At 41.3% G+C, this 72,089-nt stretch overlaps 1 protein-coding gene across 1 annotated transcript; it reads left to right on the top strand.

Annotated features, from left to right (window-relative positions):
- Window positions 1–24,387: 24,387 nt before the first annotated feature.
- Window positions 24,388–40,876, top strand: cbln1 (cerebellin 1 precursor). The gene is made up of 3 exons (XM_076042858.1): window positions 24,388–24,737; window positions 26,038–26,157; window positions 39,916–40,876. The coding sequence occupies exons 1-3, from the start codon at window positions 24,474–24,476 to the stop codon at window positions 40,111–40,113; spliced, it is 582 nt and encodes a 193-aa protein (XP_075898973.1). The 5' UTR covers window positions 24,388–24,473; the 3' UTR covers window positions 40,114–40,876.
- Window positions 40,877–72,089: the final 31,213 nt, after the last annotated feature.

Raw genomic sequence — 72,089 nt, 5'->3', positions numbered from 1 at the left:
ATGCTCTCTGCTTTTGCTTTTTTTTTTTTTTTTTTTTTTTCAGAGAGCCCACATGCTGGGCCTAAATGATTTAATTGTGCCTGTGTTTGTGTATGTGTGTTTGGTTGCATGAAATAATCTGATTTCCCCTTTAAAGAACACTAATTACAGCATGTCATACTCTCTGAAGGTTCATGTGAGGCAGCTGGTTGTCTATGTGTTCATACAAGGTCACACCCCAGGCTTTCTGAGTTGACACACACACCTGCTTTGTGCTCTGTGATCATGTGACCGGCTGTCATGGTAACTGTCACTAAGCACAGTGATTGATCAAAGACTCGTGGCGTGGCAGGAGGGTGCAAGAACAAACATACACTTACGCTGTCATGTTTAACTCTCTCTCTCTCTCTCTCTCTGACTCGCACATGCACGCGCACACACACACACACACACACACACACACATTTTACCATTGTTTTAATAAATAATAGACTTGATGCAATGCTTACTGGAATGTGAAAGAAAAGTGTATAGGACATATTTTCTTTTGAGTCAAAAGTGTATGTAAAAAGATGTAAGGTTTAAAAAGTATGACATGATGATCGTAAAAAAAAAAAAAAGATGCACACATTGAAATTTTGAATATGGAAATTTTGTGTTGTGGCTATTTGGGGATTATGGTACTCACTGTGGTGGTGGGATGTTCCTTATTTGGCAGAAACAATATAATCTGTAGTATCATCTGTGACAAATATGATTCCTATAACTGCCCTAATGAATGTTTTTACTGCTCTTTGCCTGAAACAACATGCACATTTTTTTTAGTGGCATTCTAATTTTCAAACGTATGTGGATATTTTTTTCCTAATCTGAAAAACCTGTACGCCTGTCTGCATGTCAACATTTCTTCTAAAGCTAGTCAAACAAAACACCAAAATTACACCACACTGTTTAGTATGGCTGCAATGTAAAGCTCCCACCCATTGGAACAGCTGCCTCGCTACCCTGAAAAATAACAAGAAGAATCCAGCTCTTTTTTTGAAATAGAGATGGCAGAGAGCAAAATGAAGCGATGCACCGGAGGCGACCCTGTGGATTTACCCGAGAGGGAGCTGTATAACAATGAAATTCTCCAGCATCATTTTAGCTAACGTTAGCATGTCCAGCTTGCTCACTTGACATTCAAATACTTGCGACATCATAAAATTTACATGATCACTCAACAATTTACTCACCGACTCAGTGGGCGTTCATTATGTGCTTTAAAATGAATTTACAGTTGGAGGAAGGTCAGTGGAAACAAACTCAACCGACAGACGCAGCTCCTCACACTCACTTTCGACAGAAGTTTGGAACTCTTCATCAAGTTTGAAATCGGGTCGCATCGCGCACATGAGGTGAATTGAAACCGAGAATCTTCCAAACAATCTCAAGCACGCACACACCACACGATATGAACATAATGGCACATCACACAGTACAAGAGGTTGCAGGACGTGTGAGGAGAAGCTGTTGTAAACAATGGAGCCAGCGGTTATTAACAGTTGCACTGCTGCTCACAGTCACAGAAGAAGTACGGAGTTTTGGGGGGAAAAATGAATTTGTGACAATTGTGAGAATAAAGTGTGATTTGTTTAATTGCTAAAAACCAAAAAGAAGGTGTGCTCAACTCCCAGAATAGCTTCTGAATGTTCCCATACCTGTAGCAAATTTTTTGGGCTAAGAAAAGATCTCTTTTAAATTAAGGCGACTGTCATCTTCAGCTTTAGTTATGTAAATGAATTACAAGACACATGCGTGGCAGCATGGCACAAAATATATCAGTTATTCTATCACCGGATGATGAGGAAAAAGAGCACATGGTTGAATGGTGCTGACGTTTTATAAAAGATTCAGTGTGATTTTTGGCAAGTCACATTATTAAGTGTGTAGCCCAGCTCTAATTGAAACACAACACCTTATGAATATGTCAAATGCAGAGTAGAAAGAAAAGCCTTTGGACGCAGGGCCCCAATTGTTTTCCAGTCCAAAGGTTTTGGTGTGTTGTATATTCGGAGATGGTGTTCTGCTTACCTTGGTTTTCATGACTGTTTAAGTTACTGTTGTCTTTCTGTCGTCTTCTTCATATTCACTTTGACCTCTGGAATCAAGAGGAGAACTGCCGTACACTGGACCCTCTTCTGCCTCCAGATATGGTCCAAGTTCAACTCTTAAGATGCTCCCTAAAAGTTAAACAAACAAAGCCCGAGTCCAGTCACGAGAGTTATTCTTTCACTCTCACTCTGCAGAGAGACGGACTGAAATTTCTTCTAATGTTAGGATCTGAACATGATTGAATCTCACTAAACCTATAAAAATCTGTTCCCAAGTGGTGCGCTCTTATCTGTGTGTTTCCCAATTTTGTTAGCATATGCTGACTTATCAGTTCTATGTTGCTCGAAGCCTTTACTTTGTGTTTATACATTCATGAACTTGTTCCCATGGGACCTGCAGAAGAGATAAAGTAAAACTGTGTAGAGCTCCCCAACTTCTGCAGTTGCATGTTGTTTCATATTGCATTTTTGTTTTGGTGAGAAACTCCAGATGTTTTCTGTCTTCTCGTACTCCTGCTTTTCAGTTTCCATTCACCCCACCCCATTTTTCTTCTGTGATTCTGGTTGATGACCTCCCACCCTTGACTTTAAAGTTGGGATTGACCTTTTTTTAAAAAAAAACAAAAAAACAACAAAAATAAAACAGCATTTCCTGGTCTTTACTGCCTCAGTGCTTGTTCTTGGTAGACCGACTGGCGACAGAGCATGCATTTGCTGCAACGTTAGAAAAATAGAATACAGTGGATCTTACACCACTCTGTTAATGATATGGTGTTATACGATGTAATTAGGCAATAGGTAAATAAATCCAAGTTCCTCCTCCTCCTCCCTCTTTAGTTCAGACAGAGGTCTACTTAGATGGAACACCCACAGAGTCCTTCTTTGGCTGGCCACCAAATTACACTCCACCATCACCCTTTTCCTAATGTATTTCCTCTATTTTAACAGAAGAAGAAGAAGAAGAACTAAACAATTGAATTGGATATATTTGTGGCATGGTTCTTGCAAGGGAGACAAGTTCTGCATTTAGTCAATTTTCCTTATAGTATGTACATTCTTTGATGAAGAGACATGGTGCAGTTGATGTCTTCTTTATAACAACCAACAACCGGAGGGAAATCTAGTATCATCCTGAAGAAAGGTGGATCTGAGCCGGGGTATCTGTCTCAGGTTATTTTCCTTTCCACTGAAGCCAAAAGGGCTTGCTGATGGCTGTAGATATAACACGTGTTCCAGCCGTAGATGGTTCCATTCATATGGAGCCAGCCCACTCTTAAACGCACAAAAACCTAACAACACAATAGCCAATTCCACATAGGACAAGGTAAGTATCAACATCAACATACAGTTTATAGGCAGGACTCCATGTAGAGAGAAGAAAAAAGAAAAGTTGCCCGCATCCACTATTTACACTACATCACAGCCAGTGTTGACTGCAGAGATAATCTCAGAATATGAAGCTGAATGGATATTTCCCTCTGGAAGAAAAGCATAACTCAATGCAGTGGAACTTGTGGTCTGAGCTCGATGGCAATTTTTTTTTTTTTTTTATTATTCCCAATAGAGAAACATTGATGTTCCTCTGTTTCGTTTTCCCATCGTTGTTGTTTTTTTTTTTTTGACACTCCACACGCGGTGTGCTTGCAGAGTCTTTGTCTGTGTGTGAGAGTGTGAAATACCTCCTGAGTCTTTTGGATGATGAGAGGAGGGATGCGGCGTCACTTCAGTCACTGTCTCTCATCTGTCTAAACCCTTTTGCAAGTGCATTCATCCTGAACACACATGCCCCCACGTGTAGAAACAGAGACACACACCTGGGCAAGCAAGGCCTCACAGCTATTATTATTATTATTGTTTTTTTTTTTTTTAACTCATTGTCATTTCTTCTCTTTTGCCCTTTGTTCTTCCCTTTTCCCCACACCCTCCTCTTGCAACCTTTTCTTTCGTTTCTGCATCACTCCTCCCCTCATATTTCCTCGTTGTCCCCCTGCTACGTTCATACATCCTGATTTTCCCTCCTTGTCTATATTTCCTGGCTTTAGACATGTCACCTTGTTCTCTGCTCTGCTGCGCCCGTGTTTCCCCCGGGGAGCGATTTGTGCAATGCGGCCTGCCCGTGTCCCTGCTACAACATCCCTGATAGCAAAACAAATGAACTTAAATGAAAGCAGGTGAGGGGTGGGGGCCGTGTGTGTGTGTGTGTGTTCAGGACCAAGGTAAGTTTTTAAACCAACAGGGTTTGGGAACTGGGGACATTTAGTCTTGAACCTCAGTATTTTATCATCGAATTAACTAAACTATGAAGGATTTGGGGTGACGGGGTGGTGCAGCGGTTAGCACTCTCACCTCATAGAAGGGAGGACGCTCCCTGTGTGGCGTTTACTTGTTCTTCCTGCGTCTGTGTGGGTTCTCCCTTGGCACTTGTACGTAATTGTTCCTCTAAGCGCGGATGGTTGCCCGTCTCTCCGTGTGGTCCAGCGATCAACTGTCGACTTGTCCGGGGTTTAAACTCTGCCTGGGCCCCAGCAACCCCATGACCCTGAGTGCAGAAGAAGCGGGAATATATGGCTGAATGGATCAGGGCTTTAGTGTCTGAGAGTGATGGTTTAAACTGAAGGTGGGTTAACAACACGATGGTTGGCTGTACGGTCATTAAGGTTAAATCTAGGTAGGGTCAGATTGGTAGATACTCAATATCCAGTCAATATGCTTATTTTTATTGCCGTCAGTACTGGACAAGGACTGAACCCAAAAGCATGACTAAAACAATGCTTGAAATTAACATTTTTATTACATAGAAAAAAAACAACAAAAACAAAAAAAAAAATCACGCTTGAAACGTGAAACACACTGACTGATTAAAAGTAAAATACGCTCCGAAGAGGAAAACGCAAAACAAAAATACAAGACAGAAAATCACTCCAAAGAGGAAGAACATGAACAAAAGTACCAAATCAAAAACTTCAAAAACCAGAAGAAAACAGTACAAGACCTGGGCGAGCTGTGACTATAAAGGTGTTGGCTCTCTGTGAAACACAAGACGAACTGGCACAGAACACAGGGAGGCGTGGACTATTAATACACAAGGTAAGGGGTAACAGGTGTACACAATCAGGGCGGGGAAGACTAATCAGACATGGCGGGAAAACACAAAAAGGGAAGGGCAGGCTGCTGACGCCTATGGGAAACAGAGTTTCAAAATAAAACAGGTAGTGACGAGACCGTGGACAGAAACTACACTAAGCACATCTAACCTGACATACCATTGCAGTTGCTGCTGAATAAAGACCGTTTTTAACATTATATTTTTGCTAAAGTTATTTTCTTTTTTTTATTTTTTTTACGTAATGCCCACACAGAAAACAAATGTCCTATCTTTGAAGAGATTATATGCGTGCGTAATTGCCAGCATACGCAACTTGCACCCACTCTATACTCCGTGTGTTACGTTGCCCGTGTGACGGTCACAGCACTCATTGCACCTGTTTAGTAGATCCGCGTTGTCATTCATCAGCACATGTAATGATGTCTGTCAGTTTTGCCGCGTGCAGAACTTTAGGAAATCAGGCTCTAAGTTTACAATAAATGAAGTCCACCCATCCATCCATCCATCCATCCATCTTATGCCTGTTTTTCATTGTTTGTGTTTTCCTCTTGCATTCTATCAGTGTTCAGTTTTGTGTCTTTCTGCACACATTCTCTCCTATCCACCTGTCTAGCTATGTGTTTTCTTCTGCTTGCATTTGGCAGCATTGCTAAAAGGCTGTCAGCTTTGACCTTTACTTGCATTCTACCCTCCCCCTACTGTATACTGAAGGGCAAATGAGCTAATGAAGAAGGAGGAAAAGGACCACCTGAGAGGGAATGAAGAAAAACGTGGTGCTGGATTGAAAAATGTGGCTGTGCAGGAATTAAAAAATTGATGTACTATGAAAATGAAAAATGGTAGTTCTTAGCCATTTTTCTAATTTTACTTGTGAAAACCAGATTCTGGAAAAACTTAACGCAAAGTAGCGACCAGCATAGCATGCTGAATATGTAGTTTAAAACATGTGATGGAAAAAAGTGGTAACTCAAATCCACCTTATCTTGAAAGAGAGAAATAAATTAACTGAGGACGGAGCACCTAGAAACAAGCTTAGAAATAACATGGCCACTAAATTAGTTAAGCATTTTGTTGATACTGAAATTGTTAACTTAGGCGCCCCAATAAAACAAGATATGACATTTAAAAAAAACTCCAGTCATCATAACTAACATGTTTTTGACATATGTGGGAGGTTGCAAAATAAGCAAAGCAGACCTTCCTTGAATCATTCCGATTGTAAAAAGTAATTGAACGTTAATTTATCTGATTACAATGAAAGCTTAGCCTTCAAATTGTCAGACCTTTATCATTTAATATCTAATATTCAATTAATCAAGCCAATAAATGGACTATATATTGTAACCTATTGTAAGGGTGGTTGTTGTGTCTTGTGTCCATTTCCTGTTTTATTTTGAAGTTTGTTTTCTTGATGTCAGTGCTTCCAGTTTTGCTTCCTGTCTTTTTGTGGTCCTGTTTGTGATTACCTGTCGTCACCCTAAGGTATTTCACCAGGCACTCGTTCCCCAGTGTATTTAAACCACGCCCCATTGTATCTTCCCTCACAGATTTTCTTTCTTACCCCATGTGCAAGCTTTCCCAGTGGTTCTTTCTATTCCATATCAATTTTGACCACTTTCCGTGCCACGTCCGCTGCACTGCTTACCCAGTTCTGAATGACTGTCTGTATGACCCGGTCTGGAATTTGGATCAAGGAAAGTGCCTTTTGAACTGAACTGTCCTGCGTCAACTGTCTCCCTACTGCTTTTGGGTTCATTCCCCTAATTCGTTACACTGACAGGAACAATGTCAGGCCCCCTGCAGGACAGTATTAAAGAACACTGTATTGTATTAACAATGAAATAAATGTCCAATCACATGCAAATATTAATATTGTAACCACAAGATAGGAATTCTTCGATAATATATTATTATGTTCAAAGTTGTTGTTCATATTTTCACAGTTTATCACATTGTCTGTATGTTGAGCGAGCAAATAAGGTCTTCAGTGCTTCTTATGGTGCAGTTAAAAATAGACAGGTGTGCCCAGAGAGTTAAAGTTGGAAGTACAGTGAAGGTGACGTGGCATGGATGCAGAGTTCAGGACCATTACAGTGAGCAATGCTGTTTATTTATTTATATATATTTTTGGAATAATCGGACTTGTAATTTGACTTGACAGGTGTAAGCGTGTGCTACTTTACACAGCTGTCATCCATCCTACTGAATCACACTGGTGATTTTTCATAGTGAGGAAGAAAAGGAAGCAATGACCGCGACGCTCCACCGACTCACCCCTGAAAACAGACTTCCTTTTTGTAAAAAAAAACCAAAACAGGCTAGCAAGTAGCAACCTGGCTGCCACATTTAAAACTAATCAAATCTATTCGCATTTCTCTCTTCCTCTAACGGTTTTGTTAACCCGTTATCTGATACGGGGATTTACTTTTCCAGATTGCATTTTTTTTTCATACTGCCTGCGTCGCACGCAGAGCACTCACACATTGTGACGCTTTGCACAAGACACAAGACCACAACAAATGGACACGTGAAACAAGAAAAGTACTTTTGCTGGATGGAAACACAAGCACCATTTTGCTCAAATCAGCATTTCCTGTCCGCAGTGAAAAAGTCATTATACCTTGCTTGTTGTTCCTGTGTTAATCCGAAAATACACTGAACAGATGGATGACACATCTTCTCTGCTCTCCTCGCTTAGGTTTTGAAGGGATCCAAAAGTAACGAGACGTCATCAGATCCAGTACTTTTAGATTGCGATAGTAAGTTTACTAATTACATTTTCAACGGGCAGTTTGCAATTGCACTGGGTCACTTTCAAGAAATCCTCCCATCTCTGGCACTGACTAACAGCAAATATGCTGTGGATTCGATTCCCAGTCCCTGGGCCTCGCTGTGTGAAGTCTGTCTGTTCTCTGTGTATCTGTGTGGGTTCTCCACATGTGTTTCTCCCACAGACAAGACAAGATCCATTATCCGGGGGTGTGAATCGTTGTTTGTCTTCTAATGTGGCCGTGCAATAAACGGGTAACTTCTGCGGGGCGTCTCGCTCGTTTTTGCCCCAACGCAGCTGGGATAGGCTCCAACACCCTCATGACCTTGACTGCAGGAGACGCAGTGATGGACGAGTGTTGAATATTCATGTCTATAGATATGCACCTTTTTAGTGAGATTGAAGTCTTGGCATCCGATTGCCACTGCTTCTTGACGAAACCACTTTTCCCACGTTGCCAGTCCCTGTGACTAATGGATGGACCTATTAGTGTTAGTTTGATGATGGTGTATGGTTTTGGTGACGTAGTGCTTCGCCGAAAGAAGACGTTGAGTTAATGTTCTGAGTTGGGATAGCAAGTTTCCTGTGTGTGTGTGTGTGTAGGTTTCATCCTGGTGTGCCCGTTTGCATCACAATCATAAACATGTAGTCTACATTTTAGAATCCGCTGACTGGCTTTGACTAAACGGACTGACATAGATCTGGATCTGGTCCCTGGGGCACTGTACAATAGCAGCCCACTGCTCCTTGGAGGAGGATAGGTCACATTTACAAGAACACATTTATCTGTACATCACGTATATCTGACAACTGAAGTATTTTTTTCTTTCTTTCAGCAAATCATTATAATGTTGACACCATGATGTGGGTAAGTTTATTTTTGAACATATACGTACATTTGCATACCGTGATTGAATTATTGATGGTGCTTATGCGGGCTCATACTTTTAGAGTGTTTTTAAATGTGCCTATGTCTGGTATTTGGAAACCATCTCTTGATCCTTGACCTATTTCCTCCTTCACGCACAGTCCTTCCTTTTTCTCCATCACTCCATCTTTTCCATTAACAGCATGTGACCCATCAGTGAGTGCCGTTGAATCCGTCCTCTCCACTCTTCACTATGTTTTAAATAGCTCTTTTCACTGGCCTCTGTCTCCTGAGCTCTTTGCTATACCCCCAACCCTTCCTTTTTTCCTCAGCTAGATAAAGCCTGACTCTCAGTGTTTACTATATAGTTAAGTTTTCCAGGCTGTGACTTTTAAGTCTTCTTATTGTACTTATCTTGTACAGATCCTTGAGTTGCCTTCTGTATTTTGCAGACATTTCCAAGTAAGCTGCTAGTATGCTTAAACATTTGACCCTGTGTTACTGGTCATTGTCACAATGAGGGTTCAAACTCAGCAGGTATTAAGTGTCTGCGTTTGCCCTGATTTGAAGTTAGTGAAAACCTAAATTTGTTTTTTACACTTGCATTTGTGGAGTGCAGCCCTGTTACCTTTGTTCTTTGAAAGGTCCTCTTCACAGCTTACATAAGTCTCCCTCGTATTGCTTTCCATCATCTGTTTTTTGTTTTAGGCCACAACGAAAGGAAAGCCCTGAGCTACAACCCCTAACATTATTGGTACGAAATACGGCAAGATTTCAAGTTAATCAAAATCCAAGTATCGCTGATACAGATACAATTAATCAACAATTAACTGGAGACTTTCAAAAAAAAAAATTGTGGTTCTTTTCTTGTTGTCCATGTGCACCATCATTTTTGCCAGTTATTTTCCACATAACATTTTCAATAACTTCCATCTCTCCCTTTTGAGTGGTGAAAGTGAATGGGAAAGTCAGGCTCTCTACACTGCATATATTTAGACTAATTGGGGGCACTAGAAGCAAACCCCTAATTTTCATCTTCACCATCTAATCAGGTGCATTTAACTTGCACACACAATTTAACACACACACACACGCACTCACATGCGCACGCACGTACACATAACACCCACCCACCCGCACGCACGCGCACACACACACACCTCTGTGGAGTGTAAACACATGGAACTCGCCATTGACTCAGTACATACAGTACATGGTTTAAAGGCATTTCTCTTACAACAGCTTAAGTACAATTTCGAATGGAGGGCTGGGTTTTTCAAAGCACTACACAGAATTAGCGCAACCGCACTGACAAAGAGCAGAACATCTCAGATCCTTTGCAAAACAAAACACTCCTGTGAAAACTACACACCACAAGGGTGTGTATTCGTTTTTTTTTTAAAAAAAAGTGTGATGCTGACAATGTGATTATAATGGTGCAATTCTGGTCCAGCGTTTTGCCCGTTGAGTGTAAGGTTCTGATAATAATGGTGTAATATTAATACTAGTGAATGAAACAAACTCTCCCAGTCACTGGCACAGCAGTCCCTGGTTTCACCGGTCTCTAGAAAGACAACACATACGGTGTCCTACTTGACAAAACTACTTCACACACATTTATTGTTGTTATTGAATAGACCTTTCTCCCCCTCTTCTTCTTCTCATATTTAAATCCAATTTTTCATGTTGAGCTGTGACTTTGATGTAGGTTGGATCATTGGTTTCAGTTCTGCAGCAACATGCATTCTAATAACTGTAAACCAAAACCGCATTTTAGACAACTTTAGTGATATGGATTGCAATCAACCACATTCATGAGAGAAAAAAAAAAAAACCTGTGATGGTGAGTTTCTTTTATCTTTACCGTGGGTTTGAAAACATGGTTTGTTGAACTGGATCTCAGCAATTTGGGCTGACTTTTCTTTTTTTTTTTTTGCCTTGAAATCTGCATGCAGTTGCAATGAAAACTGTAATACATTTAAAATTAAATTAATTAAGCGTGTGCATTCAAAATCGAAAAAAACATTCCGGCTCGGTGATAAAAGCCTTGGATGAAATTCCTTTGTAAGTATGGACTCTTTTATGTTTTCTCCCTTCTTGCAAAATGCACACACACACACACCAAGCACATACACAGAGAAAAGGTATGGAGCGCCAGTGTTATTACAGTAGAAGATTGGCCTTTTCTTCTTCCTGAGAGATCACTCATTGATCTTCAGAGTCAAGACGACACCTGGAGACACCTCTGATATTTGCACACAGGCACAAACAAACATTAAAACAGGCGCAGGCAGTCATCGAGGAAGAATGTTCGAGAGCCAGCCACCATCATTCCCGTTTCGTGCCCACATGGAAATGACATGGTGACCTTACAAGATTTCATTTGATAAACAGAGATGCAAAACAGTCGTGTCCTTATCCACCCTGTTAGAATTACACATCACCCGCTGTCTGTGCTGCGCATTCACACTTGTCGGAAGAGGGGGAGGGGGGGGGAAAGAGCATCGCATCTTAGTGTTGGCAACAGTGGCATTTTTTTTTCTTCTTCTGGGCATGCTGCATACCAAATGTTCTCCAACATGTCTGGCTTCCTTCTGCAAACAGAAAGGTGATTTTTGCTGGCTGCCCACATTACACCTCCTATTCATCTCTATTTAAATCACTCTTTTCAGCAGCTTATGCCAAAGGACTTTAGCCTATTTTTGCTCCAGCCATCTTCTCACTCCCTGCCCACTTCGCACATCTCGTAGGCCTCGTGTAAAACTCACACGGAGAGACAGAACTGGATGGAACAGCGAGCAGGAGCTCTTCCGCAACGACAAATGGCTGCATTGTTGAAGTCTCGATCCCTGCGTCGTCGTGCCCGATCACCGGCACACTGTTCAAAGTTCATGTCAGCTATGCAGTTTGAGCTGGAAGGTTTCTGTTTGACGGCTCTATTGTCTTCATCAGCGCTTTCGAATAAATGAAAACAATCTTATAAAAACAGATCTGATCCCTCCATATAGCTAAATAAATATATATCTCGGTGTTTCTTCCTCCTCCAACGTATTTCTTTCAATTTAACACCCGCACTCCCACTCTAACACTAATCTCAGAGCTCCCAGGTTTTCTTCTGTCCTTCAACTGTCATACTTCTCAGGCACGCAGCTGCACATGCTTCAGCCCTCTCACCTTTAATCATTTCATGCTTTATGAGGGCATTTTGTGAGCGTGTGTGAATATGTGGTTGCAAAGAGTTGCAGGATTAGGGAAAAAGCGCAACAAGGAGAGCTTCAGTAAATACATTGTTAAATTAAGTCCAGCGTGAGTTCTAAATTTAGATGATTTTGATTTTTTTTTTTAAGCTTGTGTTCTTTGCAGTAACATGCACTTTTGATGTATGTGTTCCCTGCATTGACAAAGCTTTGCTTTAATAAAAGCTTTTCTTTGCCTGTAAGTCTACTTGTGATGAAGCAGCAGACATACAAGACAGAATATTAATAGATCACATATTTTATGGTACACAATCAGGGTAAAGTATTTTGAGTTTCAGTGAAAGATCCAGAACAAAGTTTGTTTCAGGGTAAAATGTCAGCTTATTGACAAGTGCTAGTTAGTAATTAAGACAGCTTTGTACAAAAACTGAAAGAGAGGAAAAAAACACAAATTACTGTCCAGAGTCCCAAAAAAAAGGGTGGGTGGGAGAGTGGATGCCTCAAAGGTGAGCGGGAGGACAGCCCGGAAGAAGAGAAGGAGAGGAAGGGAAAAAAGACTGAAGTGATGACAGGTTATTTTTCACCTTTCCCTCTCCTGACAGCAGATGTTATTTCCCATTCTCCTCGGACACGCAGCAGATCCAATCTAAAGCTTCTCTGGACGGCCGTTCTGAAGCCCCGTAACCAAATGAAAACCTTTATTACACGCACCCTTACACAGACTACACACACATACACACACTGACAGACAAACAGAGGGACTACAGAAAGTATTGACTGTCTATCCTCTGCAGCCTGCCCATCCTAAAATGGAAGGACCTAACCAAATTCGTATTGCTACGTAAACCTTTGCAACACACAACTGTGACTGCGAGATCTGAAGCGCTGTGCATGTATTACCCCCCCGCATCTGCATACACACATGTTGTTTTTCCGCTTCAGATTGTTGTATGCTTAATGGACCATTCCTTGATTAGCATTTATATTCTGCATAACTTTACTGTTATAAAGGCCATAGGGTGAAGGTTTAATTGTTTAGCTGTTATATTTTATCGTTAACATAGCTGAGCATTTACGCTGGATGTACATATATATATATATATATATATATATATATATATATATATATATATATACATATACATATATATACACACACACACACACACACACACACACACACACACAGATATGCATGCACATATACGGACATGTGCAAGCAGGGCACAAAGGAGCAATATGCTTCTGGCCATAATAGTAAAACCCCTATGTAAGTCTCCGGTCAGCACTGGTAAATAATTATTCTTCCTCATTTCACATCCCTCTCAATTCTATTCATTTCTTCCCCTATCTCCTTTCTAACCATCATATCTTATGCACAGGATCTCCAGACAGTATTTACTCTTGGTAAGGGATTAGACCTCTCACATTGCAGGAGATCCACAGAGAGAATAGGAAATTTGGTGTGAAGAAAAATCAGTGGAGGCTTTTAGTACAGAATCAGGGTCAAAAGGAGAGTGGAGAACAACTTAGAGAGGCTCAAAGAGAGACATCCTGACAAAGAGATGGAGACGAAGAGGGAGCGGGGTGATGACAGCTAATCAGGTTGGTGTGAGAAAGGAGAGTGAAGGTGAGTTTTTTTTTTTTTTTTTTTTTAAACATGCTCCTACTACTGTCAGGTTAGTCTAGGCTATTAATGTGACACAGAAAGGGGGATAGTGTCCAGGGAACTGTGGGAAATTGAATTTGGTATGCACAGGGGGTACGATTGTGAATGGGAGGGAGAAAAGAAAGGTCAAAATCAGGGTTTCCTTCATCACTGCTAACCAAATTCACTGAGCCTGGTTTCCTTTATACTGCATGATTGATTATTCTCAAAACTTTAAAAACATGAGGGGAGATAAAAATTTGGCAAAACATTGTATTTTTCATTCAGTTTACAGCAAACTAGTGTTGGACTATTTGGCCATCAGTTTTATTTTTCAGTCCGGAACATCAAGGCTGGAACAGACATAAAAAATATGAGATGAAGATAGAAATACAAAATTTCTTTGTCAGTTGCCAACTAAACTAATTGTTAGAACCGATGACTGAATAATTGAGGAGACAGTGTAAACTATCCGTCTATTTTCTATCACTGCTTCAGCCTTTTTCCAGATATCCTGGTTGAAGTTGGGGGTGCACCCTGGACAAGCCACCAGTTCATTGCCAGCACAGCGGGACAAACAACCATTTACATTCACATTCACACCCACGCATATTTTCTAATTAGCCTATTATGCAAGTCTTTGGACTGTGGGAGTAAATCGGAAAGAACCCACAGAAGACACATGGAGACACCCATACTCAATACAGAAATCCCCAGCTATGTGGCAACCCACCTAGTATACAGGTACTACCCAGAAAATTAGAATATCCTGAAAAGGTTGTTGTATTTCTGCAATTCAACTTAAAAGGTGAATTTGACATATTATATAAACAAATAATATGCAAGTCAATATATTTCAGGTTTTTATGTCTTTGGATTTTGCGGATCAGGTCTTGCAGCTTAAAAAAACCCCTCAAATTTTATAAGAATTTTCTGAGTTTGTGGTTTTAATGAGCTGAAAATCTTAACCAGCAAAGTTACAACAAGGAACTGCTTGAGATGTCAATTTGCGGGTAATGGCTCAATAAAATTTGTTGGTTTCATCTTTTATAATAAATTGCCAAAATAAAACAACTTTTACTTGATATTCTAATTTTTCGGGTCGTACCTGTATGTCTGTTAAAAAAATACATCACGCTTCTGTTGAGGGCAGAAAATCTAAATGTAAAATAATTGATATATAACAATAAGTCAATATATCTTTATTTGTTAAGAACTTAACTTCACGAAAGTCCAAACAAGTGCTTTACAGAATAACAGCACAGTAAATAAAATAAAACAATATTTTCCCAGTGCGCTCATGACATGTAGATCAGGGGTCCCCAAACTATGGCCCCTGGGCCACATCCAGTTCGCTAAAATAATTGGAGCGGCCAACCTAACAATCCCTCTAGGGCTAGTCTCCAGACCTCTAGCTGAGGTGCGGATGTAGCTCAGTCATATAGGAGGAAGCCTGTGCATTGATGGCTTTAATAGTCAACAATAGAATTTTAAAGTGTATCCCAAAATGGACTCGAAGCAAATGGAGGGATCAGAGCTTTTTGGTCTTTTTGTCTTCCTCAGTCGAGAGGCAGACAGCAGTGTTTCTGGACAAACTGCAGGTGATGGATGGACAATTGCCCAGACCCACATACAGAGTTATCTAGCCTCAGTGTAATAAAAGTGTGTATTTTTGACTACAGTACTTAGGTATATTTATATATTTAGGTTTAGAGATATGGCATTACCTTGGCTTTCATTCTCAGCTGAAAAAAGTCCGACGAGATATGTTTTTTGAATTCAAATGCACTGTCAAAATAAATGCCGAGGCTTTTAACTGGCAACTGCACTGCCAAGAGGGCCAAGAGAGCTGATGTCCAAAAATGACGACCTCAGTCTTCTTTTCATTGAGGTGAAGGAAGTCTTGACTCATCCAAGACAAGTGATCAGAGGCTTGTGGGAAGCCCTTTCTTGTTAGCAGAAAGTAAAAATATACTTCCTTTGCCAAAGTGTTGTGTGTGTATAAACAATATTTTTTTCAGTCTCAGAAAAACATGTAGAAACAGTGCATTGTCTGCATGCATTACAAGTGATCTTTGCTGAACGCTGTAACTGACTTTGGCGTAATATGCCATCCGAGTCTATGGGGTCTCAAGTCAACTTTGTCCTAGAGACATGGGGCTACTTGCAGGTTCATCGGGATCCCTCAAGACACAGCCACGTCAAATTTGGGGCTTCTAGCCCCAAATTTTCTTCCTCTGAGGTGGGGCGTGACAGAGAAAGTTTGAGAACCACTGGCGTACATTGATGAATAATTGGGTTCGATGAGGATAAATAGATGAGGATAAATAAGACAAATAGCTTAATGCGTGCTACGTGATATGTAGTAGAAAAGTTGTCCAAACCCATCACAAAATGAGCAGATTTGAACAGCGGTAATTTCTAAAATTCAAAACACAAAAAAAGCGCCACTGAACAAATGGCACCGAATGCCGATCATTTAAAACAAAATGTTTTGGTTTTTGAGATTAAATGCTGAAATCCAAAGCCAAATATCAAAATGCATTATTAATATTAAATATGATTATAACCTATGGTAGATTGAGAGTCCCCTTAACAATCCTGCAAAGACATATCCAATATCAAAGAGAAGTGAAGGCTAGCCCTGTGTTCAACATCTTCCAGAAAGATATGTGTCTGTTGTGTTTTCAAATGAACTCACAACAGCCACAGTCAAACTTTGGTGGATGGCAATGGCAAACAATGTACAATGGCACTGGTAAGAATGTGGTTACCATTCATGCAAAAACTCTAATTTTCTATGTTTATAGAAAAGGACTTCAGCTTTGTATAGCAGATTAAATTAGACTGTTAGGCCGGACCTTTGGCTCCACTGTCTAAACTTAGAGAGAGAGATTTCCGCATGTGCCACTGTGTGCTAGTTCTGAGTGGTTTTACTGAGTAGATGGAAGTCATGTAATATTTATGGCAAAATTCCAGAGACTTTGTTGCCTGTTTTCTGCTGAGTGCTCTCTCTATGTCAAAAAAAAACAAAACAAAACAAAAAAGCAAAGCAATTCAGGGCATAGATGACAATTTCCAAATAAAAAATAAAAACATCACACAGAAGCAGTTGGCCGAACCCATCCGACAAAAACACTGCAGGAAACCGCCAGGATCTAATGCTGTGGTAACTTTATTTATGCCTGCGTAATTTTAGATTACTGAGCCTCAGAAAGGCTGGCCAATCGTTCTTCAATATCTCTTTATAGAATGCAGTTTTCTGCATGTCACTGTGTCAGATTGTGTGTGAGTGTGTATGTACGCTCTCTCGCTAACTTAGACCTTACCATATCATGCATTTTGTATGTGCTTTGTGATAAAATTGTGCTTTGTGTGACTTTTGTTGGTAATATGTGCTCTTGATTCTGCAAGTGTACATGCATACACAGCTATTTTTTTTTTTTTTTTAAATTGGGCAACAATGTATGTACCCAAATCTACCTTTACTGAGTACCTACCCAGCAGCCATCGCATTGGGCAGGCAATGGTAAAACAATAAATCTGATTGGGCCACTTGAATTTAACAGACAAATGTTTTTCTGTTTGTGTTTTTGGATATTTTCCATGTTGAACAACTATTTGCAATACAGCCAGTTTAGTGGCAAGTTGATACTTCCTTTCAATAGAGTTCCAGAGTAGACCAGGCGGGCACGATGAGTATCCACAGTTTCTTTTTCGTTCTCCTTCTGTCTACTCTACACTGCACTTAGCTTTTGGGTCCAGGTGAAAGTAGTCAGCCATTCTCTGGGGTTGTCTTTAATTCCAGAAAGTTTGTAAGTGTCTAAAGCCAAGCAATATAAATTTGAAGGAACCAGTGACATGATAAAACAGTTTGGATGATTTTTAATATCTGAATTTAATATCTGTCTTTAGCCCTCAAAAGACAGAGGGGGGGGGGGGGGGGGGTTGTATTCTGAACTTAGCTAGTCACAGTGTGCAGTTAATTTTTGAAATATGCCCAATCACTGAGTTTTCATACAGAGTGGAGTTAAATAAGTACAATAGTTTAATTCACATGGGTTCTCTGAGGTTGGCAGGTGTGGTTCACCGGCTTGAGTTTAAGAATCTACTGTAGTAGAGCAGGAGTGGGGTTTTGGAATGGGTATCTAATCAGACTGTAAGTAAAGCGGAGGCGAGGTCAGGCTGGACTGAAGTGAAGAAAGCAAACTTGCCGGTAGGGCAACCTTGGGCTATGATCTGGCAGAGTGGCGGTGGCAGAGCAGGGCTTCAGTAGCAGATCTAATGAGCTGCAGCTGGTGGATCTCTGTCCCAGACCACCTGTCTCCACTCAGGCAGAAAACAGTCACTGATGGAGAGAAAGAGGGAGAAAGACGATCAGCTTAATATTTTGTATGATTTGTGGTATGTGTCTGATCTGTTAGGAACAAGAAATTTTCAGTTAAGATGCAATAGGCCTAGATAGCTGGAGGAGCTTCGATTTTCATTCACTTCCGTACAGTCAATATGCTGTAAATCATGAGACGTATGAAGTTAATCATTCATCCTATCATTTTTTATTTTTTTTTGCTTTAAATGTTGTGAAAGTCTTGGTCTGTTAAAAACTAAAAGTGTGCATTTACTGGGCAAACCAGGAGTTAACTGTTGGCTGCCATTTGTTTCGTTCAGTCCGTTGTTCTGACAGTCGCTGAAAACAAGTGCAACCTGGGGTTGCTTTGTCAACACATGCACTTCTGAAAATAAATTAAACTTTAGTTTGTTTTTCACTCCTCCAAATTCACTACTCGTTACAACAACAATATTTTTTGATGAATATTGCGTAACTCTGGATGTCACATGGTGTCCTCGTGGGCTAATACATAACAGAATAAAAGACTTTTCTGCAAAGGACATGACGACCTTGCAGTTCTCTACCCTGTCACACCCAGCAACTGCAGAGCCAACAGTGTCCTGTCAACAAAGTGTAATCAGGTTTAAGAAATTAGATTTGGGCCTGCATTTTACATATCTGATTTGATTATTTCAGTAGAGGTGGTGGATGCAGTGACAGATGATAATTCACTTAATGGCTCCCTCACTTTAAAATTATGCCTATGAATAGCGAGAATAGCAAGAAGGGTACGTTGATTAATCTCAGGCCATGACAACGAGATATAGATAGATAGATAGATAGATAGATAGATAGATAGATAGATAGAGAATCTGATAGTACAAGACAAAAAGACGATATGTATATATGAGGTTTTTTGATGCTGTTGAATGATGTAACAAGAAAAAAACAAAAACCACACTGACATGATGCCTACTACGGGCTCTCGGGTGGGGTGTGGGGCCGACAATCAGCAGACAGCACATTCAACTGATGCCTGTTTAACCCTGATCCCTCTGTGCTTACCTGTCTTGATGTGTGTTACTGTGCATGAACTGGAAGAGTGCATCTGTCTTTGTGTCACTGTAGACTAGGTGTGTGTGTGTGTGTGTGTGTGTGCGCGTGTGCACGTGTGCGTGTGTGAGCGAGAAAACCAGTATGTCTCATACACATTCGATCTACTAAAATTACTCAAATTAAATTCATAGTAGTACTTTTCCATGGGCCATTTCCAGTGTGAACACAGGATATTCTTTTGTGTAAACTGACAGTTTCAAGGCTTGCTGAAATTTTGTCCAATGCTTAAAAAAATAAATGTTGTCACTATTATTACCGAAAAAGATATGACCTATACTTTTTTTTTTTTTTTTATTTAACATTAATTGGAATTATGATCATTTTTGAATTGTAAAGTCAGCCACCAGGGATATATTTAGGTGATAAAATGGACACCAACTAAACCTATGTTGGGCTGTATGTGTGTGTTGTAAAGGGTTACTAAAAAGTCATAAAAAAAACTTTTATAAAAAGTTAATGATAAAAAAAAAAAAAGTATTATCACATAATGTAAAAGAAGCATTAGAGTTTTAATCTAAAAACAGTAAAACATAAAAAATTAAGCAGTCTGGTGTGGGTTCAGATGCCCTTGGTCATGTGGTACGCAATTCGCTCTTTGCCCACTGCCAGGTAGGGCGCAGTGCCGGAGCTAGCCATCTTAAATATGCAAGGGGTCATAGCCTGCTGAATAATCAGACGGCGATGAAAAAAATCAGGAAAATATGCGTGTTGCTTTTCATCGTGTCACATACAGCTTGTATCTCATTGGTTGCACTTCGAAAGGTCAGCAGCAAACTGGGCGCAGCACTCGGCAGCAACTGCGAGGCGTGCGCGAAGCCGGGGGAAGCGTTCTCTAGTGGCCCTGCTCTCTCCATAGGAGCGTGATGGTGGTGGCAGTTCAAGCATTTTTACTTGCTGCTGGTCATGTTTACACATCATTAGAAGCACACAGGATTGTTTGATTGAAGTGCATTTATGCAGGCCTCTCGCCACCGTTGGTGAATCATTGTCCAACCTCTGCACAAGTATTCGTGTATTGGTCAACTCAGGAAGACAGAGCTGTCATTCCAAGTGTGCATGTTTTAGCTTTTACCTAAAAGGCTTTGAACGCATTCGAGTCTGATTCGAATCAGATCGCTGCAGCCTGGTCAGTATCAGCTGTCTCTTGTGTGGCTATTATTTTCAGCAAAGTTAATGCCAGTCTTCCACAATCAGTTTCAGCTTGGTAAATCACCACAAGTAATCAATTCAGATCTTCTCTGTCCAGCATTTTTGCAAATTCTGTCAGAAACAATCCTAATCCACCAATTTTGACACATTTGCTTGTTTTTTTTTTAATTATTTAAACAATAGCATGGTCCCGATAAGAAAAGATTATTCATAGTGCTTCCATGTGTTTTTTTTTTTCTTATAATAGCCCTAATAGATATATTAAATTCTGAGCTGATAATACAATGTTATATCATGCATCCATTAGATTTTAAAACACAATGTGTGACTAAATTATGCAGACATTAGAGAGGTTAGAAAATGTTTATGCATTTACACCTAATTAGTTTCAGAAAAAGCTCATTCTAGTCCTCCAATGAATCTAAGAGTCTATCCAGATATTTTGCCACCCAACTACAGAGCCACGTTTACACTTGACACTAACTGACTACTTCCTGTCCTCCTCTACCCTGGAAAAGCTGAACTATGGTGATCTCACCCCCTAAATGTCACAGCGACACCGCTTATTCTCTGAGTCTAGGGCGAGAGTGCATCTTTGGCCAGCAGGCAGGCAAGCAGACAGACAGACAGACAGACAGACAGACAGACAAGTGTCCGCGAGAGACAGACAGGTGGTCAGGACAGGAGACTGGCCGTGTTCCAGAGCAGGAAGTATTATAGCCACGATTGTGCTTTAATGACTAACGATTTTGTGCCTAACGATTGGTCACGCTCAGACACACCGATACAATAACACACACGCACAAATGCGCGTACGCACACACACACAGACACACTGACAGAACGTTGACAAATTGGTGTGTGGCGGCAGCTTGCTCTTGTCTGTCAGTCCAGTTAAACTACAGACGGGGCAGTGTCACCCTGGGAGACAGTGAGCAGTTATGTCTTCTGTGGCCTAGTGACAACGTAACACACACTCACACACATACACACTTGCCCCCCCCCCCCCCACACACACACACACACATATACACAAGAACACTAGAACAATAGACACAAGAAGAGTAATTTTGTTGTAAGACGAAGAGAAATGAATGATAATGACGACAATGACGATGATGATGATGATGTGGTGGTGGTGTGTGTGCATGTGTATGTATGTGTGTGCAAGATTAGATGATGAAGAAAATGTTTTTTCAATAACAATGTCAATATTGAATTGAAAAAAAAAAAATCATGTTTTGATGAGTGTTTAATATATCTGTGTGTGCATGTGTGTGACTGAGACAGGGCCACAGTGACGACGTACCCTACTGTCCCCTGCAAGCTGCATCTGAGAGAAGTACTTTTGGCCTGTCATTCACCGTCAGCCTGTGTTAGAGGCTGAGGAAAAGCCCCAGGAGGAAGACAACAGCAACTTAGAGACAGGCAGGAAAAACCGCTGGAGCAACTGAGGGGAGGGGACAGAAGAACAAACAAAGACAGAGGCAGATGGATCCACAAGAGAAATATATTGTAAAGCAACCGAAGATAGGGGAGGGTGATAGTGGATCAGTGGGAAGAAAGGAGCAAACCGAAAAAAAAATTCAAGGAAACAGTCAGAACAAGGAGGCAGCAACGACAGCAGAGATGTCGTAAGAAAACAGGATCTGTAGAGATACAAGCTGGGAAAAAAAAAAAATTGTTAAGGCAGTATGCACTAACAATGTCTAGTCATATAATTTAATAAAAGCAGCAGAATATGATGACAATAACCACAAACCGCTCTAACTATACTGTCTATCTGGATGAGGTTGCAGGTATGACGACAGCCACTGGCAAAGTCAGTCCAGCCCAATTTGGTCCCAACAGCATCGCAATGTGTGTGTTGCTACTCTGGCATGTTCATATTTTGATGATGAAAAATCATTGTAACATCTTAACGGCGAGCTGTGCCATGCAAGTCTATGGGGTCAAAAGTCAACTTTGTCCTAGAGACATGGGACCACTTGCAGGTTCACCGGGATCCCTCAAGACACAGCCACGTCAAATTTGGGGCTTCGAGACCCAAATTTGGGGGCGGGGGGGCATGAAAAATTTTCTTCCTCCAAGGTGGGGCGTGACAGAGAAAGTTTGAGAACCACAGACCTAAACCTAAATGTCTTTTTTAACCAGTTTTCATTGAAAGGAAGAAATAAAGAAAGAAAATGGTAAATGGACTGCACTATATATAGGGCTTTCCAGCACTTTCACAGTACCCCAAAGCGCTTTACAATGGCCTCTCATTCACCCATTCACTCACACACCCATACACCAATGGGTGACTCCTGCCATGATAGGCGCTACCAGCTCCATTGGGAGCAATTTAGGGTTCAGTTTCCTTATCAGTCCTATATTTCTAAGACTGCAGACTCAAGTGAGAAAGACTCACAGTCGTTCAAGGCACTGGCACAAGTGTCACCTGCACAAAGGACCAAACGTTTGGATGCTGTGCCCCTGCTGCATTAAATTGGACTTTTTTGTGTCTGCAACACATTGTTGCTCTGAACTATTTTAAATAAAACCCACTGTCTTGTTGATATGTCCCTGTTGGCTTTGTTCCCCGTGGTTCTCATTTGGTACACTTTCTGCATTAGTGCATTTTCCCATTGTGTATGCTTCACAGCTGTCACACACACACACACACACACACACACACACACACACACACACACACACACACAGATATACATATACATAATGAACCCAAAATAAGTGTAAATATTAGGGTGCCTACAAGGGTGATGATGCCTAATACAACACATCATATGCTTGCCGACATGCCCGATGCCTATGGCTCCTCCTCTCCTGTCCTTGAAGACCTCTGCCTCCTCTGACTCACCTGAAAGCATCTGAGGAGTGACGCCGTATGTGTGACACATGGTTATTGTTTGAGTGAGAAAAGAAAAAGAAGAGGGAAAAAAAGAGGGACGAGGAGCTGTGGGGCGACGTGGGAGGATGACAGTTCAGTGTGTGGGATGGATGGAAAGATAGATAGATAGATAGATAGATAGATAGATAGATAGATAGATAGATAGATCATGAACAAAATAGTTCTAAGAGTGAATGGGGTTAGTCACAGATAGTGAATGGGAAATGTTGAACATATCACATGTTAAATGGAACTCCCTTAAAATGGGCTTGCCCACTTTGCAATAGGGAAGTAACTCAAAGAAGTTGACCCATCTGCTTGCCATGAGGAAGAGTAACCCCTCAGCAGACCTCTGAATGTACAGTATATCTACTGCATGTTCTTCCCGTTTCCCTATACAAAGGTTCATAACACATAGCACAGGATGTTTCAGGTACTACAATGGATAGATATGTAGATAGATAGATAGATAGGTAGGACATCGTGAAAGGTGGAGATAAAGCGGTCGGTCAGGTGGAGAGGGGCCGGTTGGCAGGCAGTGATTGGGAAAATATCGAAGACCACATCCGCTAATCCGATGATAGCTCTCGGTTAGAGAGAGAGAGAGAGAGAGAGAGAGAGAGAGAGAGAGAGGACAGGCGGGCGGAAGCATCTTCGCTCTCCGCGTCCCTTCCACTCCAGCCTTTGTGTTGGAAACTATCATATCTCACGTATCAATAATTCAAGCGAGAGAGAGAGAGAGAGAGAGAGAGAGAGAGAGAGCAGACGGAGCATCTGCCCCACCGCACCCCCTTGCGTGCGCGATGAGTTCTGCTGCCTCGTCGTCACTCGTCCACCAGGGCCCCCGCGCGACTCTCCCGCCGTGTTTTTTCAAGTGACAGAGAGAGGCGCTGCCGAGGAGTGAGACGGGGTGAGACGACGAGGAGGAGGAGAGCCGCGCAGGCAGGTGAAAACCGGGCCGACTTCACAGCGGAGTCACGGGGGCCGCTTCTTGAACCGCCTTTTTTTTTTCTTTCCCTTCTTCTAGCCACATACACACAAACGGCGAAGCTTCAGAAATAGTTGATTTGTTAGCTTTCTTTCCCTCGCGCGAGGGAGAAAAGTGTCGTTGACTAGGGCGAAAAGAGAAAAAGAAAAGCAACTAAAACAGCAGAGCTTCCCGGCTGGGAAGCCCTTTGTGACCTCACTCCTGACTTTGACCCCCCCAAAAATTCCCCCTCCCCTCCCCCACCCTCACCTCAGCGGTTCGACGACGCGAGCAGCCACACATACACACACACACACACACACAAGCTCAAAAAAAGTTCAGCGTCCGCGCGCCGGGGAAATGTTCGCGCTCTGCCTCCTGGGTGCCGTGTGGCTCGCGGCGAGCCCGAGCCCGAGCCGCGCGCAGAACGAGACGGAGCCCATCGTCCTGGAGGGGAAGTGCCTGGTGGTATGCGACTCCAACCCGACCGCGGACCCCACCGGCTCGGCGCTCGGCATCTCGGTGCGCTCGGGCAGCGCCAAGGTGGCGTTCTCGGCGGTCCGCAACACCAACCACGAGCCGTCCGAGATGAGCAACCGGACCATGGTCATCTACTTCGACCGGGTAAGGAGAAAGAAACGAAATGAAATGAAATGTACAACTGCTCTGTTCTTTAAATGAGATTAAAAGTGGGGGATTATCATTATTATTATCATTATTATTATTATTTATTTTTTTTTTTAAAGAGAAAAGAAAAAGCAAACGCTTCGAAGCGTCCTATTCTCTTAAGGGACACTAAACACCGCGGTGAGACTCGCGGTCCCGCTGAGAGAGATATTTAAAGTAGGATGTTTGTGTCTCTGATAGCCAGCCTTGATTTTGCGCTAAAGAGAGCGATAGATGGAAGGTTAAAAAAAAAAAAAATAAAAAATAAAAAATTCTCCTGCACTGCGTTCTGCCAAAGGGCTGTGTGTGTGCCAGGGCTCGAATAACGACGACTGTTGCCTAAAGAATGAAATCAAACAAATCGATGAAAATTCAACTCAAATTTCGGTGCCTTGATGATAACGGAGGCGCATTGCAAAGCACACTCGAGGTAGGCGAAAAACGCCTGTCTCATAATGAACTATAATTCATTTATTTGCGTTCTCTTTTTTTTTTTTCCTCCTTACATTTAATAGCTTCATATTCACGTACCGGGATAAGTACAACTTGGGTGGGGTGGGGGTGGGGGCGGGGGGAGGGGGGGGGCGTCTTGAATATTTCAATTTTTAAACTGACAATATTCCCGGAACTAACACCTCGCCAAATAATTTAGTAACGGCAGGTCGTGGGCCGAGGTATTACCTGGTTCCTTTAAAGGTTAATTTCCTCTCAAACTACCGTTCAATTACGCGCCATAGTTCGCCTCCACCCATAAAACCTAGACATTGGGCTGACGAAATACATAATTAAGACATTCATTTTAAATATGGATGACGTGCATTAAACACAAAGTTTGGTGGGAAAGAGAAGCCCAGAGAAAAAAGAAAATAGTTCTTTCACTATTTTAGTAAATAGGATTTTTTTTTTTTTTTTTTTTTGGCCCATTGAAGTAGATGTTCAATCAGCAGACTCTACAAAAGGGAACATAAATAGAGAAGCCTCAGAGATTTCCTCCTCTCCTTGAAAATTGGAACACTGTGTAAAATGAAAGAAAAATATGTAGATTGCCATTTGTACTTTTGTTGTTCGGAAACGGTCGAAGTTTTGCGCTTCTGAGGGATGCCTGCTGTTTCGTTGTTAGTCAGCACGTCCCGGCAATAAATGTTTCATGCCGCAACAACTCAGCGAGGAGACTTTCAAGCGAAACCGCTGAGAGAGACAAGAGTGCCGCTAACGCCGTTCTTCCCTCTTCTTTCTGTCTCGCCTGCTTTTCTTTTAGGTTCTCGTCAACATCGGGAAGAATTTTGACGAGGAGAGAAGTAACTTCATCGCGCCACGCAAAGGGATTTACAGTTTTAACTTCCACGTAGTGAAAGTGTACAACCGCCAAACTATACAGGTAATGTGTTTTCAACCGAGTGTTCATTTTCACGCGGTTTGTATGTGCTCCCATCACACATGGAGTTGCATATACACATTTAGATGCTTTTTCACCCCCCACCCCACCCCCCCACCCCACAATCGTTGCGTATTAGTCGTCGATTTGTCGCTATCTGATGTGACGTTCCCCCCTAGACAATAATTGGGAGGGGGGGTGGGGGGGGGGATTCAGAGGGGTGGGCGCGAACAGATGAAAGCTATCATCGGCCACCACCCGCCGGCCCAATCATAATTAATCAATACGCGCACAGTGGAGTGCGCCAAATCAAGCGCGCTCAGCCAAGGGTAGGACAGGTACCTGCGGTGAGCCTGAGGTGGTGCCGGCGGCTCCAGAAGCTTCGCCTTCAGCACCGCCAAGACTGACGTTCTGTTCCGCTTAATTAAGACGCTGACTCCAAGCTTTTGATATATATCTGTTTTTTTTTTAATGAAAAGATTTCAACATCAAATATGTGCTAAACAGAACAAATAAAACAACCCTTTGTGCAAATGAACTGCCACACACACACACACACACACACACACACACACACACAATCACAACAACAGTTGCGATGTAGAAACAACATGTTTTTGCCTGCAGCATGCCCCATCACACTGTTCCCTTTTTGTCCCACTTTTGACTCATTTTCATTGCGGCTCCAAACAGAGGCTCCTTAATCTTTTGATGTGTCGAGCAATGGGAGGCACTTGAGCTGCGCTAAGCCCATTCGCAGCGTTTTACACGCACGTGACGGAGCTTTACAAGCCACACAGCGTTAATTACAGTGTATCTCTTGCAAATTAAACTGTTGTGTAATTGTGCCGTCGTCCTCCCTCAGGGACGCTGCATTCTGTTTTGCTACTTATAGTTTATTATTGAAGTCTTGAATTAATTAGCACGGCAGCAGCAGACTCAACAATAACAACGACAAAAAAGGGGGCGGCGGGGGGTGGGGTGTGGGGGTGGGGGGCTGTCCTTGCAGTCAAATTCTTGGTAAAAGGCCATGGACAGCAAACACTTGACTCATGGCAGTGAATTAATTAAGTCTGTCAAACCATGTGGAACATGATAATGGCCATCACATCACCATGAGTGAGTTTTTTTTTTTTTTCGCAATGTAAAATCTTGCTCTCAGGCATTGTTAGCGGGAAAACAGAGAGGCCTTTTGGCAAATGGCTTTTGCGGTCTCTAAAAAGTGCGACACTCAGGTCAGGTTTTTGACTTGGTGGTTTAAATAAATTCCCCCCCAAAAAATCCAAACTGCAAAAATAAGTTTCAGGGAGGGATGCTGTCGAAATAAACAGCGCTCGATCGCGTTGGTGATTTGAAAACAGGCAGGTGTGGGAAGTCCTCCCTCCTCACAAAACGCCAGTCCATGTTATGCCCACCTTCAACCTCTTTCGCTTATCCTCCCATCCATCCAGCACATCTGCTGTGTTGAAAACTCCCACTGTTTGATTGCCTCGGAGGCAGCTACTGCGGTACATGTAAGAGATGAGCGATGGTAGGAAAAGGGCAGCGAGCGGGAGGAATGAGAGGGACGCGGAATCCAAAGAAAGGGAATAAGATACGAGGGACAGAGTGGGAAGAGTGGGGGGGAAAAAAGGTTAAAATGGAGTGTTATTGAAAGGAACGAGCGGAGAAACACGTAGGTGGGCCGAGAGAAGTAAGAGATACTAGAGATAGTTAAGAAGAGGTGGGGAGAAGAAGGACGAGAAATTAAGGATGTATGAAAAAGAGGATTTCAATCGAGCGAGGGGGTAAATGTGGGAGACAAGGCCTCACGTTATTGTTTCATCTCTCACAAGTCTCCTGCATCCGTCTGTCTGTGAGTGAAAAGAGTAGCGAGTGAGAAACTGGACTGCGCACGTATCTCTTGTTTACACCCTGATTTGTTGTTAAGACGAGAGAGGCATCGCAAATTAAATATGCGCGCGCTCCAAGTATGGGAGAGCCATCAATTCTCGCTGCAGACGAGTAATCCAGGCTGCCTCCCTCTCTTGCTCCCTCACCTTGGCAGATCTAACTTGCAAAGAGCCTTGTATTTTCCCTGTCAGTCAGGTGCAAATTCAGGTAATTTTGTAATTGCCCCATCGAGCTCAGCTTGGCCAGTACGAAGCCAAACTGTTGGCTTCGTTGTTGTGGCGTATGTTCTGTAAGCACACGCCGCGCTCTCCTACAGGGAATTGCACCGACCTCTGTGCTGATTAGTCATCAGCGAAATGCAATGACCAATTGTGTTTTGAGTTGCGGTGCGGTCACTGCACTGTACTTCTAATATTATCAGAAGGCTCTATCCGTTTAGCAACTACCTAATTTCTTTTTTTTTTTTAATTCTCCTGGACTGCAAGTTAGGGTAGATATGGGACCGTGCAACATATAGACCCTAAGTTATCAAAGAAGCATAGATGTTGACAACGATCACACACACTTAAAAAGAATACACCAGATTATATTGACATGATTCAAATTCTACCTTTAATTTTATTTAAATGTTAAACTTTTGCAGCCGTCTCTGGTATGAGATAAATGACATTCAGATGGATAATGACCATGATGTTACAAGGTTGCTGCGCTGCACTGTATGGTTCAGAACTCAGGTTCAGAAATGACACCTATAAAGTCCCCTTGTGCAGCAGTTCCACAGAGGTTAAAGGCTGTTCAAGTAACACAACCAAAAACACTTTATGCCGCGTGTGTATTTAAGGCACTGAAGTATTTCAAGCTGTTGAAAAACCAACACGTCATAAAAGATTTTACCTTACCTGCAGATTTCTGGGTGACCAGAACTTCTCTTTGAAATTCTCTTAGCTGCGGTTGGTTCCCTGCGACAAGTCAAATCCTCGGAGCACAGGTACACGTTTCTGTGGTTTACGCAGGTTATTGGGGTTTTTCATTTGGTTGCTGGAATAGAGAGGCAAGAGGGAGGCCCACAGTGTGCCTCAACTTGGAAGCCCTACAGATTATCAACGCAGGTGGAGGGGGGATGTGCCTGGCTCCACTTTTACAGAAGAGGTCCCGAAGGGCAGCAGGCACATTGTACGTTTAAGTATCAGTACCCAGTGTTGCACATGGGTTCGAATTGTTAATTAACAACTTAGAGTCCAGTCATTTTAATATCGTGCATATGTTGAAGTGAAGACAAAAGCACACCAAGAACAAAGCTACCATGACCTCTTTCAGCAACACCTAGAATAAATATAGTGTATCTGCATGTGGGTGGCTGGATGTTTTGAGCAGGGCATGACTACAGTCAGAGAGGCAAAATATCCAAGATTAGTGTGTTTGTTATTAGCTGCCTGCAGAGCTCTTGGTAACAGTCATCACTCTCAGGCAGGATATATCACTAAATATACGACGGAAAATTGATTTAGCTGCTTTGTTTTCACAGTATAACAACAACTTCAGATCACAGATATTCATGCAAATGAATAACAGAGGGTGCGTTATTGACACATACAATATTTATTATTATAATTATTATTATTATATTATTATTATTATTATTATTTCAAGTATTTTACACAATTTTTATCATTGACAAAGTCTACAATAAACCTGGCATCATATAAAATAAAAATAAAAAGTCAATGTGGTGTCACAAATAATCAATGCCGCATGGGCAGAACTCCATTAAAGTCTTAGCAAATTCTGTTTGTTTTCACTTTTAAAGATTGATATATGTGTGAGTCCACCGAGATCTAGACCACCCTTCTGGAAGATGTTAAATAACATCAAACAGCTTATTTAATACAGAGAGGACCCCTATGCAAGTTGACAGGCAGCGGTTTGGCCTTCCTAAGTACTGGATGTCCAGCATTCACGTAGGAATACGAATGCAACATTAGCTCAGTTTTTCAAGGCAGGTGCAGAAGAGGGGACATTGGAACTTGTCGTTTTACCCATCAAACTGCAATGATTAACACAGTTAACTGGTACTTGTGTATGAGATTAGAATATACTATACTGTATATACATATATATATATACATACATATGAACACACACTTAAGTTATGATAACATTTTCTATTCTGTAACAGTGTCAAATTAGTTTTTAAAATTGTGTAAACTTCCAGTGATTTATTAATGTAGCCACAAATGAAGTATGATTTTTTTTTTTTTTCAGAATTTGTGACACATAAAAACGTTTTAAAGGATCAAATAAAAATTGACCTTTCAGCCAATAAAAGTTCATTGATTCAATTGATTCATGTGACATTTTAACTGCTTTAGTTGAGGAAAAGGTGGTGAGACCGAAGTGGTGTTTTCACACCATTAATCAAGTGAACAGATGCGTGCGTGCCTCCCTGTGATTATCAAGGATGTGAACAGAAAGAAAACCATATATATTTGAAAGTAGTTGGTTGGTTCTTCTTCTTCCTTTTATCATAAGAATAGGAATACGAATCCATTTGGAAATAAATGTGAAAATTAGTTTTTTTGTATATAGATTGCACTGTGTTTAATGGTTCTCCAGGGATTAGGGCATCAAAAGTTATGCTTGTCCTGTTGGATGCACAAACACAGCTTCTTGATGAGTCAGGAAGTCAGTAGTCAGACTGCAAGGTTTTGCACGTTGATATGGTTTTGACTGTCCTAGTTAGACTCCTAATCGTGGTTTTAATTTCGCATCAGAATTATGCATTTATCAGCACACAGAGGCACTGTGTCTTAAAAGTACAAGTGATGTTTGCTTTTACAAAATAAACATTTAAATATAAGAAACAGGATAACGCTCATTTAAAGACTGACGGAATATCATTAGGTTTAAAAAAAAAAAAAAAAGTGCGTCTTGGGTAAAATATGAAAACCTTTAAATTACCCAGAGAAGGCATAGCCTTGGTTGTTGATATACTGTGCGTCTGATCGTTTTCATCTCTTATTCAGCAGGTAGCACCTCCAGTACATAAATGTGTATGAGTGGGTGAATAGAACAAGTGTTGCCAGCACTTATAGGAATCAGCAAACCATTTTAGATGACGTGCTTTTTATTACAGCGAACCAATTCTTTTTTTTTTTTTTTTTTTTTTTAGCTTAGTTTACAGTAAAGTGATGTTATTGAAGTACTCTTGTGTTTCACTGCTTATTTAAATTACTTACATGTTGAACTTTAATGCTGCGCAAGCTGAAAGGTAGGATTAATGACTTTCAGAGCTTGAAAGGAAAAAAATCTACTTTGTAAAAGTTACAAAGTTTCTGGTCATTAGAAAAGTAGAAAGACAATCCAACAATTGTTGGGCTTTTGTTAGGAACACAGTTTAATTGTGAAGTTGTATATCTGTGTGAATGCTTTGTTTTTTTTGTTTTTTTAAATAGACAAATAAAAATATATTAAAACAGCTGAGGATTTTGTTCAAAAGACAATATAGTGTTCGTAAGTCTGTATTTATTACTATGGAGTAAGCTCACAAACATTTTTTTTTTTTTTTTTTTAACAAACTTGCTAGTTCAGAAATCTGTGAAGAGCTGAGGAGTGAGTACTATTACTAAGAATGAGCCTTTTTTTTCATATTTTAGAATGTCAGAAAGTTGACATGATTAAATGAATAGGTCGCCGTTTTGGAGCCATTTATATTTCACACCAGTGTCCATTCACCATGACTACAGTATAGACACAGATGAACTACAAGTCAGGATCCAGTCTATTGTCCCACGTAACTTTTAGTTGAATACAAAACTCACCAAAATGTGCTCACATTCTAATTTATTTTCTCAGAATTTCCTAGATTCCTTCCTTGGTCTACAAAATAAGCCACAGTGGTTGCTGTGTACAACACGGTACACACCAGGTGTTATGGTTATTCAGCCTTCCAGGTTTTGGTAATTTGGTGTGGTCTTCTCTTCAAACTGTAAACACTTTTTCCTCCATGTAACCTGTACTTTAAATCAAGGTTTAGAGTTGAGTGGGTTCTTCTGATTGGTGGCATTCGCTATGATTTGTTGTGTGATCGCTCCTGTGTATTATACAGTAGCTTCATGAATGCTTTACTGCATCACAGTTTATGCAACATTGGTCTTAGGTTTGATCTTAGGTGCTCCATCATTGGCAGGAACTAGAAATGCATTCAACTATTAATCCTAGTTAGTCTTACTCTCATGATTATTAAAAAAAAAAAAAAAAAAAAGATAAAAAAGAAATCAATACTTCGGTGTATTATAAACAAGATCCAAACAAAGGTGTTTTATCGTTATTTGTTTACTTCTGTCTATGGTGGAATGACTAAGTATTTTTTTTAGGTCTTTGTATAAAAATAATGACTTTCCCCCCCTCTGGCAATACATGGAAGTTCTAAGATTTTTAAATATAAAAATCTAATTTGTAATGTTGAATTTTCTTTTTTTGCCTTTTCCTAATATTTTAGAGGCAGGAGTTTGCCTGTCATTCTCAGTCTTTTTTAGGTGATTTTTTTTTTTTTTTTCAAACCTGCCCATTTTTATATTCTATTTTATATATTTAAATTATTTTATTCATTTATTTATTTATTTATTTTTAGTTAGTGTCATTCTCCTTGTCATTGGGTTTTTCTAGCAATTATTTTTGAATTTCTGGTCGTTTTGACTATTATCCGTGCTTAATTGGTTAGCATTCAAAATGACTTATTGCTTTTATAGAAGTTAAGAGGAAGGCCAGCAGTCCATTCATCATTTCTTGACCTTTTCTGCTAATGAAGATACAAACACGTTCTGAGGTACAAACAGATAGTTGAGAAACACCAACTCTGTTTATGATAGATTTTTTTTAATGAATGTATGCTATTTAAAAAAATATACATATATATGTATGTATTTGGCAGTGTTTGAGGTTTTTTTAAAAAGCGCAAATTGCAATATTGACTTGGCATCTGGTAACCGGAACATCGCTGTTTTGACCCTTGTATCAAGTGTAGATTCTCCACATTCCTCCGTATTTGCTTTGCCAGAATTGCTCTCTGTCTTATTGTATCGCGATGTTGCATACATTATTCAGGCATGTGGTCCCTTAAGATAGGCAGCTCTTTGATGGTCAATGATCTCTAGCTAGGAGATATCCAGGGACACCATGGAGTGATCCATGGTTGGTTTATTGTGGTCACAAAGATGTTCTAGTCAGTGAGTTCTTCTACCACCAGGCCACTATAAATGTTGGACATGGAACATATAAATGGATTCTGGAGATGGGAGGCTATCAACCGGGGATGAGCCCCTTTGGGAGGGGCAGCCTTGAGCTTCAGCTGTGTCCATGCTCCACCAGCTACGCTCTCCTGCACCATACCCCTACCCATCTATGTGCGTGATGACAGGGAATTAATGGGAATGGAGCAGCGACGTAGACATGAAATATGTCCACGGTGAATCTATTTGTCTGACCGGTGGTGGACAACTCATCGAAAGAGCTTCTTAAAGGGCAGGCATAAGAATGATGTTGAGAAGTCATCTGGGACTGCTACTGCTACTACTACTACACTACTACTATGTCATTGCTGAGTGTGATATTGATTGGCCTCACTGAGGCTAGATCTGTGAGTGTTTGTTCACTAAGAAGATCGTGAAGAGTGGGTCGGCTCGATCTTGCAGCCTTCTTAGTGAAAGATTATCTGAAGGCTTCTGAAGAAGGTTTAAAAGAAGCTGGTCACGCAAATACCACACAAGTCTATGGGGTCAAAAGTCAACTTTGTCCTAGAGACATGGGGCCACTTGCAGGTTCATTGGGAACCCTCAAGACACAGCCATGTCAAATTTGGGGCTTCTAGCTGGGAAACCCAGGCAATATGTTTAGAATAGTTGGTCTACATATGTATCCCTTCCTCGAAACAAACAAAGAAATGGTTAACAAACTGGTTTACCCTGCTGATGTTTATGTTGGCAAAGGTGCCAATCACAGTATGTATTAATTCATTTATTTTACAGTAAAATCATCAACGAATGACTTAAATGTGGGCATCAGAACCAAGTTTACACGAGCAAATAAACACAGTGCTGACCTACATAAAGAGTGTTGGCCGCCACAGATGTTCCAGATTCTAATAATGAGAGCATCACGAGAATGCCTGAAAGACAAGCTCTTTCCTAACTGAAAAAAAAAAAATGATTCTCAACTTGAAGCAGTTCCACGTAGTCTCTTTTTTATTTTATTTATTTTATTTTTTTATAAAACATCTATTAATACCCTATAGCACTACTTAAGTTCCTCGAGGAAAAGTAGAAACTCATTGATCACTTTTGTGCTAGCAGTCCTTTGAGGGAACATCACTGTTCCAGCATATTTTCTGCAAAACACAAATGGTCTGCACAACAAAAAAAAAATCTTCAAACTAGCATGTAGAATGTAACTCAGATAACAGAAATCATACACCCCAACAACAACATGAAAACAGAATTGATCTACCCTTGCCCTCCCCATTAATACAAGGTGAACTTTAAAGTTAAATTGAGTGGGTGACAAAGGGGTAAAAAGGGAAAGGGTAAAATAAATAATGAAAAAATGTGAATATGGGAATGGAGAGATAAAACAAAAGAACAAACAGTACAAATGTAAAACAGTAATAAAAAAAAGTAAATAGAAAATAATGTGACTTGTCCTCTCAAATAGGCAGGAGGTGATGTTGCGGAACTAAGTAATTTATTGCAAAATCATTTTGCCACTGGCATTCAGTGCAATGCGCTAGACAACTTCCATCCTGAACTGTCCTGCACCATTTACCTTTTTTTTTTTTTCTTGGTTTCTCCTCTTTCTGCATCCTGTCTCTGTCTCACTTACTCAGCCACTTAATTGGTGGTTATGCATTAATGAATACAGATCGATTGAGGACTGACACATTGAGCAGCACTATTATCATCATGGAACTGCGTGCGTGTGTGTGTGTGAGAGAGAGGGAAAGAGAGAGAGAGAAGGGGGTTGGGGTTGGGGGGGGGTGCAGTTCCATCCTTCTGAAGCCACTGTAACAGCTTTATTAGAGCTATACATCACTGACACCCCACACTGACCAAGTGTGGTTCTGTGTGCCTGTGCATGCAAGTGTAGTCCACAGGTCAAAAATTATGAACACTCAAAATAGCATAATTTTCAAAAGTAACAAAACAAAACTGGAAAAAGTAGGCTTTGCTTATTTAAAGAAAACAAAAATACCTACATAGCACTCTAAGGTGCAGGATAGTACAACCAATACTACATTTAATATCTAGATTTTAATCTTTGGGAGAATTTCGGCTGCGGTTGCTCTATTGCCATACATTTTTTTTGTGAGTATTTGCTTCATGTGTTGTGATATTAACATAATTAAAGATGATTATTCCAATCCGGGGTGAAATTTCAGGTCACAATTTCTCCAAAGTAGTGTTTCTGAGTTGGTGAGTTGAGCATTGAATGAGTTTTAAAGGAAGGGAGGTTGGGACTATTCACCTATATTTTTTTTCACTGAGCAACGCACAAATCTGTACCTACTTGTATGACTATAGGGATTTGTTCAAACGAAAGTGATTTTGTCTTCAATCTCCCTTTTCTCTGTGCACGAAGTCCCACATTAAAATATCTGTGTAATCTATGGCCTTAAACCGGTTCATGATGTATTTAGTTTTCAACTAAAATGTTTGTTTTTTTTTGTCTATTTGGCAATTACCCTCATTTGGTCGAAGAGTGAAAAGTGAAAAAATACTTTCCAGGAATGTGTTCACAAAATATATTTTGTGAACTCAAAGAAAGCCGTAAAAAATAAATATTTTGCCAATACTCCCCCCGACATTGTTGGAGACCGTCTAAAAGGTAGGCCTCTTGTGTGCGCTGGTTTCAAATTCCAACTGGTACTAGCATGAAAGACTGGAGAGTTCCGGATGAGCGATTTGATAGAGAGGTTGGTGATAGACTGTGTTTTGTGTGTAACAGTGTGGAGTAATGATGCGGATTTTCCTCTCTGTCATACTGTCTGTGCATGGAAACGTTACATGCACACTGGACAGGAGCCACCCCCCAGCCCCCTCATCCCTTTCTCCCTCCGCTGTCTGTCTTCCAGTCCCTGTTGTTTTACTGCCCTCCTCCGTCTCCTTGACTCCTAAACACCGTTCTTTCTCTTGCCTCATTCTTTTCTTCCTTTCCTCTTTATTCAAGTCTGAGTGAATGTTTTTGATTCGTCGCTGAGCTTTTTTTTTTTTTTTGTAACCAGAATGCTTGTCATCTTTAGTTTTAAAATATTGGGCTTACTGTGACCTTTTGAGTGGAGGACTGAGTTTTGAGTGGAGGGTTGAGTATTTTTAATTTTAGACGAGCTCCTCCCCCAGACAGGAAGAGAGGGACACATAAATGTCATTAATTTTATATTTTAGTGAATCTATAATCATTTTTAAATAACTCAGTAAGGTTAAAGAAAACAACATAATTTGTACTCTGCTCTAATAGTGAGCGAAAAGAAAGTATGTCTTATATTTAAAGTTTAATAAAGCCATGATGGATTTGCAAATATGTGTTTTGTCATGCAGACCATTGTGTTTTCTTTTTGGGGCGGGGGGGGCGGAGAGGGGCGGAGAGGGGGGGGGGGAGTCTTGGCAAACACTCGCATTGAGTTGACTACAGTTCATCATTGGGGCGGCGAGATGGGGATGCTGAAAAATCTGGCTAGCGCAACAAAAAAACAAAAGTTCAATGTTTGTTTGTTCGTTTTTTGAAATTCCATTTTAGCTAAATGATTCAAACAGGCTCAATGCAATAATATAAAAACTGACAAAAAAACAAAACAAAAAAAAAACCCACTGAGCTGCTTTGGGCAAAATCATTCCTGCATCTTCTAATTTACCATCAAGCAGCAGCTGGTTCAGCTGACCTCCTCATAATTCATACGCCAGTGTTGCTAACGCCCGTGTTGGCTGCTCCAGACCGCAGTGACAGAGACTGAGAGAAGGGGGGTGGGGGGGGGGCGGCAGAGAGAGAAGGAGAAGCCGAGTAGAATTCGCTGCCAAACTAAAGTTCGAAGGTGCATTAACATTAATAAGGACAGGGATTGTTTGTTTCCCCACACATTTCTTTTTTAAAATGTATCTTTATTTGAAATCCCAAAGTGCAAACATAAAGTGCAGACAATTAGCAAAATATCAGAACACGCATACATCAATATGACATCATCATATTTCAACAAAGCAACAAAGACAATTTCCCCCGGAGAGTTGTGTGTTCGGCACGGCTCATCACGCATTCTCAGCAGAGTTCCATCGTCTGACTCTTCATCACGCTTACTCAGCTTCAATATTTCAAAACATTTAGCACACATTAATACCTATTTATGTACAGCGCAAAGGGAAAGTATGTCCTCTGTATTTATTTTTAGATTTTTGTCTTGACGATAAGAAGCCTTTCAAGACGATGGCTGCTGAATTTCTGCGTGTGTGTTAATGGGTGCGTACGGCAAACTTTCACCAGGGTCACACACCAGATCTCACTGTGTGCTCTGCACTCATGAGTGATTTCATTCCCATGGCTTTGCTGGGCTAGACAATATTCATACGTCATTCTTAAAATTCTTAAAAAAAAAAAAGAAAAAAAAAAGTAACATTCCTGAATATTTTCCCCCCAGCAGTCTTAAGTTCATCCCACACGCTGAGAATCTTGGAGTTGATGTTGAAGTGAAATCTTCGCATTATTTAGAAGCTTTTCTGTCTTGATATTGTGAGTGCACCCTGAGTGTTTTTCCATTTAATCCATTGGCCAGTGGGGCGCGCGCACGCACACGCACACGCACACGCACACGCACGCACACGCACACGCACACGCACGCACACGCACACACACGCACACACACACACGCACACACGCACGCACATGCACACATTGCAATTATTAGTATATTGCCAGAAGAGCCCTTTACTGTGACAGGCTCTCCATCTAATGGGAGTGTGTATTACACACACACACACACACACGCACACACACGCACACACACACACACACACACGTTTGTCTGTCTGACTAAAACCTGATTTCCATTTTTCATTCTTTTGTATCAACTCTTGTTCTCTACCCTTGATTCAATCCTTGACTTAAGTTTTTACTCTAAAATGCTGTGAATGATACGTTGGACTGGCCGAAAGGTCTTCAATTAGAAGAAATGTCCTCAATACTGTATTTTCGAACACACTCACACACATTGCTGCAGCGCCATATTAACTGCTGGCGGCTCCTTTCTGTGAGGCCTTTTCACCACCTCCTTGTTCTTGAGTCTTCCTTAATTCATTTATCACTCAACAGGTTTATCAGTCTTGTCAACAATTACTGAGCCTTTGACACTTGGTTGCAGTGAGATTTCACAGGGGCTAAAGTCAATAAAAACCTTGACAGAAAGACAAGATTGTAGTCAGTATCTAATTAATTATAGACAACTGACCAGAGGTGCAAATTGTCGATGGCCTTGTCTGATGGACTTGCCAAAGATTGTTCATTTAGAAAAAAGAAGAAATAAGGAAAAAAAATGAAAGTCGATGGCAGAAATTATTTGGTTATTGCAACATTTCTAGGTATAAAAGGGGAAGCAGGGAGAATTCCACCACTGGAGATCTGGGCCATGTACAAAGAGGAAGTTAGGTATAGATAGATATAGATCGTTTCTTGGATTAAAATGGTGCTTTTGAGAATTGCCAATATTGGAATCAATCTTGCAGGAAACTGCTGTTGAGTGAATGAATAACAAGAAGCAGTGGGCTTTGTGTGAGTTGGGTCGATGCTGTCTGGATGTATGCTAAATTCTGATGCTCTACCCAGACCACAAATTGATGTTCTGAACTCTTTGGCCAGTGTCACCACTCCTTTAAAATCAGCTTGTCTGTGAGTAATTCTCTTCCTGACAGAATACAGCTATGTCTTGGTGGTTGGAGCTATTACTGCTGAGGTCTAAAATGGACCAAGGTTGAATGTGTCTTGACAGCAGACTGGTAAAATCCATTGGATGGGGTGATTTTTTTACTGTTGGAAACATGTCTCAGAGAACAACATTGACAGTGGAAAATACCCCAAGATGCAGTCACGAGGGCTGTTCAGAAAGTTAATGCGGAGTCTTTCTGAATTAATTTGCCCAAGATCTCCATTAAAATGCTGGGAGTGTCAATCATCCAAGTGGACAGTTCTGACCCCTGTGGCCCACTCATTAACAGGGTGTTTTCCAGTAAACACGATACTAATGAAAATTCCCACTAGAAATCAGTACATCTATGGGCAATACGACTAAAGAGTATTTATTTCTTTATTTATTGTGCGTCTTTTGTTGTCATTTTTTGTATGCAATTGGGTGTCTGACTTTGACTAATTCAATCTGGCAGCGGCAGACAGATTTAAATAATTATGTTGACGGCCAAAGAGTGCAGTGTCAAGGCTGTCTTCGTAAATCAAACAAGACAGTTATTGTGTTTCTGCAGCTTCTCCAGAAAGTATAGATGAAAGTGCAGCAGAGGGCTATTCAACACTGATGAGCTCTGTATGTTTTTGAAAAAATATTATTCCTCACCGAGATGCAGATGAAAGGGAGATTTGCCTTTGTTTTTATCAGCATATATCACATCCCTTGTGCATGAAGCTGCCGATAGAAATTTCTTTTCTTTTGTTTCTTGGTATTTCGTTAGTGTCCTTATCTTCCAGGTCAACAGAGGTGTCAGAAAAACAAATCAACAAACAAACAAACAGGTGTTGTTTGCAGCCTAATAGTGTCCATCCTGTACAAAAAAACAAACCAAAAAAAAATGTCTTTCCATTGCACTAACCGCCCTTTTCTGTCTGCTCCAGGTAAGCCTGATGCACAATGGCTGGCCGGTGATTTCGGCCTTTGCCGGCGACCAGGATGTGACGCGCGAGGCGGCCAGCAACGGCGTTCTGATCCAGATGGAGAAGGGAGACCGGGCGTACCTTAAACTGGAGAGAGGAAATCTCATGGGAGGATGGAAATACTCCACCTTCTCCGGCTTCCTGGTGTTCCCCATGTAGAGAAGGAGGAGCAGGAACAGGGGTTGGAAACGATGGGGGGTGGAGCTGGTGGAGCTGGCCCGAACGAGCGATGCCGAAGGAAAGGAGGCGGACGGAGGAGGAGCTGCATGCAGACGGAAACGGAAGAAAATCGGGACGGCAAAGAAGAGAAAGAAAGAAGAGGATCACAGACTTTGCTCGGGATGGAGAGAAGAGAAAATTTTGGAAGATGTTTGGAAGATGATACCGCTATGAGGGGTAAAGCAGGCGCAGATGTGTGGGGCCACTGGATAAAAAAAAAAAAAAAAAAGGCATATGAGCAGCTTCTTCAATTCCCTTCCTCCTCTTCATCCATCTTTTCCTCCCTCTGTTTTCTCTTTCGCTTGACTGCAGCTTTGGACAGCCAAAACTTTTTTATTCTCCGCTGGAAGACGCAAAATGATCATCGATATGTTTCTTCTGAGTGTTCTCCAGCCCGCGTGTAACATCCCCTCCTTCCCACCGTCGCACCATTCATCGTGCCATTTCATCAGTCTCAACGTAAGCTTTGAAGAATGTTTCCAAACTGCTCCCATGTCCCGCCTCTACTGTTCCCTCATTTGATTTCTATAAAATGCACTGACGTTGAACCAGGCTCTTTAGCCAGACTCTAACGTTCACAGGGGAAACAAAACCAAGCGTTGGGTTAGGTTGCATTTACATTTTTACAGTGTGCCCAAAGCTGTTGCTGCTTTCTCAATTAAAAGAACCTCCTCCCACACACGCGCACATTTGTTTCTTCCATTATGTTTTTTTGTTTTTTTGTTTGGCTAATTTGTTTCCTACACTATGTTTGTCTTCTTACGAGAGCTTGTTAATTTTAACAGAATGCTCAGCAGTTGTGTCTGTTCTGACATCCAGCTGTGACTGACAAAGGAAGCTCACAGCACATAGATCAAGCGCCAGCAGCACACATCAGGAAAATACAAGCTACATAACTAAGATCTTGACAACCATCTCCTGCCAATTAGTAATAACTAAAAAGTACATTCTGTTTGAAAATTAAATGCTCCTCAAAACAGTCATCATTTGGTCTATTAATGAGAAGACACAAAGGCTACAATGCCATTTTTCTTACGTAACTCATGCGTTTCTGTTGAAGTCAGATTTTGTTTTGATGTCAAAATGTAATGGAAGCATTTTTTTTTTTTTTATTTTTTTTTAAGTAAAATAATTTGTTTAACTTCAAGTAGGCAGTGATTTTGTCTTTCAAGAAAATGTTTTGAGTTGGCAGTTAAATGCAGACATTAGTGCATTAGTTTAAGGGTAGTTCCCTGGCAAATCTAAAGAGAAAATCTAAAGAAAAACAATGTTAATAGCAGATAATGGCAAAAACATGACATTACCGTCCATATTTTGGAAGGCTTTTGAAAGACTTGACACTTTTACCTCTCAAATGTTGGCAAACTGAAACGTGTCATCACACTTAAGTGTGTTTAAACTTTAGTTTCAGAGCAACAATAAAGCTTCAGTGAGACAAATAGCAAAAATGTGTTGCTTCAGACACACCATAATCCCGGCAGCAGCTACGTTTCCGCACAAAGTGTGACTTGGGGAAAAGTACACACACACACACACACACACACACACACACACACACACACACACACACACACACACACACACACACACACACACACACACACACACACACTGATTATGAAAAAGTAGATCAACTAAATTTTTTTTTTTAAATTCCCGTAACCAACAAAAATGTGAACAATGAAGTCTTAAGCACAACAGGCCAACACAAACCTAGGCCTAAAAAAAAAAAGGTTTTGTTTCCTCTATGCTTGCTTGATGATCTACCCATTTCCTGCTAACTGTCGAAAGCTTGCAGAAAATCCTTTTGTGATATTAATATTTTTCAGCAACATTTAAATCCCCCACATCAACCTCCTCACCTCATTTCCCAGCTGCAGTCCAAACCCTGTGCCATTGCTCCCACCTCCCTGACGCTGTCCCCATTTTAACTATGCTGTTAACCCACAAGTGCAAGACTTTTCTCTTTGTATCTGTCTGTCTGTTATCTTTCCACATAGCCCCTCCCACTTTCTCCCCCCTCCCCCCTAATGTTTGTTAATGTCAGTTTTTGCCTCCGACTGATGCGTCCCTGCTTTTGTTACACCTATGGACAATGAAACAAACTTTAAAAAATGGACTCTATAATATTATTGTATTTAAATATACATACATATATATGGTTACACAGTATATTATACAAATATATGTATATAAATATATATGTATATACATATTTATATGTATATATATATACATATATGTTTATGTATGTATGAAGATATAGATATATATATACAAAACTAAGCCACTGTTTCTATTCTCCTGGTATACTGATGATAATAATGATTATACAAATGAAAATCTGGCTGATGACTATAATAATATCTGTATTTCCGTATTTCAGTGTTATATACAGTAAAAAGAGAAACTTAGTAGTGATTGTGTGTGGAATTCTGAGGCTAACGTACTGCTCTTCTGATTAAAAACATGCTTCTTGTTTTTGTTTTGGGTCAAACCAAGTTGTGGCAAAAAAAAAAAAAAACTAAAAAAAAAAACAACCCTGAGATTAGTACTCTATGAAAACCTGCTGAAACGATCTTTTGTTTACAATAATTCTAAAGATATTCATTACTATTACTATCCTCAATCAAATTATTTTATTCCATGTTTTTCTTATTTATTTGCTCTGATGAAATCAATAAAATTTAAATAGTACTTTTATTTTTCTTAAATCTACTTTAAGTCTGGCCTGGCACATTTTTTTTGGACATTCATAGGTGATTTGGTGTGTGTGGTGTTTGTTAGAGTTTCACTCCATCACTTGTTCATCTCTCCATTTCCTGTAGTGTCTCGTCTTTTTCCGAATTCCACTGATCTGGTTCCCTTCACCCCGCGACCCTGAGTGCAGGGGAAGAGGGTACAGAAAAGGGAAGGAAAGATGCTTCTTTTCATTTCTGCCTCCTCTATCCAATATGGATGCTGCAGTTCCACTAGCACTCCTCATTTTTTAAAAAAACAACAAAAACGTTCTCTTTTTTCCTTTCTCCCTCACCACACACTGTTGGTTTTTTAGAATTTGCGGTTTGTTTCTCTCCAGACTCTAATGAGCTCCAGGGGGAAAATTAGAGCTGGAATAATAAGCAAACATCAACATCATTTTCCCTCTTTCTCCAAACCCCTCCTTCCTCCTGCGCACATCCCTCTTTTACTCCTTCCTTCCTGCTGTTTGATTTTTTTTTTTTCCACACATTTTCCTCTCCTCTGTCCCCCTGTTTTCCATCTGTGACTCGCTGTCCTCTTTGCCTCATTTCAGAACGATCCCCCGACTTCATTTATTTCACATTCTCTGAACTGCCAAATAAAAATTTGGCATGAAAACATGACAGTTTTTGCCTACGGCGAGTTCTGAGAGACTAAACTTATCTTGCTTTTCAAAGGTAGCTTTTAAGAGTGGATGAGTGTCTTTGGATGAATGCAGGAAGCCCTTCAAACCAAACGACGACAAACATGTTGACTAGGTATAGCAGACTTGGGGAATAAAAGTCTCAGCAGAAATAGATGTAAATAAATTTGTATAAAATTAAATTATTTGAAGCCATCTTGTATTTATATGATAGATGCAGTCGACAAAGGCTTTACTGTAGCTCAGGAGTGCATCATCTCATTTTAGTTTTAGAACCAGAGGCGGAATTAGACATGGTTGCTTCGCTTTGTTTCCATTTGTTGTGTTCTAATGTCAAGTGCACACAGTAAACCAGACAGACAGACAGAGAGAGAGAGAGAGAGAGCCGGTCATTGAACTTTCCTCTCTTTTTCTTTTGCTCCTCGCCCGGATTTATTCCAGATCATTAAATGTCATCGTATACAAGAATGCGCGCAGTGCTGGTGACTGATTGGGCAGTGTGCAGTTTAACCTCGATGAGTGTTTGTCATTGTGAGTGTGTGGCAGTCAGACAGGAAAATGATGACACATTTTAAGGCAAAAAAGAAATCTGGATGAATGTAAAGCTTAAAAAGCAGTGTTGTTGTTATCTACCGATCGCACTGGTGAGACAGGGACTGAAGGAATACTGCGTCTTCTAACTAGCTTTAATGACTTCTTTGAGCTTTGCAACACTTAATGGCGGCACTGTGGTGTAAAATGTAGATGGAGTGCAGGGAGCTTCTTTGTATTGAAGACAACACACTGTGTGTTTGATGGTTGCTCTGAGAAAAAGAAAAAAAAAAATGCTTTTTTCCTTGAGATTCCAAAAATGTTGAAGACTGTTTTTGTATTTAACAGCTCATCCCTCTCAACACAGCTGTCATGCAAATGACATCTGTTACACAATCAGCTGTCTGGACTGCACCTACAACTATGCACTGCAATGCCACATATATGTCTAATAATACAAAGCATATGTTCATTGTTCAGTGCCATGATAGATTGAAAAGAAAAATACATTTATATTCCAAATGCAGTTGGTGAAACTTGTGTCTGTTGTTGTATCATCATCCCTTTTAAGTCCGAGATCAAACGTGTGTGCAAATTATGCCGTTCAATCAACCTGTTAAAGGATCCAAAAGCAGTGGTGGGCTTTTTGTGTCAGCATATTGATATATTTCCATTGCAGGCTATCACATCGGGAGGGAGTTTTTCATGCTGGCAACGATGCTAAATGTGCATTTTGCCTCAACATACAACCACGTACCAGATTGGGAGCGCTCAGCTAACTCCGGCAAACGATTGTTGAGAAGCAGTGCTGGTGAATTATTTTCCAAACATGACCCCAGTGGGACCAAACTGATACAAAGAGGAGCCAAGTTTTATGGCAGAACAGTGGGCGGTTCCGCTGTTAGCTTTAGCACTTACCAGAGCCAGAAAATTCTTGGACAAACTAAAAATAGGCGTCGTTTCTTTCGAAGAAGATGCTTATTAACCGCGTCGGTGGCGGCTGGCTTCTTGTCATCCAATCGTCTTCAGTCCGTCTCTAATGAGGTTTGTTGCGTCACAAAAAAAGCTGTATTTGCCAGCTGAATGATGCGGTGCTGCTGAGACCAGCACATGCTATAAGGTTGAGAGACAGTGGATGTTAGGAAAAGACTGGTGGCAGAGCTTCAGAACGCAGAGAAGAGAACGTTGGTGTTACAGAATGTTTGATGTTTTGGAGATAAAGCACAAAGGCCAAAGTCAGATATTTGCACAGGGCAGTGAATATATCAGTGGAAGGATGCTGAGGTGGAGGCCAGAGGAGTACAGCAAAGAGGAGATTTATGAATGTGGCGAGAGAGGACATGAATTTAGTTGGCGTGAGATGCAGAGGACAGGCTGAGATGATTGGCTGTGACACCCCTGAAGGAGCAGCCTGAAGGAGTGCAAGAGAAAGACCAGAAGAAAGTGCTTTTAGCGACACCCGTTCGCAAGAAACTCACTAAATGAATTCATAAACCTCTTTACTTCATCGAGTGTGTGTTCGGTTGCCTCACAGCAGCGAGTCTATCCCGAGGCTCTCTCCTCCAGCAGCAATCTGATTATAGCGACGCGGGAGCGGCGTAATTGTCTGCGGCAAGTTACTGCATCGCAGACAAAGTGTGTGTGTGTGTGTGTGTGTGTAAGTGTGTGTGTAAGTGTGTGTGAATGTGGCTGTCAATGTCACCAAAAAGCTGACAGTGGCGTCTGATGCAGCATCATATTTTCAGCTCTATGGAAATGTCCACGCACTTATTTACTGCTGCCAAGAGCGCACACACACACACGCACACACACACACGCACACACTCACATACACTTCCTGCTGCCACCCACACTTTACCCCATGCCCTCTCAGTCCAGCCAAATGGACATTCAGTTTACCAGTCAGCCAACAGTAAACCAATAGAGAGTGAGTCAGACTGACATCTAGACAGGAGGGCAGAACACAGTAGCTTTTCTGTCCCAGTGATGGGTCAACTTTGACCTCTGCCAATATCTCCACATTTCTAAGGTCACACTTGGGTCATACAAATGCAAATATGGACTTGCTGCAGCGCGCCCGTGTCTCAACCTGCGTCGCGCACACACACCACTGACAGATGAGAACTTGGATGACATAAACAGGGAAAAAAAAACGTGTTGGTCAGGGTTGAAGTTTCATAGTTTGTTTAAGCCGAAACCTGCAGTGGGTAACTGCTTAGACATTACTCCTCACTCGTACAACTTCTGTTTCTTTACCCGCTTCGAAATCAACGGCACGTCAAGCAACTGGTCCTGCCTAACCCCAAGCTCGTCCCTATCAAGCCCTGATGGTGACTTCCATGAAGCCACACAAGACCCCTGGTCCTGATAGGCTCAGAAGCAGGGTGCTCGAGGACTGCTCCACTCAGTTAAGACAGTTTCAGGATCCCCAGCTGGTGGAAGGAGCCCATGATAATCCCTATCCTTGAAAAGAGGCATGCAAAAAAAGATGCATGCAGGGGACACCAAGGACCACACACCCCGTTGACTGATCAATCATGTTTTTACAGGCGACAGTGATATTAATAACAGCCTGACGGCTAATTATAAGCCACTCAAATGACACTGTATGAGGACGATACAAGTGTGGGAGTAGTCTGGCTGTAACAGTTTAAAAAGGTCATATGATGTCACAAAACAGGCCAGTTGAGAGTCTGAAAATGAGTCTTTACTGACTCACTGGCATGGAAACACAATGAAGTAATCCAAGAAGTGACTTTTACAGTTTTTTTGTAGCCGCGTCTCATGTACTAGTTACGTATGTTGCAAGTTTGTGATTTTATCATTATTATGTTGAAGTTTCTTATGGGGACTGCGTTATGGAAATAACAAGTGAGCCCAGTCAACAAAGAATTTCCTTTTCTTTCCTTTCCCCTTTGCAAGTTGTTACCATCTCGATCACTGCCACCAATCTCTGTCTGCTGAGAGACTTTGAACTGTGTCATTTTGAAGTAAACATCCCCCAGAACGGCGCAAGGCAGAAAGATTACTGGGGTGTCAAGTCCCAAAATATGCAGTATCACTTAGAAAACCCTCGGTAGAAATCATTTATTGCCCGTCAGAAAATGACTAGGCTATTCAGTGACCTTTAATGCGGGAGAGATGCTAAGGCCAAAGTTCAGTTGTAATAAATGCAGCAACAACTTCAAAATGAAGAGCCTCCCTTCCATCAATACACAGTGTAATTATTTTACCTCCTGGCTCCACAGACGGCGAAAAAAAGAGGTTTTATTCATCCACCTTCCAAGTCTCGTTCATTTCTTTTTTTCAAACAGAAAACTGAATTATATTTTATGGATATGTGATTATTCAAAGTGGTGGGTTGAGTGAGAGACTTTCACTGATGCTGGCACAAAACAATTTTTGCACTGTCAACAGCCAGCTGAGAGGCCCATTTGACATACTTCTCACAAGTAAAGTTTTGTGTGTTTATTTACATTAATCATCACAATTACTGGAAAAGTTACTCTGTTTATTTCACATCAGTAATTCCGAAATGACCTGAAATGATCATGCTCAAATCAGAATATATTTAAAAAAAACAAAACAAAACAAAAAAAACAATTCCTGTTGCACCCCCAACCTTCTTGCTGCGATGTGACGGTGCTAACCACTACACATCCACGTTGCCCATCTGCAAGCCATAGAATGTAGTTGTGTGCTGCTAATTGCACACAGATTGCAGATCAAATGGCATTTTGTACAAATACGCTAAACGTTGTCATTTACAAAACAAAATTTGTGTCAGTAATGTAATCAAGACTGCACAAACTCAATGGCCGTATCGGTGGAGGGATCGGATATCTTGGCCGCACTTGGAGTCCATCAGTGTCAACAAATCAAGGGGCCATAGCCACTGTAGAACAATATGACTCGAGTGAGTCTGTGTTGATTTTGAGTTATGAGCCAAGGTGAAAAGGGATTCCAGGAATGTGACCACAAAATGACGTTTCTAAGGAAGGACACTGTTGCCGCACTACTGGAATGGTGAAAAAAAGTGAAACATATTATATTCAACTGCAGTATGCGTCACGGATCATAGCTACGATGCAGTTAAGATAGATACAGATAATAAATGAGGAGAGTTACATCCATTGAGTTTATTGATTTTTATTTGATTGTTTGTCACGTCTTGACCGAAACATGAAGCAGAACGTATTCAAACTGCAGAAATACACCATTATTCCATACACATGAGTTTCACATTGTGACAGTATACATTTTGTAGGGTTGACTAGTTCCCCATTTGCAGCTTAAAGCAAACTATTTTAAAAAGTCACAAATGTGTCTCCGCTTATAACCTGGATTAGAACAGGTGATGGACTGAAAGATACAGTTGCTGCTTCTTGGCACTGAAAGGAACGAGCTGAGGAGATGTTGCCACATCTGATTCGCATCAAGATGTCTTTGGGATTCCTCCCATCGGAGGTGTTGTGGGCAGTGGGTCACTGGTGGGATCTGGTATCCTGGCTGAATTGGGTTCCCATCAATATCAGCAAATCAAATATAATGGGCTGACACAGTTTGACATTTTTATGGTCTGTTAAGCGTAGGCCATCCGGGTATTTCATTGTCAAAGTTGATTTAGCATGAAATATCAATGAAGTTTCTAATTGTATGCCATTTCCTCCATTCACGCAATGGCCTGAGATGTCAAGGACCCGTCAGTCCTTAATGAGAGCCAGGACCCAGAACATGTTGAAATTTTAATTGTACTTTTAGCTCTCCGGTCAAGCATATAGCATAACAGAGGAGAACTCCACAACACCACAGGTACGAGATTCTTGCAAAATCATCCAGTCAGCAGCTCTGCTCTTTGTGAGCACTTTTCAGAAATCCCCCCCCCCCCACCCTTAGCTGTTATCATTAACTTTCACAATTTGTGTTTTTCTGTTTTTTTTTCTAGGTTGGGATTCAGTGAATACATGTACCAGGACAGGGTCAGGACATGTGGTGGGCCCCCACATCACAACAAGCCATACCTCCCTTGGGATCTTGGGATCTGGTGCACCCCTCCCCCCAAAAAAAAAAAAAACAATTTTGAATTGAATCATGAGACACCCAAAGACTCGCCTACCTACTGTCAGAGCACACTGGCAGTCGGTCTCATTGGGAAGCAGGGTGGCGTCTTAGCTGCAGTCACAGCAGATGTGCATTAATCAAACAAACCAGGGCAGTGTATGAATCACATCCAGCCCCTCAAAAGCCCTTTGTTTGAGTTTGAAATACTATCATTGCTCAACAGCAGTTGTAAAATTGCTGTTGTTAATTTACTCTCATGGTGTAAGATTACCGTCAAAACTATGTGTTCAGTTAACTTTAATTGTTTGCATCATGTAGGATCATGTAGTATATTAATATATTATTTAAAAACACTCCTTCCATTTGTCCCTTGTGGGTGGATATAATATTTAATAAGGAGCGTTATGGATAACAGATGGGTGAAATAGAAAAAAAGAAACATCCCCAAAGAATTCTGCTTCACTACTTTCTCCACTTTAATATATCAGTCATTGGAGAGAGAGGGGGAGAGAGAGAGAGAGAGGGAGGGAGAAAGAGAGAGAGAGAGAGAGAGAGAGAGAGAGAGAGAGAGAGAGAGAAAACAAGAGAAGAGGCCGGAAAAGCAACAAGAACAGAAAATCTCACATGCGGTGGGTCAAGATGAGGAAATGAGAGTGTGGCAGCCCAGAGAGGCTCTCTCACAACACTAATGTGGCATCCAGTCGGTGCAGTGGCTGGACAGATGCCAGGTTTGGCGGGCCGATCCGGGGAAGGAGGGCAACAATATCTGATCACCGATTGATTTAGCGTCGTAGAAAGGTTGCACTCAGCTCGTTCAGCTACGTGTCATGTCAGGTGTTCTTTGAGTGCTCTCACCTGTCTCATGTCATCACTAGCTGATCAATTTAACACTGATGAGTCACTTAATTGATTAAGGCAATGACTTGTTGTGGAGCAGCACCTCTGTTTATGCTCTGAATAAGTGCTGACTGGTAAAGAATGTTAGTAATGTAAAGTAAATAGGTAGGAATACCACTACGACAATGTTAAAACCATGTGCTGTCAAAATGTATAGGGGACACTGATGTTTTTTCCTTAATCTGTGGCGAGAAAAGTCCTCTGTAAAGCATTTTGCAATGAATACCTGGACCACTCTCACTGGAAGACAAAGATCCGGCAACAACGTCCGTCAGGTTGGAAATGAAAAAGTGACATAATGTTCGATGATGTTTATATTTCTCAAATTTGACACTACTAAAAATGAGCACTTGTAATTACTTTAATCATATTAATGAATGATATATACACTAATCATGCATTGTTGTAAAAAAAAACAAACAAAAAAAACACCATGTGAAGTCCACGGAGATTTTAAAAACATTTAAAAATATATAGTATACAGACATACGTTTCCATGTTACGTGTAAGCCAGTGAAAAGTCAACATAAAAACTCCTTCCTGCATCTATTGCGGTCGCCTAGCAACTGGCACTAAGATGGGCGTGATCTGCATGCTGCGCAACTGGCATGGAGACATAGCGCCTGAAAAGGGCGTTACTTTTACCTCCATGAAATCTCCACTTGCCCTCATACTCCACCTGCATCCACTTGCCAGAATTAGAGAGGCGGACACTGGTCGATGGCTTGGTTACAGCGAGTGCGTGAAGCGCTACTCCGTCCAGGTGGAACTGAAATGTTTCTTGGAGAGTCGAATTGTGACTTCTCTGTGACGGCAGGCGCCTTTCCCTTATTTTTAACAAAAGAACCTAACACTCATACATTGTTTGCCGCTTGTGTTTTCTCTGTTTTCCCCATTTCTTATTTTTTGATTCTTCATCCTCTCGATACACAAAAAAGTGTAAACTGCTCAATGCTGCTGCCATGGCATGACTTACACCCTGCTCTGGGTCCAACAGTAATGATTTCGACCATTGACTACGTGTTGATATGCAGTTTATGTGCTTCGCTATCTGAGTTGCTAGTGAGCAAACTGAGGACAACAGTAACAACTGAAAGCCTGGTCAGACTGAGAACCGCCACAGATATTAGTGTACAAGGTGAGCCGAGAGAGTGAACTGATCAGCGATTGCGGCTCGGAGGGCAATATTGAATTTCACCAGGTGACCAGGTGGAGAGGAAGGAGTAATAGCGTTCACATCCAACTCCACTAGTTTGTTTTTTTTCCCAGAAGAATATGCGGCTGGATTGAATTTCAAGCGGAACTAAAATCGATAAAGAGCAGCCTGGCATATGCAGCGAGACTTTCAAGAAGTTTAGCGATTAGCATTGAAATGGCATCGCTCGCGCTGCAGTTTTTTTTTTTTCTTTACGTACGCAACCTGAAAATGATCAAGGGGTAGCTTCACCTCCATGCCATGTGTATCACATCTGATTAGAGTTCCTCCAGTGGTTTCAAAACACTGGCGGAGAGAGCCACGGGCAGATAATCATTGTCCATGCGGGGCGTGCTTTTTTGGGGCAATGGGATTATGATAGATTTTTTTTCCATGGCTCTGGGACTGAGTCTTTGTCCCGCTGAAAAAGCTGATGCCCAACAGGCGAAAGCAAAGGTTTTAATAAGAAAAGCTGACAGATTGTCTGGACCCATTTCTTTTTTCTCATTTACGGATTTAAAAACTATGGTGACTGAATAAAGGTCAATAACTATCTGATCGTCGTCCACATTACAACATGTTTTCTAATATCGCAGTGTTTTCTGACATTATTAGTTTTAAAGCCAGGGTAAAAGTCAAGTAGCTGTGGCAGTTTCTAAATGGAATCACGTCCAGCCCCTCAAAAGCCCTTTGTTTGATTTTGAAATGCTATGGTTGCACAACAGCAGTTGTAAAATCGCTGTTGTTGATTTACTATTTTCTTTTTGCCATCTGTGTTGGTCATACTGCAAACAGAGCCCAACCATTTCTATTCTGCCACTCTTCGTGCTATTCTAAGGTGCTGGTTGAAGTCTTTCTGTGTAGCCCTGACTCCTATCTTGTCTCCAAAGTTGAAGACAGCTTTCTTCCTGTTCATTTTTTTCCCATCTTTTTCCAATACATTTTCTTATTCCATGAACATTTCGACAGTCTTAGTGGATACAGCTGAGATAGACGTCCATTTTATTTCAACGCTAATCCTGCACTCAATGTCGTGTGTGTGCTGAAGCTCGAACCAAGGCCAATAAAGAGCGACAAACAACCGTACACTCACACTCAAACATGGAGATGGTCTAGAGCTGCCCATCAGCCCACGCATGCATGTCTCCGAAACGCGAGAGGAAGCCAGAGTACCTGAAGAGAACTCACATAGGCAGAAAGGCCCCAGGGTCAGAATCAAACCGACAACCCCCCTTGCTGTCTTTCTAAGGAGAAGGTTGAAATGGTCATTTTAGTGTGTAAAGACTAAAATCAGTTTTAAGTCGCATGTCAAATCAGACTGTCCAATTTTGAAGGCTAATGACACATCACAAGGATAACTGTGTCATCATGTGATGGAGTGACGGCCTCCTGCTGACCGATCCACCAAGAGGAGCTTCACACAGCAGTAAGCTTGACTGGAGCTTCTTGGCCTTATAGTGTGTGTTTGTGTGTGTACACGGATTTGGGTGTGCGGCCAATTGATATTTTCAAATTTACTCCCATAACTGCTGATCCGTGAATAGTCCATCTAGCTGCTCCGCCACGTCCTGTCATTGAGCGCCTAATTGGCGAAAAACATACACACTGTCGCGGCATGCACTTCTCTCACACACGCACAGGAGAAGAAAGCACCGGCATTCTTTTGCACGCACGCACGCACGCACACACACACACATATTGTAAACAAACAAACTCACGCGCGCACTAAAATTCAGCAAAAGGCAGAAAACACAATTAAAGCAGAAAAATGTCAGGTCCACTTCTCAGCATGCAGACTTTTTGAGTGGCCTTGAAATTCTCGGCGTGCCAGGGGTGGGGAATTAAGAGGAAGAGTAAACAGGGAGTTTTCCCAGGAGACTTGCCCTCTGGTCACTGCGCCTCCAAATGATGATGCTTTTAATCTGAAATATCCGTTGACACTCATGAGGAAGCACAGCAGAAAGATGAGGTGAGGCTGTTCTATTTTGAAGTATCTCTTATGAATGCGTTTTGCCATCAAGGTCTGTACAAACCGAATAGAAGCCGAGTGACGGATTAATTATAAGCCTCGTTTCTTTGTCTTCCCCTCCCCATGAGGTTGAGCTGCATTATGATTTGTTATTTTCCAGAATGGTTGAGTTTTATCTCCTCTAATTAGTACGATAAATTGAGGAAGTAAGAGAGGAAGGTGTGTGCAAACAAATGCGCCGGAAAAATGATTATGTTGTTGTCTCGCAACTCGCAGACTTGTAGTCTGTTTTATGTAATTCGTTATTTGCTGTATGACTCCACGTCTCATTTATGTAATTGCAATTATTCTACGCTATTTGGGCTTCACCCATACGGGCTACTGAATTACAATGCCTCCTCCAAACCCCGGCAAGGGGAAAAAAAGAAAAGAAAAGTGAGAGCCTGCAGGCTGAGGAAGTCATTCTCTCTAAGTGACACCCACTTTACAACACACACTTCCCTTCTCCTTCCTTTTTGGAGACTCGCTATCATAGCCATTTTTACAGTAAATTACTTCCTAAACAAGTGCACAAGAGACAGGCCCGGCGGTCTGGCACCCGGTGCTGCCATGTAAACATGATTATATCGGGGAAGTGGCTTCACATTTCTGAGCGCATGGTGACAGCCAATTAGTGCTCGAGTTAGTGTATCTAATTCTTCAAATGCCGCGCAGTGATACGCGACAGGCAGCGACGGAGGACGGGGCCAAGGAACGGGGTGAGAAAGTGATTGATAGGAAAAGGGGGCAGCAATTAGAGGGGAAAACGGTAGAGGTGCCACAGATTGGGTTTGTAATTACTCTGTGAGACACCACCTTAGTGCCGTTTATTTTCACTCAAACGCTAATAGCCGGGAGGGCTATTTGTGAGTGTGTGTGTGTTTGTCTGAATATGAAACTATGAAATTCAATTATGACTGCTATTAGAGTCCATTGGTGGTCTTTAGAGAAAAGGAAAAGGGATATAAAGAAAAGTTTGGGTTTTTTTCTTCTTTTGTTGCTGTCAAGAGGCACACGTGCTCGAGGCAGCGCTCTGTCCACGACTCCACGAGTCCACTGCTGGTGCGTCTGCCTCGGATAATTGCATTGTTTCATACACGAGACAGTTTGAGTCACAAACGCATCTGTAATTGCCCATTGAGGGCCTTATTTATGTTTCATCTCATCATCTGGAGGATGTTGAGGCTACAGGGGGAATTATTGGAAGTGTTCAATTAGTTTGTCCTGTTTCCTCCTATTTTCCCTGTGACTCCATGCACAAAAAAAAGCACCTCATGCATCGATCCCTGGGACTAGCCGGCTAGCCGGCAAAGTGATTGCGATGAACTAGCCCGGTCCTGCAAAAAAAGCTCTTAGTTCTGGTAATTAAGTGAAGCAGTGTTAAGTTGGTGACGCAGTGGTGTTGTGGTGGCGGCGGTCAGAGCTGTTGACTCATAGGAAGAAGGTTGTGGGACCGGTTCCAGGGTGGGGAGGGCCTTTCAGAGGGTACATAGGTTGCGTTCAGACTGCAGGCGAATCTGATTCAAATCAGATTCCTTCTGAAATCTGATTTTTAGGGCTGACTGTTCACACTGGGTTTTTTTTTTTTTTTTAGCAAGTTTCCAAATGTGATCTGGCTCTGTTCAGACTGGGCCAAACTATTGACAACCTCCCGGAGGTGGTTTCAATCCATTTTGGAAAAAAAAATAAAAATAAAAAAAAATCGGATTTCATGTGATTTGTGGCAGTGTCAGACAAAAGAGCCATCCGGTTTCAATCTGGATGGGCTAAAAATCGGATTTTGCCTGGCAGTCTGAACGTCGCTATAAAGATTTCGATCTGGTCCTGAGAGTGGGCTGCATCTCAGCTGCGCGCCCAAGAGGAAAAGTCAGAGGACATGGCTGACTGTGCACCTGGTCTTTGTGATCCACTGAGAGCCCAGTTTACTAAGATCCAGGGTAGTGTGCACAAAATCGATAGCACGCGCACTATTAGTTTGTGTGTGGCAAATGATTTACTGAGATTGCACATGCAAGCAAAAACAGGAGTAAAAGAGAGAGAATATGGGAGAGCAGAGGGACTGCAAGCGAAACATGATTGCAGTCATGAGGATGTTTATATATAGCTCAAACTATATACGCCCAAAGCATCGCTGGGAAGTTTGTCTTGGGTAAATTGGGCAAATATGAGCAGTTTATTCATAGAGAATTACAATCTGAAAAAAATGAAAATTGTCAACAAAAAAAAACCCACTCTCTATGGGCACAGTTAGTTAGTTTAATCACTGCCAGCATGAGTGTCTGATATTGACTGTCAAAAAAGTTTAATATTTGATGTTTTGATCAACGGCGATGGTGCAGTAATATTTTAAATTGCAGCCTGGGGATGACAGTATTAACTGGAATATGTTGATCATGTATTTATATGACATGAACCTAATGCTTATTGCTTTCTAGGTTTGGAGAGAGTGACAGACAGACAGATATTGAACACATACTGTATATTGCTATTAATTGATCAAATTAACAGATATAGTGGAACAGTGTGCTTCTACTACTACAAGACCTGTACTTCCAGCAAATACATTACTCCAAAACAGAAAATTAATGAATTGGCTGTACGGAAATCTCTGAAGCTGCTACACACACACATATCTATATGTACTGTACACATATACACACAGGATTGATGTCTAAGAACGCCTTCAAAGATATATGCGTCACTGTAAAGCACTTTTTTTGGGGGGGGGGTTGAAATGATTAAAACTGTAAAACTGCATCTCTGTCCTGTCTGAGCATTTCACCCCCATCATTTTTGCCACTCCGCCTCCAAGTGCAGCTCTCCCTCTCTCTCCCTCTCCCTCCCTCCCTCTCCCTCTCTTATGTTTTTTTTTTAATCTTGTGGAGGCACACTGCAACTACTCTTGTGTGCAATTCACATAATTCCCATGTTAAGCGGAACATAATCACACTAGCAATGAAAGGTAATTCTGTTCAACCTCAGAAAATGAAAGGAAATAGGGGGAGGGTTAGGGAGGGGAGCGGGGGGGCGATGACCCTGCGCAGGTTATTGCTTTCAGTTGAGCGTGCGTCAACAACTCTTGAATTTAATGCATTCCCGCAGCGCTGCCCGGCTCACTGGACCTCCAGGGAAATAACAGCGTGCAGCCATTAGGGGATTATGGACGTGTAAACGGAGGAAAATGTGTTGAGATGTATATACTCCAAGTCTGTACAAGATGGAGATTGAGCTCACGCGCCCTGAGGCTTTGCTGCTGATGTACAAGCGGCATTTGCATGTATTTTCATTTGAAGTCTCAACATGACTGGGCGAGGTTGAACTTTCTTTTTTTTTTTTTTTTAAATCTTAGTTTGATTATGCAGAAATTTATGAGTAGAGTGTGGCGTGACCCTCTAATTTCCAAAAGAAGACAGTGAGGCTTAGTGTAATTGCTCTGCTTGTGCCCATTGCTTGATAAAGACACCTGTTATTGTGAGTTTTTACAGATTATATAGATTATCATCTAATCTATATATTAGATTTTAATGAAAATGCAGCATTTAAAGGAGCTGGTTTGGACAAATTAAAGGGCCGTTTAGCTCTTTCATCTCACTCCTCCTCTCTCTCGCTCTCGCTCTCTCTCTCTCGCGATAATTCTCTTTTTCCGCTTATCCCAGCAAAAAGTACCTGATAAATCGGACTTAACCTGCCGGGCACTAAATGCCAAACAGACAAAGTTAGCATTTAGCTGGTCCACTAAGTAGAGCATTTAACAGCTATAAAACCTGATATTTCCCACAGGGGTCGGTAAAGATTGGAACACAGCCAATAATGGACAAATGGATATTGGACTTACATTCATTAGACAGCCGGAAACACAACTACATGGATTCTAATGCTGCTCTCTGCGTCTGCACGACGCAAGGACAGTCGTCCCCATGTCCCAGAGAGAGGGAAGGAGTTCACTTAGCGTTTGATGTTTGACGGCTCTGGTAAAATGGCATGATTTAACAAGTCTACAAAGAGAGTGGTTGCCACGTAGAGTGCGGCAGGAAGGTTGGCTTTGCAAAGAGGTAATAGTGTCACATGTAAACTGTGGAGTCCAAAAAAATCTTGTGTTGATTATCTAACAAGTTTCCATGGTTCAGGGTCAAAAATCACAACATCACAAGTTCCTTCCTGGTCAGCAAGACCTGATTCTCAATAAAACATTAGACATTGATACTAAAGTCATGTAGCCTTTGTCATATGAAAGTATTTTATGAGAGTGCCAATAGCTGGTTAAAATTTGTAATGTCAGTGACAATCACGCATTTTTTTTTTGCAACCTGCAATTTCATTAATGGCTCTTAAGAGTAAGATATAATCACTCAATATTACAACATACCCACCTAAAATAGAAAACCACTGAAAACATTGAGAGAGGAGATCCCCTTTAAATCAATCAATCCAATATCTCCTGTATCACAATAGTAGCTGGCCAATCAGCTTTCTTCACTGCCAGCTAAGCAACTTGGCAGCAGCACATGCGCTTGTGTGTAACTGCCACGCAAGTCTATGGGGTCAAAAGTCAACTTTGTCCTAGAGACATGGGGCCACTTGTAGGTTCATCGGGATCCCTCAAGACACAGCCACGTCAAATTTGGGGCTTCTAGCCCATGAGGAACCCCGAAACCCTAACCCTAATTCCGGCCTTATCGCTAACCCTAATGCCATGCAAGTCTATGGGGTCAAAAGTCAACTTTATCCTAGAGACATGGGACCACTTGCAGGTTCATCGGGACCCCTCAAGACACAGCCACTTCAAATTTGGGGCTTCTAGCCCGATCAATTAAGGTTTATCCAAATGTGAGTCTGGCTGTTAGACGCTCCCCCTCCCTCTTGCTGATGAGCTGATCATCCTGTGCTCATTCTGTCTGCGTCCTTTCCAACAGGTGTGGCTGCACAGCAATCAAGTAGCCATAAAGAGGGGGAGGGGACTGCAACCCATTAGTTTTTTTGGTCCTCATTCTGGCAGCAGTTGCAGCAGCAGTAGGGGGAGGAGGAGGAGGAGGAGGAGGAGCTGCTGCTGCAGTTGCAGAGAGCTTGGTGGGACCTTATGTCGTTGTTTTTTGGTTTGTTTGTTAGTTGTTGGTTTGGTCGTTTTTTATGGTTGCCTTTGAAAGAGTTGCAGCCAGTAGGTTCTAGATAGTAGAACAACCAATAATATCACCGTTTGGTTTGTGTGAGGTTCCAATTATCAGTTTCTTTTATTGCACTGAATATGTCTTCTAAGCCAAAGCGCTTTCATGTTTTTGTCCACAGTAAAGATAAATAAGAACACTCCTGGTCCATTAGTGTGGGAGTTTCTTATTACAATAATTACTAGCGGTGGAGTGCAAATGTGGCTTGAGAAGAACTAATCGAGGGTTGGAACGCTTGATACGCTGTTTCCAAGTGTTTTATTGGTGCATCTGTGACTGGACGAATTCCATCCATACACAGTTTTCTCTCTCAAAAAAAAAAATAAAATATATATATATATACAATATATCATGTTTTGTTCACGCCTATCGCAACAATATACCCACACAGAGTTTTCAGCAGGCAAGAGAAAACTTGACTCGTGTTGTTTATTTCACGTGGCAACTGTTAAACACGAGCTTATATTAGCACAGACATCTCTCTATTATATAATCCCTTCTGCGATGCGCTTGTGCGGTTTCTTTTTTTTTTTTTTATGCTAAAGTGCTTTTATAATTGGCGGGGATAAGCAATACTTAACATCACCTAAATATTCACTCGTGCAACACAGAAGCCATTTCGTTGACGCACGGCCTCGGAATATTAGGTTTACAGCCCCGTTGTTTGTCAGCAGGCTCTTTACCGGTTGTAAAACTGCCCGGGTGTTGGATTTGTCATAGCCGCTTCCTTCCATTAGTCATAAAACACAGGCAAAGGCAAATCAGGGCCGCGATGAAGACGCAGCGGCGAGGGGAGCCAGGTGAAATACGCGTGCGCGGGTCGGCGAGAGGGAGGGATGAATCACCGGCGGGCGGTGCTTGGGCGATGTAGTTCGCCAAAGTTTTACGGCTCCTAATGAGCGGAGAAAAGCTGAAGAGAAAAAAAAAAACCAAGGGAAGTGTCGTATAATTACGTACTTAACGTAACCTCAAGGTTTTTCCTCTCTCCGTGTGTGTGTGTGTGTGCGAGCGCGTGCGTTTGTTCTTTGTTGAAAGCAGCGATTTCCAATTTTCAACACGCCGGCTCCATTTCCTCCCTTTTGGTTGTTTTCCCTTCCACATCCTTGGACGCACGCACGTGCGCACACACACGTACGCGGGCAAATCGACAGTGTTTCTATGAAGAAAGATGATGCCATTGAAGATGATGACAACTCCCATCTGACATTTACTAACCTTTTGAGCAGAGAGATGGGGATGGAAGGGAGAGGGAGAAAAGGAGGACGGCGGATGGACAGATGAGACGGAGGGACGCAGTCGGGGTGGGGAGGCGTGCGGGAGGGCCGGCGCCCTTGGCATTCCTGTTTTCTTCTCCTTTAACCATCATATTGGGCTCGGCTGGCAACAAAGGCTTTTGTTGTTGCCTGCTTCTATTTCCAGGTTTAAAGAATACATTATTTTTAATACAGACTCACAAAGCCCTTGATTCCCCCCCCCCCAGTCCCCCCCCGCTGCCATTTTTGGGGTTGGCTGAGTTGGCATTCTAAAGCATGATGTCCATATTGCTTGTGTGCATGTCTGCTTCTTTTGGCTTATGGGAACTGCAGAACAATGCACATTTATTAACGTGACGGCAAGATAATTAGGGAAAAAACTGTCAAGGAGCATCTAAATATTATCCTGCACAGGTAGCATAGGGGTAAAATATATATATAATGTTGTGGAAGCAGTAATAAAATAGCGAGAAAAAAAAAACGTCAAGTACCTGAATTTTGCAACAGAAAATAATTAGAGAGAACAGCAGGCCACCAAAAATAACCATCCAATCCATGCACTCGTTTTTTGTTGCTCTGTTTGATTCAGTTTCCATCTAATGTGCCTATTGATACCTGCACAAATGTAGGCTTTTGCCGCGTCTTAAATGTCACTCTTATCTTTCAAAGGTAAAGTGCAGCATACCTGACATGAGGAATGGAAGGATCTGTCCTTCCATTGGAAATATTTCACACGTTCCATTTAGAAAGCCGCTAGACAAAGAACGCGAGGCGTTTTGTCCGTTGCTTTCTCACTCAACCACATAGAACATGGGAATCACTCAGAAAAGCCATTAGTGATATTTTTCTGCGCTTAATGAACATCATCAATAAATACATAATGAAATATCCCATTTCTATTTAAAAGAAATGTGGGTATAAGTAAAAAAAAACAAAACATGAAAAAGTTTTAAAATTGTATGATCCACACCAGTCTCTTATACACAAGCTGTGCCTTTCTCGCCTCTAACTACCATGTTTCTCGCTAATGATATTATGAATCCAAAATGTGTTTTTTCGCAAGGAATTTACAATATTTCACATTTCCATTATCAATATTCCTGCCTGTATCAGGAGCTAATATGAGTTGGGCTGCAATTAATGTGTATTTTATTAATTCATTTTTTTTTTTTTTTTTTTTTTACAGAATGAAACTAATAATATAGCAAAGTCAGTCTGCATCTTTGTGATTTGGTGTTTAGAGACGCTTTCCTGTAATTTGGACTGTTTCACGGAATTTTCTACATTTTATATACAAGCAAATTTTGATGTCAAACTGTTGACAAGAAATTTGTAAACTTATCATCAAATCAATTTCAAATGATATCAACTAGTCAGTCTACTTGTTATGCAAAGTAACTTGTCTTTGTGGAACCACCCCCCCACACCTTCCCTTCCAACCATTGGCAATTTAATTGGTGCACATCAGCTGATCCTGTGTCTAAGCCAATAACGTGGCAGCAAATACCATAATCTTCCATTCAGTTCTGTGTGTGCTGTCCTTGCTTGTATAAGTTTAAAAAATCATCATCAAAAGAAATCATCATTGCGGATTCAAACATTGACAGAGGGTCAAATGAAAATGAGCCAAAAATGACGAAGAGGAAGGAACAGCAGGAAAAATAAGGCTGTGTACACAAAAGGGAAGATGATGAATGAGATTTGTGATGAATAATGATATAGTGCAGGTACCTTGGCTTGTTAATAAATGAGTTGACTGTGCTTCCATGCTCAATTGCTTTTGTGCTTCAGTGCTCTTAACAAATGTATAGAACTCAGCTGTTTTGCTCTTTCCTTCCATGGCAGTTTAACTGGATTATTAGCTGCTTGACGTCTAACTACATTCACATTCACTCAACTATGCTGTAACGGTTTATTCATTACTGAGTCTAGCTACGGACTCGCACATATTCGCAATGCCGTTCACCAATTTAAGCGACTTCAGATTGATACATCCAAATACACAAGTAAGTAAAAATGAACAAAAAAAAAGTGACTAATCAATAGTTTTTATCTACCTTTCAAAGGGACATCCAATTAAATGAATGTCTTCTTCTCTTGCGCGATGCCTTCACGTTCGGGACATGGCGCTCATGGGTGACAGCGTCCTCGTGTGGGCTGGCGAGACCAATAATGATTCATGTCCCATTGACGCAACCCAGAAGAACTGGCCAATTTTCAATGAATTGTTAAATGTTTGCTTTCAAATTGGGTAAAATCTTAACAACAATGAGTTGATTAAATGTTAACGTCCCTAGTTTAAACTAATTGTATTCAATGCGATAGTCACTCGTTTTGCATAAGCAAGTTTGTTTATTACCGAACCTGCCTCACAAAATATGCACGTCAAGGTGGGAGTCATATTGCCAGGAGTCTCTTTATGTGATAGTATAAAATATAATTTTACACTTTCCAGAGGGAACAGTAACGTCATGCTAGTTTAATAGAGACTTGTAATACAGTTTCTCGGCTCTCGGCGATGCCTTTGGTAGCAGCATGTGCTACAACTGACTAAATGGCTTTTTTCCCCCCCTCTTAGCTTACTCGCTGTAACACACAAACACAATGGACCCTTTTTAACTTTACCAGCTCCTCAATGGATAACCACTTAACTTTAATGACAGGTAAAGCTGCATGGCTATCACTAATGTCAGCATATTTTATGAGTATTCGCCTTTCTGGCTACAGCTAATTTTATGCCAGTGTGGTCATTAGTAACATCTCGATGATACACCTATCAAAGTCATTTACTTTCTAATAAGAATGTACATTGTTCTCTAGTGTTTGAATTGTTTGACAAAGCTTGAACTCAAGCTGATATAACTCGGCAGTCAGCATTGTGTAACAGCAATAGTCCCAAAGCAAGGCCGTACTCTGCGTCAATGTTTATTATGTCTCCATCACAACACAATATGGAAAGCTTCAAAAGCTCTGCGTCATGACAAAGTAAATACAGGCTTTATTTGATAAATGGTATCAAATAGATTTGAATAGTCCTTCAAATAAATCACTCTATAAAAACTTCTAGCATTCGGCTCAATGTTTTTTTTGTTCAGTATTTGGAGTCCACTCCCCGGGAAACAACCAAAGGTGCAATAGCAGGGTGGAAGGGGAAAGGCAAGAAGAAGAAAGGACGGGAAATAAAGGTCTCTCTGAAGGTTGAAGGTGGACACGCATTAGGGGTGAAGCCAGCAGGTCTCATTCCAGAGCCCCGTCCAGAACACCATGACGCCGGGGCAGGCAGTGCACCGGACCTGGGAGGGAGGCAGGCAGAGTCCGACTCACTGTGCTTAGAGCTGCCAGCGAAGCTGAGATGCAGGTTGGTTATATTTGGTCAAAAAAAATAATAATCTTGTTATAGGAATTGGTTAACACGCACTTGGAATACAAATTTAGCCATTCCTAAGAAGATTTCTGGATACATTTCTAGACGGCGTAACAAAATCTGAGCAGGAGTGGAGAAAGATGAAATTTCAGTATATATATTGCCACACACACACACACACACACACACACACATATAAATTCTGTTTTTGGACCAGCCTGAAAGGGCTGATGATAGATGTTCTGGAGTTCCAGCAGCAGACACCGTGATACGTATACCAGGCCGAGGTCAGGCAGCCAGCCAGGTGCTCCTGTATGAACTTCAGACACAGATGAAGAGCCTGTGCAGTGAACTGGCAGCTGACGTTCGGATGACATGGAGCGACATTGTTTTTCGTCTCGGGAAAGCCAAGGCTTGGGTGCAGACAACAAGGAGTTTTGGTTAGACGCCCACCACCAGCTACAATCTGGCAACACTGGCGTCTGGGACGGGATGATTTAGATGGATATTGATTTAAATTAAGTCAGCTATATATTATTTTAAAAAATAACAGTACGTGGTCAGTGTGGATTAAAATGTGATGTCACATTTTTTTTTTAGTGCTGTAGTTGTTGTAGTTGTCAGGAGCTGCTCACAGAGGAAAAGGAAGTAGGAGAGGGATTTCTTGTTGGAAGAAAATATATTAAGTTTGAAGTGGCTGACACGTGTTAATCTTTTCACTTTCATGTTTCATTTTCATAGTCCTTTATTCACAACCCCATGCACACAATGTGCCTCAAGCCGTGAAAATTTAAGATGGGAGCCTTAAAAAAAACGAAAACAAAATTGCATTCATCGGTCAAGCTCTATCAGCCACCGTTTAAAGGCCTGTCCAAAAGAAACGGCTGCTGTTGTAAATTCCCACGTCATTGATGACCTCATCTTTTGTTGCCTTCTCAGCTCAAGGATAAGTCAGGCATTATAAAGCAATGTTCATACCAGGGGGTGGAAAAAAAAAATGTCTTTCGTAAAGTTTTAAAAAAAAGCCTCAGAAATTCTTCTGACGAGAAAATATCGCTTATTGTCGCAGTTACTGAGCTGACCCCCAAACACATGCAAAAATTGTTGGAACCAAGTCATTGCCGTCAGCTATTCAGCCGTTAGCTACAACTATTGCCTGGCTGCGTCACTCATCTCGAGGGTAATAACGAAGAGACTACATAGTATTCTGCAGTATTTTGAACTGGATAAATTTGCAGCATGTACAACATTGACAAATATCCATCCCGCATCTACACCTCGGGTAAAGACACCCTGACATTTGAATCATTTGTTTTTGGAACCCAAATGAATCATTGATATTCATTGATAAGTCACATGTGGTTATTCTGGATTTCTTTCAGACCTCTCCTTTCCATTTCAGGGCGGAAAACATTGCGATATCTACCATAATGTCCCACAGACGGGACGGGACCCAGGAGCGAAACAGCAGCAGAACGCTACGCTTGGTTGCAGATGCTACTCACGGCAATAAGAACCAGGGGAACAGGCTGAGACCAAGTCCGGGTCAGGCGAGGGATCAGAATTCCGGGCATCAGGCGAAGAGACAGGTTCGATGCCAGAACGAGTCGTAACCAGGTGATCGGTCCAAGGGCGACGCAGGCAGGCAGGCACGCAAGGCAGGCAGGTAGGTAGGTAGGTAGGTAGGTAGGTAGGTAGGTAGGTAGGTGGGTGGGTGGGTGGGACAAACTGGGTCGGCGACAGGGAATCAGTCCAGAGGTAAGTTCTGGAAAGGCTTGCATGTGTGCAAAGGCGATTTGGCAAAGAGGGACTGCTGAGTTGGAGCTTCAGAGAGCTGGAGCTGATTGCAGGGGACGAGCTACAGGTGTGCAGATTGCCAACTGGGAGCAGGTGTGTCAATCAGCTGAGGAAAAAAAAAAAAACCAAAAAAACAGGTCAGCATGGAGGTTGTGACACGTAAAGCCTATAATTATGAAGAAGCCAAAACTTCAATGCAGTAGCCTGGTATCCAGTTCCCCACTTGAAGCTGGTTGACTGAGATTGATTTAGTGGTGTCTATAATCTCTGTCCCAATGTAATGAATGGGGGTCAAGCATAGTTGTTCTTCTTCCAGGTACATTTTAATGGTTAACTTCTCTCTTTGTGTTCACATATAACCAGTTACACCTCCTCCATCTACCATTCCACATTTGTCAGCGAGGCCCACTTGGTGGACGTTGGCACCACTAGTTAGAAAGACATCAGACTCCACTTCTGTGCATTTGTGAAATCACTGGAGTGAGTGAGAATAAGAGAAATGTTTAATTTCTGAAAATTTAACAAGACACAAGCTGTCTTTCATTAGTATAGCACACGCAGACACACTCCCATACACACACACACACATTCGCACTTTTGGGATGTTGTGGCCATGCCTGAATGCGGCTCTTCAGTGTTCCTGCTTTAATAATCAGTTTTAATGAGCATCACTCACTGTTATTCCCTTTAGCACGAAACTCTCTCTCTCTCTCTCTCTCTCTCTCTCACATCTGCTTTGCTTCTCTCCAAGACTCCTTTTCTTCAGTCGTGTCTCTGTTTGTCTTTATATGTGTTGTACAGAAGAGCCACACACACTCCTAATTTTCCGAAGCTCCCCGCTATTACCTTTGGTTTGAAACTCAATTAAGGGCTCGTTTTCAATCTGTTGTAATTAAACAGCCTGTTCAAACACACACACATACACACACACACACACACACACACACACACACACTTCTTTATATATATATGTGTGTATATGTATATATATATATATATATATATATATATATACATATATATATATATATATATATACATATATATGTGTGTGTGTGTGTGTGTGTATGTATATATATATATATGTGTGTGTATATATATATATATATGTGTATGTGTGTGTGTGTACATATATATATATATATATATATATATAATATACACACACATATATATATACATACACACACACACACACACACACAAATATATATATATATATATATATATATATATATATATATATATATATTTATATATATATATATATATATAGCAGCAGGTATATATATATGTATATACATATGTATTTATGTATATATGAATATATGCATACATATACATACATATATCTTTATCTATCTATAGATATCTATATAGATATATATACATATACTGTATTTATTTTTTTTTAAGTCAAGGATATTTTAATATTTAAAAAAAAAATCTTTAGAGAAGAGTTTTTCCGAAAGGGACATAATGGCTTCCTATGTGTCTTGGCTCGTTCTGATTGGCTAATGACGTTCTGATCCATCGCATGAGTTCCAGAGGCATGATGGCAAGTGACACTACTGTGAATGCGGAAGTCAATTCAGGAGGTCGGACTTCTTTGGCATCATGCGCCAGGCGAGCACCTCCATTGAAGTGAACGTCTTGCAGCTTGGCCTTGCATCATTCCCATCAGTGAATCTTCCTGGCCGGCAGGCCGAATGGCAGCACGTGACAACAGCAGAGTGTAGTGCTGGAAAGATGAGCCCGTTTTACGTCCTGACCTTGTGGAAAAAAAAGAAAACTCTTCTGTCTATTACTCTTCGCTGTACTGCACACTTTCTCCTTTTTGGCTGCTTTTTATTTTAAGTCAGTGCATCTGTCTTTTTCAGTCAAGCCTGTATTGTCACCTTTTACTGTTTTCTCATCCACCCTATGCTGTTTACTCCATTAAGCTCCACGTTTTTGCTGTTACATTTGTTGAAAAAAAAAAATACTCTTGGCTTTGTCTCCCTCTTTCTTCTGTTAGCCTCTTCTGTCACCTCCCCCTCTTCTCATTTTGCCCTTCTGAATCCTTTCGCTCCTGTTTCTGGAAAGTGATGGAGGTGTGTTTTTATAGGAAGTGACAGAGTAAAGAGCTGTGGAAAGGTTGCAGTGGTTTCCTCTTTGACACAGCAAAATTACCCTCCACACACACACACTAGATTTTACCCCCTTGGGCACTAGATTAAAGGAATTCTTCATGCTAATAGTAATTAGACATGATCAAGGTCCCCTTTAGTAGCAGTAAAACCTACAAAAAAAACAAACAAACAAAATCATACAGATCTAGAAAAGTGTAAGGTAGTTTGATTACCAGCTCTTTCTATCTGTTGGATCTGCCGGATGTTCACCTACATGCCATGCAAGTCTATGGGGTCAAAAGTCAATTTTGTCCTAGAGACATGGGGCCACTTGCAGGCTCATCGGGATCCCTCAAGACACAGCCACGTCAAATTTGGGGCTTCTAGCCCATGAGGAACCCCAAAACCCTAACCCTAATTCCAGCAGTAACCCTAACCCTAACCCTAATTGCAGCCTTATCGCTAACCCTAATGCCATGCAAGTCTATGGGATCAAAAGTCAACTTTGTCCTAGAGACAAAGGGCCACTTGCAGGTTCAACGGGATCCCTCAAGACACAGCCACGTCAAATTTTGCGGCTGCTAGCCCCAAAATCTTTTGGGGGGCATGAAAATTTTTCTTACTCCAAGGTGGGCGTGACAGAGAAAGTTTGAGAACCACTGACCTACAGAGTTCACAACATTTAAGTCACTACATAAATCAATGAAGTCCCAAAAATAAAGGAGAAAAAAATTATGTTGTGACTGGAAGGTGCTCCATCCAAGATAATCCAGCATCCTTTTTTTGATGAGAGTTTATGCGGGTTTAGATGCAAAATTGATCACATTATCATTGATTGATTGCGTTTAAACAGTCTTTGCGGTCAATGGGAAAGGGGAGTTAATCAAAAACACTGGGTTTGGTTGACACCTTGCAATCCAACCCCCAAGTGAAACTAAATGACTGCAGAGCTCATGCCACACTCTCAATTTGCCGTGCATTGTCATTGTGGCAATGGCTTCTATTTTGTTTGCGATCTGTTGTTCGACATTTTATCGTATTCCATTACAGTTATGCTATTGTTGTTGCCAGTAATACTGCCTCCTGACAATTCCAACGTACAGTTTCCACTCCAACTGCTTGATGGAAATGCGCCTAATTTGTATTTCTGTTTTCAACTGGCCAACTTGCATTAAGCCACTTCCTCAGAAAAGCCGGGGAAAACAAGCCTGACAGAACATTAAATTATTTTCCCTTTTTTTTCTAAGAATAACAGCAAAACCGCTGCTGGTGGGTTATCATTGGTTTCATGGCTCGATGTTAAACTGGTAGCAAACAGCTTGACTCCTTGAAATGGCCAAAGCACAAACGCTAACATGAGTCAAAAAGGCTTTCTTTGCTTCTTGCTTCTTTTTTTTTTTTAACACTTGAATTTCAAGGAAACTAAGTGAACAGTAGTGGAGTCAGAAGACAGTCACAGACTGTCAATGGAGAGGAGATTCTAGCGTATACCGAAGCCCTACAGCCTGTTTGTGTTTCGACTTTCAGGGCATTTCACTTCACACACATTGACTGACAGCAATGATCAAAAGGCCTTCTTAAATTTGACATTATCTCACTGTGCTGCAAGGTGTTTGTGCGTGCAGCCCTTGTTGTTCTTAAAGTTGCCTCCTAATTTCTGTTGCAGCACATATTCATACCTCTCTCCCCTAATCTCACATTGTCTTACTACCTATACGTCGCGCCTTTCCAACATGTACGCGCAGCAGTGGTGACAACGCTCACAGTAACGTTCTTAATAACTCTCTCATCATCGACCTGCATCTCCAAGCTCTGTCTGCGGCCCACGGTGTTTTGTGCGTGTGCTTGTGTGAGCTCGCCATTATCTCAAGGTCCTGCTGTCAGTCAGTCTCACGGAGACTTAAGCTTGTTTGTCAGCTAGCTGAAATTTTTTTGCGCAGCGAAATTTCTGAAATGGTCGGCTTTGCTCATTCCCTGGTGTGAAAAAAAGTCTGTTATACGTAAAGGCATTCATACAAATTAGGGGGGGGGGGGGCAATGTGCACGGCAAGCATACAAATGCATCCATAACGCCGGGTCGGCTCGCTATGAGGCATCTTTACAGGGGGATGCCTCCGTGTCTGTTAAGTGACAGCTTCTTGAACGCCCCCACCGGCAGAGCCCCTAACAGATAGAGATATTCTTTTCCATTCAACGTGTCATCTGCATTTAATCTGAAGCCGCTGCCTTTGAAGGTTCAGATACTTTTAGCGTTTAGTGGCGCTCTGGTGGGAATAAAATGTGCGGCGGCAATTTTACAAGTGGCTCTTCAACAAATTGAGTTTTACAAGATGACTGGGCTGAAGATATTTTCTTTATGATTTTCTCGGTTTGGAAGTCAATCAAAGGTGAAGAGTGCGCTGCCCCAGCCCCTCTCGTATTAGGAGAGATTGGATTACTCCTGAACAACTGCTCAACTGGAAAAAAAAAATAGCGACAGTAAAACAGTTACCTGCTTTTATTTGTACATTTTTCTTGTATTTTCTTTCTCTCTTTATGTATCTGTAGCTTTGTATGGCCACCTTTTCTTCCCTCTTATTTTGAATGGGCTGAAAATCAATAGTGAACATAAAGATTTGGGGCTGCAATATTTGTCTTTTGAGTGCAAGTACATAAATGTTCAGGGTTTTTTTTTTTTTTTTATGTGTGAGTGATCACATACAGGTATTTCTGTCATTGTGTGTTATGGGAAACAGAGCCTAATCTGTTTATAATTGACTGCAGCTCCAGCAGACTGCCTCAGTGGGCAACAGATGCCACAGCTGCTGCGGCTGCCACAGGCTGTGTGTTCCTTTCGTGTGGGTGAGAATATGCTTGCCTTGTTGTGTGCATCTAAACTGTGTGTGTGTGTGTGTGTGCTCATTAATCTGTGACAATATTTGTTTGTAATGTGTAATATGTTTTCACATGGCCGCGTGTTTCTATGTTGTTAATACAATCTGTTGTCTTGGAATTGTTATGCACCTTCGGATCTACGCAAATTGTAAGTGATTTATTGAAGCAATTAGCGACGGTGAACTGCATAATGGCATTTGCAATCAAGCCTTACATAATATGTGCCCAGGTTAAGCAGTAGGGTATATCTTAATGTATCTAAATGTCAAAAAAAGTTACAAATTTGATGCTTGACGCTAACCGATAAAGTGATTGGCAGGAGAGAAGAGCTCAGAGAGTTCTGACAGACCCGTCGCGTATTCCATTCTCAAAATATGAACTACAGGCAGAAATAGCATTTAAGTGCTATTGATTGATATCATTTTCTGGGCAATTCTATCATTTGGAGCACATTTCAGGTGTCCAAGTGCATGGATTGTATTCATTAATTTTAACAACTACCCACATCAACCAATTCTATGTTTCACAGAGAAACCCATTTCCCTCCTAATACAAAATATAACCAATTTTCATCATTTATTTAATAAAAATGTAATATTCTGTTCTTCGCGAGTGTGTTTTTGTGCTGTCTCAATTTGCAGGATTTATCTCCCAAAAGAAAGACTTTCGCTTACCATTTTCTGAAATATTAGTTCAAAATAACCATTAAAATATGAGCATTTTGAAAACTATTTTTCTTGCTCCTGCTCACTAAATAGCCCCTGTTATGTGTTTGCAGGAATTATATGTCAAGAGTGAAGCTAATAAAAACCATCTTCTCCAATAAACGCCACTGGTTGGTTTTAAAGTCACCCATGTTGTGGGGATCCTGCTGAGATCCTCATTAGTCCAATTCTCAACCAAAAGACAAGAGTTCCAAAAAGGAATTCCAACACGGTGCACCATCTCCTTACCCTCTTCACCATGGCCATGAACCCTCTGAGTTTTGCAAATGCTGGAAAAGTTAGGCACCCGGGAGAGGCTGACATTTGAAGATGAATGAATTTGTGAATTACCCAACAAAGTGCTTGTGGGAGTGATAGAAAGGGATCATTAAACGATTAGGTGAACAATACAGAGGCTGTGAAGTAAAACAAAAAGATTGGCTGAAGAAGAGTGACAGGTTCGGACTCCATAGCAAACTTAAAACTTTTTTTTTTTCCACCAGCATGGCCTTCTGCAAAGGCTTCTGTGGCTCCTAACTGCCTATAGGTTCCATACAACAGCTATGGAATGGTATTGAGAGGGAACCCGACAGTTACCTCTGGAGATCTGTTCTGGGCCTCTATATCCACTCCACACTTTCGGGCATGGAGGGTTTCAAGGTGATGAAATACAGAGTCTGCAGGAGTCACAGCAGAAAACTTACTGAAACTGCAGGGCATCATCAGCAACCCACGCATCGCACATCTTAGCGCGCACCTTAGCGCTTGTGTAAAGTGCGTTAATCTGCGATAAAGGCTAGAAAAGAGTTTATTCCCATCGTGACGTCACAATGTCGTATGTGCTGTGTCTCAGCTCGTTCTGATTGGCTGAATACTGATGTGTCTGTAAGTGACGTTCTCCAGAATCGTTCTGATTGGCCAAATGGATCATGTGAGCTACAGAGGCTATGAGCACAATAATGAGGCCCATTAATGCCCATTAAGCCAATTACATAATAATAAATGGAAATTTTTGTTTTGGTTGGAGACCTAAAACCTACTTTGAAATTTGAATTTACAAAGTACTTGAAAATGTCTGAACTTTCTTTGTTAATACAATGTTGGTGGCAAGTTGAATGTGTAATAGTAATTTAGTTAGGCAGTTTGTTGTTCTTCATGCTTGTATCTGTTGCTTTTCAATAAGCAATAATTGCCGAGTGGGAAAAGGGGAAAGGTTTATTACAATGGAGCTAATGGGAAAAACAGTCATCCAATATTTGAATTATTCATATCTTATAAGGTAGCGTGGTCTTGCATTTCTAAAGCCGCTGATCATTCTTACATATATAAAATGATTAGAATACAGACTGTCAGGTTTAATTTAACTATGGCCAGAATGCTAGGAGTTAACACAATTTTTCCACTTATAAGGAGGTTGGTATTACGAGCAGCATGCCGTGGTTTCCTTTAATACAATCTTATCCTCATCTGAGCATAGGTTGAGCTCCACTGTTTTTTGGAGTTGAACTAATTTCACATGAGGCCTGATGGGGGCTGGGTTTGCACTGATCTATGAAAAGATCAGTGCAAACTTG

Source organism: Nelusetta ayraudi, unplaced genomic scaffold (genome assembly GCF_046127955.1).
Source record: "Nelusetta ayraudi isolate G7.1 ecotype Tasmania unplaced genomic scaffold, CSIRO-AGI_Nayr_v1 ptg000071l, whole genome shotgun sequence".
Lineage (NCBI taxonomy): Eukaryota > Metazoa > Chordata > Actinopteri > Tetraodontiformes > Monacanthidae > Nelusetta > Nelusetta ayraudi.
Note: the sequence above shows the minus strand (reverse complement) of the source record. Positions and strands in the feature narration are given on the sequence as shown.

Bases quoted from the DNA above. Each gene is read 5' to 3' on its own strand.
- cbln1 (XM_076042858.1), top strand. From the start codon at position 24,474: ATGTTCGCGCTCTGCCTCCTGGGTGCCGTGTGGCTCGCGGCGAGCCCG. The intron at 24,738-26,037 runs GTAAGGAGAAAG...CTTTTCTTTTAG, and splicing joins TGGTCATCTACTTCGACCGG to GTTCTCGTCAACATCGGGAA. The intron at 26,158-39,915 runs GTAATGTGTTTT...TGTCTGCTCCAG, and splicing joins ACAACCGCCAAACTATACAG to GTAAGCCTGATGCACAATGG.